Source organism: Perognathus longimembris, chromosome 2, assembly GCF_023159225.1.
Source record: "Perognathus longimembris pacificus isolate PPM17 chromosome 2, ASM2315922v1, whole genome shotgun sequence".
Classification (NCBI taxonomy): domain Eukaryota; kingdom Metazoa; phylum Chordata; class Mammalia; order Rodentia; family Heteromyidae; genus Perognathus; species Perognathus longimembris.
In genome coordinates, this window is record NC_063162.1 from 16,742,806 (window position 1) to 16,814,894 (window position 72,089).

Sequence of the window (72,089 nt, forward strand, 5' to 3'; positions counted from 1 at the left end):
TAAAAATGATATTTAGGAATGGGAACGCTTTTAGTTTATGATTGGAGAAAGAGACACAAGTAAGGAATATTTTAATCAAGTGACAACTTTTAGATATAACCAATGTAATACCTTGTATATATCTGCTTTATTTTTTTTTGTTCAATGTCACATGGCCACTAATTGGATTTAAAAAATCACCCATATATCAAAATGAAATTGAAACTTAAAGTAATTTGTATATTAAGTGAGCATACTGCCAGACAATTAGATACAAGTAAATGTGAAAACATATACACATTCATAAAAAGAATGATGATATCATGGTATTTAAAAACATAATAATGTATACAATGCAAGTTCATCTAGGTTGTAAGAGATCCAGTTGGAGCAACTGCTTAAATTAAGATGTGGTAGCAGCAGGAGATTTCCTAACCCACCCCTTTAAGGTTAAGAGTAAAATTATTAGATTAGATCGTGGAGTTGTTAGGTGTTTCTTAAACTTGTGTTTTAGTTGTATACAATTCAATTGATTGCCTGAAATGGAGATGCAAATAGCAGGATGTTATCCCTGTTTTTTTTTTTTAATCATTTTCCCTTTTTCTGCTACTTAGGCTAACATTTTCACATTGAAAGTATTATATAGCTATTTTACAGTCTCATATAATCTAATTTTAAATGATTTAATTCTTATTATTTTATTTTTAAAACTATAGTGTCTTTATTCCTGATGTCATTTATTGATGCCTAATAGTAACCATTTTTACAACTTCTAATCCCAAAGGGTAAATTATGAATACACTTTTTAAATATCTTTAGAATTAATCTACTGATAGCTGATGATAAAGGTAATGTCTTATTTAGTAAACCCCCTCATTTTGGGAGGCTGCCATTTCCGGTATTTTCTAGCTGTCATTTAACCCTAATCAGTCTTTTCTGAGGTCTTTTATAGCATCAAAAGATTCAGGATGAAAAGATAACTGGGCTTTACTTTTGTGTAAACTAAAACAAAATAGCTAACCTTTCTCAATATTCCCAATGTGCCAACTTAGAGGTAATGGCTTAAAACCCATTAGTACACATAGTTTTCACAAAAACTTCAGAAGGTGAATTTTTTAATTCCCATTTTGGGGTGACAATGAGAGTCAGAAAGATTAGGTGACTCATCTACAACCTCGAGATTGGTGAAGGAAGAATTTAAGCCCAGATGAGTCCAATTACAATGATTAATCTTTACCACTCTGCATTTTGTCTTACTTTTTAGAGTTACTGTAATATACAAGTATTAGTGTATAGGTACGTGACACTCAGCGTATATGTTGGTTTTTGGTTATCCTCAGTCCCTACATTAAATGCCAGGCCCAGGGACCATTTCAAAGCCTTGTGCTCTTCCTTTGTGAAAGTGATGTCAACAATTGCTAGAGTTTCTTAATGCTCAGGCTCATTTAAAACTTTGAGTATTCCCATTTTTACTTTTATTTAACCACATTTTAACTCCTTTCTTACATCACATTCCTTTCTAAAGTAAATGTGAACTAGAAAGCGAAAGAATGTCATTGTCTAAATCCACAGGAAGGATTATATGACAGAAAAAGTATGGTAAGCAATGTAAAATGTGTAGGACTTTTGTGGGGGAAAAGATGGCAATATTTTCAGATGCGTTATTTGAACAGATACTTGAATAAAGCAAAAGAGAAAAGTGTAACTGAAAAATAGGAAGTTCCAGGTGAACCGAGGATACATTTTGGAGGTCTGAGAGGAAGCTAGAGATGCAGACATGCTTTGTGACAGATAGAAACATATTTGCAACAATCTGTTATTACTATGTTATAGTTCTTGCTAAATTTTTCAGTAAAGAAGCTATAAGAATATTGGCGGACTACCTACATTCAAGAATAAACACATATCCTTCTTTGTCCTGTAATAATACTAATTCTCAAAAGATTCAAGATTGTCCTTGGCTAGAAGAAGACTAACATGAAAAATCAGATGTTGCTCATAGCTGAGTATAAATGAATGAGTGTGCATGTGTGTGTGTGGAGGGGTAGGAGCATATTCAGGTGTGTGGGAAAGATCTTGATCCACTCTGTGGTTCAAATAAACTATGAAAATGTCACAAAGAGGAATTAGAAGGAATTCCAAACCAGAAATAAGATTCTGAAGATTAGATATATATTTTACAAATATTTAAATATTTACAATATGTTTTACAAGTATTTAAATATTCATTTGGCCATAATTGATAAATACACTAGGAGTTATATATTAATGTTCAATTAATATTTCATTCTCTGTAATTGAGGAAAAGGTTTTACGTAACTCACTTCACTTTTACCCCTACTTCTGTCTTTGTGATTATGATCAAGGGAAAAAAGTCAGCAGTTTTCCTTTTCTGAAGTCGTTGAAGGATATGGAACTGTTTCTTACTCCTTGTGCTATTGGGTATAAAATAGAACTATAATGAAGTGAGTGCCAAGAGTAGGCAAAGAATATGAAACCAACATTGCCACTTATTTATCTCCTCTTCTCTGGTGCTTCTGAAATCTTGCAGTTTTCACCATTGTAACATTGTGTGAACAATGGTGTACATGTTCATCGTTGCTGTTATTGTAGAGTACTTCTTGTCTGGATTCTGTCTGGTATTATTACACATAACGTAAGTTAGTCATGTATCTTTTGTACATGATACATTTGACAACTAATGCAGTTTGGAGAATTTCTAACCAGTCGACTTTCAAGAGATCTATAAAGTTGCCATTGTGTAGTATGACCAGCAATGTACTGACCAAACTGTATTAGAGCCTACAGAAAGATTAATAAAGGTATTGGTGGGGAAAAAGTTTAAGTTGATGAACAAAATGGATACAATCAAAGCAAGTAGTACCCCTAAAAATATGAGTATTGCCATTTTTAATAAATGAGAAAATGTCGCCTCATTTCAATCTTAATTAGTAACATATATGTCTAGACAATATATAAGATTTTAGATATAGGTTAATTAATATTTCAAAACCAGAGAAAGCTAAACATTGTTTAATGGGGTTACCCTGTAAACACTGCAGTATATTTCATTTTTTAAAAATAGAGGATTATAATAATCAGTCAATGTTGAGCTTTTATTGATACAAAAGTAACAGAAGAATTCCAGGGACGAACTGACATATTACCATGGGGTACCTTTCCTCAAAGAAGCAAATATATTAACATTGCTATGATGAATACTTCAAGAATTGTTAATGGTTAAAATAAATGCTCACTGCCAGGCTATGAAGAATACATTGGTCTTCATACCCTGCAGTAACTAAATGTTGATTGCCAATGTGAAAAATAAATACAACCATAGAAGATGGAGGCATTGCTTTCAGTCATATGACATTATTTTTCTTTACTTTTTATATAAGAGTGTTTTGCTACTGGGGACAAGCTGATGGAGGTGGAAAATGACTGCCAGTGTCTTCTCTCTTTACTTCCAGAGTCTTCTATGCAAATGGAAAGAATCCATGTGGATTATTTAGTAATATTGTAAGAATTTGACTCTTTCATCTTTTGTAATTACACAATAGTCATATAATGTATAAATGTACAGAAAACTTGTTTGAAACATTATAAACATATTCTTTGCCTAAATAGAAACAAAAAATATATTCTGTAGAAGTCAGCTTTCCAATCTCATGGCAGAAAAGAAAAAAAATAAAATTTTAACTGCTGAAAAATTAATACCTGTCAGTTATACCTACAAGCTGTTCCTCCTTCATGACCTCTTCCCAGTTATCATCTAGGATACTGGTCCAGGGAGCATCAGTGTCATTACTTGGAAACTGGGATTGCAACTCTTCCTAATGCTTCCCACTGTGACTTTAGCAAGGAGAAGTATTTTTGAGAAAGTGGGTCAGCACTGTAAAAGTTAGCCTATTTCTCTGTGGCTTGAATATTGCCATTACTGCCCAGAGAATGGGAAGAGAGAGGATTTACTGCTTGAAAATCTTCTTCATAAATCTTTAACCTCAGCAGAAATGTGTTCCTCTAATTTATAGTAGAAGTGATGAATCACTGGAAAATACATTCTTCCTCTTAAAGAGAGTCATTGGCCTTTTGCCCAAACTTTCTTGAAGAGTCTAGGCCAAGGTCGACTGGAACGTTAGGAATGTTTCAGAAATCCCAGGAAATCAGAATTCAAGAAAACAGATTTGTGTGTGTGTGTGTGTGTGTGTGTGTGTGTGTGTGTGTATGTGTGTGTGTATGCTTGTGTATGTGAATGACAAGGAGAGACAGAAAGAGATGAGAAAGAAAGAAGAGGGACACAGAGAGACAGACCGAAAAGAGAGATGGGGAGAAGGAGAGAGGGAGGGAGGAAAAGAGGGAGGGAAGGAAGGAGGGAGGGAGAGTGAGAGAAGACCAGATCTATGGGATATGTGATACCAATAGCTCTTTGACAATTAGGAGGTAGTGGGTTAAGAAGTCCCGTGTCTGAGATATGTGGAAGTTTTGGATACTTGAAACTCATGGATATCCAAGGACTACGGAACAGAGAGCACTTTTAACAACCAAATACCTATTCCTCTTATAAAATACAATGAAAGGGCAGGAGCAGGGAAGTACATCTCAGGACATAGGAGACCAAAGACAAAAATTCAGGATGTAAAAGAATGGTTGCTCTTTCCCAGAAATACTTAAGATACAGGTAATGAAACCTAGTAGCACACTGTTCCAATAATTGCCCTGTTGAACACTACGTTGTCTAAACATCTAAGTTAATCTTATATAAGTTAATATCTTATATAAGTATAAGTATAATCTTATATAAGTTAATCTTTATAAGTAGTTTGGGAGCTATCAGACTTGTACCTGTTCTCTCTTTTCTAATTTATGAAACTGAAAACCTTGTACATTCTGGAGGACTGATAGACGTCCATTGCCTTGGCAGCAGCCTAAGTTCCTGTGGATGGTGTCACAGAGACAGGGGTGGTGTCCCGGCTACGTGAGCCCATGGCTTCTATATGTCAACATCTCCCCTCCTGGATAAAAGTACTGCTGGCATATATTAGATATGAGCAACTGGGAAATACTGTTTCTTATTTCTTTCCAAAAGATGTCACTTTAGATATTCTCTGCAGCATTGTTTCTTCTCCTCAGTCATAGTTTAACTTGGGGGATTGAAGTAATGACACTACTAATGGGAAAGCTTCATAGTTTCCCGTGGCATGCTTATCTAACCTTAAGCTGAAGAAGTGTTAATGGTATCCCGTGATTCAGAATGTTCTTCCTGTTTAGGCCATTATCAACTCCTGGTGATCTGTTCCTGGTGGTTGCTACTGTGTGTTACACTCTCATGGCACTAGCAAAGGCATTCTGAATGTCGCAGATGGGTTCTGAACATCTCTATAGATGTCTGTTCCTTGCTCCTGCTCAAGACACATTTCAAACTTATTTCTCCTAATTTACCCTTTAGGAACTCTTTCTCCATTTTGCCTTCTCTTGGGTAATTGGTCATGTTTATAGCTTGATATAGGTGATATAATCCCTAGCTAGCTATTGCTGTCCTGGAAACAACTCCTTCTAAGTGATTGCTTGAGTGAGAAAGGGTTACATAAAACACCCACGGTGTCCTTCCTCCTTCCAGAAGTGTTCTCTAAATAACTAAATGTTCTCCTATAAAGGATCTCTTTCCTTATAAGAGAATCTGGTGGTTCTTCTGGTAGTTTTCCATTCTCTTACCTAAATTCCCACAAGACTCCTGTCATACAACCAACACCCACTTAATCCTCTATTTTTTTCTGGGTTTTCCTATTTTTCCTTCAGTTTTCATTGATATTTAATAATGTAGGCAACATCTATGTAATCAATGTAAGCAAACTACCCATAATTATCTGCTAGGACAGAAAGTCACAGTTTAGGGGCCGAGTGTGGTGGCTTGTACTAACTAGAGGGGCACAAATGGAAAGATTGCAGCCTAAGGTCAGCCTGGTTTAAAAAATAGTGAGATTCTACCTCAAAAAAAAAAGTAGTATGATTATCCATAGCTTATATTAAAAGCGATGTGGGAAGTGTAGGTAATAAGATCATGCTGAGACCCCATCTGAGAAATTATTAAAGCAAAGAAAGGCTCAAGTGGTAGAGTGAATGCTGGAAAGCTTAAAGCCTGGTGTTAGAACCTCTTTTATGCTGCCCTACTCAACAATAATGACCATTGTTCAAGTAGCTACTTTGGTATTTTACAAAACATGGCAGCATTTTCTCTCATATTGCTTGACCATTTTGGCTGTTACATGAATTATCTGGGGACATACATGGAAAAAACAACAACAACACTAATTCCCAGAGCACACCTTATTGCCTATATTATAACCAAAGTGCTTTAAAAGTCTGTCCCAATGATCACCATAGTCCAACCTCAAACTCATTTTCAAGATATGAAACAGAATCTTCAGAAAACGAAAGTGCCATTTTTAGTATCATAACATAAGCTATAGTATTAGGAGCTGCATATGTACCATTCTGAAATCTTGGCCAGTGTGTTCCAATCTTTTTTTATTCAAAACAAAAAGCACAAATTATAAAATTTCATTTAAAGCTTTAAAAAATATTTATGACAAAGGTACTGTACAGAGGGATTACAATTACAGGAGTCAAGTAAGAAGTATGTATCTATTTGTATAATGTCTTCCCTTTCTTTTTCTCTCCTAGTCCCTCCCTCACAACTTCACCTACAAATTGTATAGTTCAGTTTCATCAGTGTCCAGAGAGCTCCACCGCTGAACTTTTCCCCCCTTTTCCCCAAGTTCTTTACAAATTTATAGTGGTTGTTTTTGTTCCTTAGAGATATTTAAATATCAATCACAGGACCCGGCTTGAAACTAGTAATCACATCCTATGAATTAATAAAAGTAGTGCTTTTCCACTCGATACATTAATTATCCTTTTATTCACCACTCAATCAAAGCACAAGCAAGTGCCTACCGTAAGCCAGTAACCAAGATGGATAGTCAACATGTTTGAAGAAGCTAAAGGCCCCAGTGGGGATACAGAAGAACACAAACATATTTTACAAATATATTGCATGGCTTACAATGTTGACAGTGATGGAATAGTCTGTGGAACACCCTCCCCCAGAACGTGAGGTGCTACAAGGATTTGGTGAAGGTCATAAATCAAATGCTTTAAGGCATTAGCCAGCAGACAGAGTGGGGTGAACCCTGAAAGACAGGAAGCACAGAGAGACTCATGTCCAACCTTGATTTCTGCCCAGGGACATATCCTAAATGGGTAGAAAACTAGAGTACACAGAAAGCTGAAATTTCACAGCATGGAGGGTAGTAGCACAAAATAGAGCTATTAAAATAACTGTAATTTTCAAACACGGTACTTGAGAATAGAAGGGCCTGAAATTTGCTTGAGTTTTCTTCTTTTTTTTTTAATGCTTGGATAGATACTAGACTGCATGTGAGGAACACAAGACTGCGAATGATCTAGCAGAAAATACATGACGGTTGAGATGCGAGCCAAGCTTGGAAACTTGCAGAGAACTTGAGTTACGTGGGAGTTTCTAATCTAAAATTGAAAGCTCATAATGGCATCATGAAAAAAGTAAGGTCTACAATGTAATAGGAAGGGCTGTGTCTTGATGGAAAAAGAATGTAAAAATAGATTTTTTTCCCCTAACAAACTAAGTCTAGTTGAATGGTGGTGGCTCATGTATGTAAACCTACCTATTCAGTAGGCTGATATCTGAGAATCACAGTTGAAGCCAGCTTGAGCAGGAATATCCATGAGACTTTTATTTTCAATTAATCACCATTTTTAAGCCATAAGTAGAACTATGGCTTAAGTATTAGAGCACTAGCCTTGAGCAAAGAAGTTTGGAGACAGTGCCAAGACATTGAGTTCAAGCCCCAAGACCAGCACACACACACACACACACACACACACACACACACACACACACACACACACTACCCCTAAGTCTAATTATGAACAGAATCAAAAGTTATCTATGAAGAATTTACCTATTTTCCTTTACCTCCCATTGTCCTTTAATTAAAGACTGCAAAATATGTCATGATTTCCAAACAAGAGTTTAAACTTCAAGATATCAAGATCCTCTCTCTTTTATGTAACACTGTGCCCTTGGTACCCAAGATAGATTGCTCGGCTGTATGTTTTTGTTGAAGGTTTCATATGTCACTTAGGCTGGTATCATCAGAAGAACATGTGAGACACTGGGATTTGCCAATGAAACTGCTCAGATTCAGAGATGTATACAGAACTTTAAAAACTATTTGCTCTATCAGTACCCACCTGCGCCTTCTGCCCTAAATTTAAAACAAAAAATTCTGAGTCAATGTAATTTGTTGAACTACATCAGTGAGCATATTCTTAGTCTTTCACCAGTGTCTTCAAATGGATTTTTAATTTTGTGGTGCCACCTGTCTATAAATACACACACGTACACGATTCACTAATAATGTAATCATTGATAGGTGGAATTATTAGATTATTTTCTAGTGCAATTAGATAATTTTCTCTTTGACTTTTCCTTTTTCAGAATTTTTAAAATTATCTTTAAGTGTTCAAAAAGTTACCATTTAACAAAGCAGTTTTTGAATACAATATATATCTTGATCAATGTCAGTCCTTTCAACATTCTCACCCATCCCTCCTCTACCTACCGCTTCCCTTTATCTTCTTAATTTTGTGGAATATATACTGGATTCTTGACTATTTTCAGCTCTTCTCTTCATTTGTTTACTCCTTTCCTGTTGACTATACATCATCTCTTTTGAGTACCCTCTTCCTGGTGTTTGTTTGGTGTATATAAAAAACATATACACACACATGAATCTGCATATTTAGAAATGCAAATACAACACTACAAAGTATAAATCATTGAGCTAAGATGTGTAATGTCTTTTTTTTTTTTTTTGCCAGTCCTGGGCCTTGGACTCAGGGCCTGAGCACTGTCCCTGGCTTCTTTTTGCTCAAGGCTAGTAGCACTCTGCCACTTGAGCCACAGCGCCACTTCTGGCCGTTTTCTATATACGTGGTACTAGGGAATCGAACCCAGGGCTTCATGTATAGGAGGCAAGCACTCTTGCCACTAGGCCATATTCCCAGCCCAAGATGTGTAATGTCTTTCATGCTTATTTTTGTGCAGTCTGTTTAGTGCTCACGTGGTATCTTAAGAATAACTGCTACAATAGATGAAGAGCTTCTCAGAGTGCGTTTCCCTTCTCTATTTGGCATACCACTATTAAATATTGGGGCAAGTTTACTTTGGGATTGCAGCTGTGATGAGATTTCTTGGCACTGAGTGAGTAGGTGGAAGTCATCCATCAATCAGCAGCTCTGTCATTCGAAGTCAGACATAAATGGAACTAGTGAGTAGAGAATGGAACGGCTGCAGAAGTCACCAAGGTGTATGAGTGATGTGACCCACTTAGACAGAAAGCAGACATATCCCTGTCATATTTACAGAGGGAGAAGTGCATACACATTAAGGGAATAAAAAGCAAAGGAATTGTAATAATTCATGAAGACAACACAGGAGTTTGACAAGAACACATAAAGCCACCACTACAACAATGTTCAGCGCAGCACAATTTGTCATAGCTAAAATATGGAACCAACCCAGATGCCCCTCAGTAGATGAATGGATTAGGAAAATGTGGTACATATACACATGGAATTTTATGCCTCTATCAGAAAGAATGACACTGTCCCATTTTTAAGGAAATGGAATGACTTGGAAAAAATTATACTAAGTGAAGTGAGCCAGACCCAAAGAAACATGGACTCTATGGTTTCCCTTATTGGGAATAATTAGTACAGGTTTAGGCTAGTCACAGCAGAGGATCACAAGAGCCTGATAGCTATGCCCCTAATGCATAAGATAATGCTAAGTGAAGTAAACTCCATTTTATGGAAATGAGTGATATATCACTGTTGTAATTAATTTCAACATGCCACGTGAAATCGTAAAACAAACAAACAAACAAAAAACAACACAGGAGTTTGGGAAACAGATGAGTCTACTATATTATTATCTTGATAGTCCTGGGGCTTGGGAGTCTGGGCCTAAGTACTGTTCCTGGCTTCCTTTTTGCTCAAGGCTAGCACTCTACAACTTGAGCCACAATGCCACTTTTTTTTTTTCTTCTTTCTTTCCTGTTTTTATGTGGTGCTAAGGAATTGAACCCAGGGCTTCATGCATGCTAGGCAAGCACTCTACTGTTAAGCCACATTCCTAGCCCGTATTTCCATTACTTTAAAGTTTAGTTAGAGAAGAGATTTTCATGTACATTATGGTGGGCAGGTAAAGATGAAAAGAAGCAGAATTAGACACAGAAAGACAACTTCTTAAACACTCTGAGCTAGTAAGTCAACATTTATCTGCCACACTTCACCTCACCTCTGATTTTATGTATGTCTGCTGGTGCAATATACCCATTTTCAGTAGAAAACATATCATAATCTATTATATTTTCATTATTTAGCCTGTTTTGGACAACTCCAACAATTGCTTTGAAATGCCACTGGAATTTTATTTGATTTATCATACATAGAAATAAATATCTCAGTATATTCCTTCATTAAAACATATACTGGTATTAGAACTAGGGAAGTGAAAGGGAATATCAAAAGCAAAAGACAAAGGATAAAAAGACAAAGCAATACTTGCAATACCATTGTTGTAAACCAACTGAACAATTCATGGGGGAAGAAGGCAAGGGGGAGGGGGAGGAGGAAATGAGGGAGGAGGCAACAAACAGTATAAGAAATGTACCCAAGGCCTAACATATGGAACTTTAACCTCTCCGTACATCACTTTGACAATAATTTTTTTTTTTTTTGCCAGTCCTGGGCCTTGGACTCAGGGCCTGAGCACTGTCCCTGGCTTCTTTTTGCTCAAGGCTAGCACTCTGCCACTTGAGCCACAGCACCACTTCTGGCCGTTTTCTGTATATGTGGTGCTGGGGAATCGAACCCAGGGCCTCATGTATACGAGGCAAGCACTCTTGCCACTAGGCCATATCCCCAGCCCCATACAATAAAATTTTTTTTAAAAGAAAAGGAACAGCAAAAAAAAAAAAAATGAAATGAACATGCATTTAGCAATGGATAATAGTACAATGGACTAAATTCAATGGGTTAGTTCAAGACTAATTGGTCAAGAGACTGTGACTTGAAAAGTGAAAAGAGTTAGAGAATAAACTGAATGGATGAATTGTGCTTTGTCCTGGGTGAATGACATCCAGATTCAGCATTTCTTCCTCAAGCCTTGTGATCTTTTCTCTTAGATTTCAACTGCTATGTCTGTGATTCACATGACCTTAATGTTTTGAAGTTTGATGTATCTGTAATGAAGTAAATCATATCACAGGAAGTTAATGAGACTGGAAATTTTGCTCCTAATTTGGGGCTTATTTTTATTTTGTGCTTTTTTTTGGTACTAGGGATTGAACCCAGGAAGTTGTACTAGCTACGCAATTGCTTTGCCTCTGAGCTTTATTCCAGCTTTATTCACAATCACTGTAACATTCTATTGTTTTTGTAAAGTATATTCAGTCCCTGCATCCTCCCACATTTTCTTCCTAATCACAAACAGTTCCACACACCACTCAATTCTTTTTTCTCTCCTTTTTTAATTTAAATCACTTTTCTGTGAATATTTTTAAATGAATAAATTTTATATCCAAAAACTGAACCTCAACAACTGTAACAAGAAAGACTTCTTTGTTTGAGTGAATAGGAAAGGAAGCAGTCATTTGAGTCACATAAAATCAACTGGACAAAATCCTCAGCAATAGAGTTCCAAGAATCTCCTAGCTACAGCCAAAATGGAAGGAAGAAGTAGCAGACAGTTCTTTTTAATTCTCATCTTTAATATTTCTCTAGAATATGTTAACAAGCCAACTACCAAAAACAAACAAACAGAACAACCTCTTCCAATACTCTGCTATATCTCATCAAGAAAATTCATTTTTCTTCTGGAGCACAATTCTTCAGAAACCAGAACAAAGGGACAGAAGGGAATATGATGGACATTTTTCTTCAAAAACACAGACACAACAAGGCACCAAGGGTAAAATTCTGAATTTACTGAAGGTAGGGTCTGTGATCTTATTCTTGGTCTGCTCCTTCTTTTTATGTGAACTAAACGAATATTGGCTGAGAACACAATATACATCTTATTAGCCTTTCATGGTGACATTGCCTTGTTTACACATCCATCATGAATTATCTGCCTGCCATTCTGTTAGCTGAATGAAAGCTTCCATTTCCATCCCTCCTTTACTATCAATATAAATTCATGATCCTTTTTATAAGTACATTACTATTTTGTGTTTTATACTTAAGTATCAACCTTAGAAAATACCCCCCCTAATATAAAGTATTATAAAAATAAACCCTTTACTATAAGGAAGCATTAACTACAAAGATTACTACTCGCAAAGCCTCTTTTTTTTACATCTTCAGAGAGATCAAGCTCTGTGGAGTTTCCACCATCACCACCATTTGTTGTTTTATAAATCAACCATATTACTACCTATATTTGTAGTTTTTGAAGCACGATGTTCATTTCTCTGTCTCAGTCTTTGATCTTGAGCATGAGTATTAATGTCAACTACACTTTACAAACTATAGCTCAAAACTGAGAAACAATTTGGCTTCTATTTCACAGCTAATAATTGGCAGATGGTGAGTCAGACATAGTCCACTGGTTCCTGAGACCATACACCATTCCACGGTTGTTCTACCCAAGCCTCTCCTAAAGCTTTGGCTGATTCATTTTATATGCCAAATTCTCCCTTGAGTACTTACACCTGTTCTGCCTGTAAACACGCCAGTCCACATAAGCATGGAGAGATAAAACACAGTGTCCAGTGAATACTTTCACACAGGCTTTTCCTGTTTATGGAGAATTTGTGATTCTAAATTGAAGGCACTCATTCTTTACCTTTTGAATCTAGGACAATATTCATCCTCTCTATACTATTTACAATCTTTTTCTTGCATTAATTAGCTTTATCTTTCTTTTTCTTTCCCAAGACCAGTGAAACGTTGTGTGTTCATGTGCTCTAGGAAAGCATGGTAATAAGGGTGGAAAAATCAGTGACTATTAGAGATAAGAAGAAAAGGGAAATTCAGTGACAACAGATTCAGGATTTGAGGATTCAAAGACCTCAGCAATAAGGACGAGGAAGTACAGATACAAATGGATGGTGAAAGCATCAGTGCTCTGAGTTATACGAATATCATTATAATAATCCCAAATAGAGCTTAAATGTCCTCTCTCAGCGGCTCTTCAAGGCTCAATTTATGTGCTCTTTCTGGATGCTGCCTTGATAGACCCAGCTGTGTTTTGTCATCCCGAAAGTCTTCATTAGTTAGGGTGACTTGTTTCCTTTTATTACTGTGGTAGAAGTAGGAAGAGTATGGGGGTAAGACATCTTTCACAGTAACACCACCAACTACCCACTTTTTGTAAGCAGAGAACTTTTTCAAATTTATTAGTGAATTACTCCGTGATGCATTTAGAACCCAAATTACCCAATCTTAAAAACAAGCAAACAGACAGACAAAAAACACCCATTGGCTAGTAACGCACCCCTTAACCCATGATCCTTGGTGGACATTTGTAAATTCCAATGGTAACATTTAGTCAAATGCAGTCCAGAATCTTAAATAGAAATTTCCCTAAACAAATAATTCATCTTTATCTACCACTCGGAAAAGCATCAGAAAAAAAACAATATTGTACCATCCTACTCTGTCCTGCCCTGAATGTGAATCATAGCTCTGAAAAGCCTGTGTACCTGTAGTCCACAGCTGTTTTGGTTATGAGATCAAATGTACTGGTAGCACCTGTGTTCAAGGAACATTTGCTTCCACTATCAATGTCCTTGATGGACAAGAGTGATGATAGTGGCACTTCCTATCTGCCAATGTTTTCTTTAAATGTCTGTGTCTGAGGTATGTATGTATAGTGAAAAAAACAACATAGTTTATTTAAAGTTTGGTACAATCTATGGATTCAGCCAATCATTTGAGAGGGTGGTGCCCCCCCACAGATGCTCAGGCAGTACTATAATACATGTAGATAATCACCAGTTATTATTTATGGAGTATTTCCTATGACTGATAATGAAATAGAAATAACTCATTTGTTCGCATATTTCTCACATCAGTCTTATAATCTAGGCATTGATACTTCTACTTACTGCAGGTGTTAAATAAAATCCCAGATGAGTAGAAATAAGTATCTTTCTGAAAATGATTTTTGTGCATTTAAATTTGACTTCTAAGCCCTGTCCATGAATGTAGGACCAGGGAGGTTTGTCTGCTGACATTGTTTCAAAATGTGTATTTCCCTACCATTTTGCCCACTATGATGAACAAGGTCTAAGCATAAAGTCAAGTGGGTGCAGTCCACAGCCAAGATAAGGAGTAGCAAATAAAACCATCAGGAAATAGCTGGTCCCTAAGGGCTAAGGCAGAGATCATGTGGCAGTGATGTGACTCTAGCTTGACCATGAAGGGTCAGAATAGGCTGAGAAGCAGGACAAGAAAGGAGCCACAGATTTGTTCAGTTACACTTTACAGGACTCCCTCAGAGAGAAAGTATAACATTAAAGCCTTAACAGACAGCATGAAACACCAGACTTGTTTTCCCAGCACATAGATAGGCTGTTCGTACAGATACATTCTCATCTCATTTTCTAAACTCATAAATTCATTTTAATTTATTTTAAAACCAGAAAAATAGGAAGCACAGATAAGGCATTAAACTTAGAATATCCTGGATAAAATATTGCTAGGCTCTGAATCAGGGTATTGCAAATTAACTTCACAAGTAATTTCAAGGTGGTAAATAGGTGTGCCAATCACTAAGCATGCAATGATTTGGGAAGTACTTTAGCATGCATTATGATTGCATTCGTCATCTTCCTCATCATGGTGTAGCCATCAAGGTGCTTCATAGAAACAAAAGAGAAAAGAAGGCAAAGCTTGAAATCAAGAAATTGATGGGCTGCCTATGTAATGTGTCATTAGTTGACCTGGGCGTGAAAATTCTCAGACACCAGAGTGCAATGGGAGGGCAGAGACTTGAAATCAGAAAGGCTAAGACCAAATCTCAGGTCCAAATGCCAATTGACGCTGACTAAGTGACTTTACCAATGCAAACCCCAGTGTCAGATCAAGAGAAAACAATCAAAACAATATCATGTGTAAGTCATTTCTAGCATACATTACTGCAATGAATTTGTTCCTTTGAGCTTGAAGCCACCAGACCTGCAACTTCAAGTATTTTCCTCACTTCTAAGTAAAAGAAATATAGATTGAAATTATGTTGACTAATTCTCTCCTCCTTTTGCCTCAAAATTCACAGAAAAAGTGTAAGTAGCATGTTCTTTTATTATGAAGGTTGGTATTTCAGTGTACTTCAATAAGTCACAAGGAATTGCCATTTGATTGAAGGGAACAGAAAGAGCATAGTACATATATACTGCTAGACAATTCTCTATAAGGCCAATATCATTATGTGTTATTGGGTATATATTCATTTTTGCTCCCAGGCCTAATGCAAAACTATCAAATTATGCTTGCTTATTCTCACAAGTACCTATTTATTAATCATACTTTCAGGTGGCAAATCTGTGGGTTTTCAAACTTGAGATCACAAGACTTTCTCATTACAGCAACTCTGGTTTTTGAAGAAAGTATGTCTCCTACAATCTTTTCTCCTGAGCTATCTCTCTTCTCCAGTCCTGAGCATTGAGCAATGAATAGTTGGCACTTTTAGCCATTAGTGGTTAGAACACTGTGACTGACTAGAGTATATTCATTTTTCTCTCTCAATATTGAACTTTGTATGCCTGTTTTGTTTTTGTTTGTTTTTTGTTTTTGCTAGTCCTCGGGCTTGAACTCAAGAGCTGAACACTGTCCCTGGCTTCATTTTGCTCAAGGCTAGCACTCTACCACTTGAGCCATAGCGCCACTTGTGGCTTTATCTATTTGTGTGGTGCTGAGGAATCGAACCCAGGGCTTTATATATGCAAGGTAAGTACTCTACCAATAGGCCATATTCCTAGCCCCAATATGTTGTGAGTCTTTTTTTTTTTTTTGCCAGTCCTGGGACTGAATTCAGGGCCTGAACTCTATCCTGGCTTCTTTTTGCTTAAGGCTAGAACTCTAACACTTGAACCACAGGGTCACTTATGGCTTTTTCTACATATGTGGTACTGAGGAATTGAACTCAGGACTTCATGTATACGAGGCAAGCACTCTACCACTCATCCATATTCCAGGCCATTTTTATGCATTTTTTTGTGGGATGGTTAAGTGTGTAGCATTTCCCCCAGATGAATGTTTTTGATTTGTACTACCACAAAGTAAGATGATTAACTGTTTTTCACAACCTAATTAAGTAGCAAATATGGGGATTCTCACAACTTTGAATCATTGTCTTCCTTTCTTTTAATATTTTATTTTCCAATGAGATCAGTTGATCTAAATTATCTCTGCTGTAATATCATTCTTGAACATCCTAGGATTAAGGTTAAGTGACTTAAGTGTGTATGCTGTGTTTGGTTTCACAGATGTATATAGGATGTAAACACCACCTCCGCTGGTAAAGTTCTAGTTCCCATTTCATAAAGAGGATACCAAAATTAAGAGAAGAGAAGAAAGAGACAAGCAGCTGTGGGAATCTCCTCATCAGCCTCTCACTTAGAAGGCGAAGGCAGAGGAGAAGTTAAACACTCCTTAGTTGCCTGTAAGAGTTTGCCAAGATGCTGCTATATTTAATAATGTTTAAAATAAACCTAAGACCCCATCTCACAGACAAGAATATCGTCATTACCAATGGTAAGGACCTGTACTTGGAGTCTCTTCTTCCTCAAATGTGCTAGCAGGTGTCTTCATGCTATTCAAGAAAAATCTTTCTTTGTGTGAGAATGTTGATGAAGATGCATTGTATTCATAAACTACTTTGTTATACAGCACCCCTTTTGTACAACTATTTAAAGATAATTAAAAGAATGGAAATATAAAAGAATAAACTCCTTTTACTTTCTTAGTGCTTTGTTTTGCTCTGAGAGTTTCTTCTGCCTCTGAAGGAAACACAGCCATTGTGTATGGGATTAATGTATTAGAAGACTTAAACATAAAGTTGGTGATGCTTCAGAGAAACAGGATACTTGACATTTGAAATGTATTCTCATATTGTAAATGTGTGAAAAGCTAACAATGGAAGCCACTTCTCTTTTACCAATGTAAGCTAGGAAAAATAAATAAGGGGGGAAAAAGAAATGTATCCTCATTGATGAGAACCACTCTGGAGGAAAAAAATTTTCATGCTCTAATGTAGAGAGTGGAGACTGTAGCTTCTTGAGAGCAAATGAGAAAAGACTACTCACTTCTTTCCTGGGCTTAGACTCAGGAATTCTGATACATATATTTGACTCTAGAAGCCTGTGAGATAGTTGACCCTTCCATTGGTTCCTATGGGTTTAAATATGCAATGATACCATGAAGAAGAAGGGATTTAGATCTGTTCACCTCATGAACACGAGGTGTGTACACTTTCACATTCAGCGTATTTTGCTTCAAAGTGTACTACAGCAGAGGTGTGGCTGTCTTCTCTTTCTTTCGGGCTATAGGGTCTTAGTAGACTTCAGGCCTGACCCATGAGATGGGTCTTGTGTGGTAGATGTCTCCACATGAACACTGGAATCACCTGGAGAACGTGATGTGCTACAAAGAAGGGAGATCTTTGATTTTATTGATTTCTTAATAGTTATCCTAAGTCCCTCTTTCAACTTTTTTTGAGTTTAGCTTAATTTTCCTTTTGTTTTTGTAATTATGGAATGTTACTTCACCTCATAAAGATTCCTCTTTGAAGATGCAAGTAGTGACTGGACCCCGGTGGCTCATGGATTTAATCCTAGCTACTCAGGAAGCTGAGATACATGGATCCTGTTCTGTTTAGGGCCAGCCCAGGCAGGAAAATCTCCTATCACCAACTAACTACCAAAAGGTAAGAAGTGGAACTGTGGTTCAAGTGATAGAGCACTAGCATTAGGCCAAAAAGGTCAGGAACAGCATCTAGGCCCTGAGGACTCAAACACAGGATTGGCATAAACACACACACACACACACACACACACACACACACACACACACGAGAAATTCAGGTAGTTAACAACTATTAATTCCCCAAATTGTAGAAACTTCTCAAAGTTTTGCTATTTCTTCATTTCATTCATCTTGAAGTATTTTTTCTGATCTCTCTTTGATGTTGTGTAAATCTATTGTCATTTAGGTATATTTTGTTTATATTTTACCTAGCTGTAACTATTTCAAATTTTTCTCAACTATTGATTCTAAATTTCATATTTCTGTGGTCAGAAATCAATAATTTCTGAAGTTGGTGTTACTTCCTAGGATATTGAACATTGCAGATAGTATTTCATTTAGATAAAGAGAAGTGTATATTCTGTTGTGGTTGGGTTATTTCAATAGAAATCTATTAGATCTCCCAGGTTGACCATATTGTCCAATTTTTCAAACTCCTTAGTGAGCTTCTGTGTACTTATTTTGTCAGTGATTGAGAATGGTTGTTGAATTTTCCAGGTTATTACTGTCAAATATCACATTTTATATTTAACTTCAGGAAAGTATTTAATTCATGTAATTTAAGGCTCTGTATTAGGCATATATTACATTAATATTCCTATGTTTTATCAGAGTATTTTTTCACTGTAAAATGTCATCTTTGTCCATACAAAAATTTTCCTTAATATATATTTTGTCTAATATTATTATGGCTTCTCCCTTTCTCTTCTACATGCTATTTGTCTTTTATTTTTTATTTTTCTTTCCCATCCTTCAATTTTCAAACCTCTTTTTGTTTTGGAATTGAAACATGTCTTTTTCCAGAATAATGCCAGACATTTAAAAATTATCATCTGACAATGTAAATTTTTTGATTGGGTAGGTTCATGAATTCAAGCTGAATGTTACTTTTTGGGTTTAAGTATTATGGCACAGTTACTTCTGCCATTTTGGTACTTATTTTTTACACATTGCATTCAGTTCTGTTCTTCATTCTTCTATTCCTATATTGTTTGTAGTTTGCATATTTTCTAGTCTTCCATGTTAACTCTCCAGCTATTTATATGTTTTTTATTTTTGTTAATTTTTTCCTAGAAATTATAATTAACATCTTTATTTAAACCCATCCAGATTAGAATATTACATAGTTAATTGCAATTTCAATCTTATATAATTCTTTTCCTCCAATCTAGCCTTATTATCTCCTTCCCTTTTGTTCTGTTTCTGTCATAATAATTAGATCTTTACAAATCATAAACCATCAACATACTATTATTTTGTTTCTGTAGTTAGTTGTTCTTAAGATTAAAGAAGGAAAGAACATCATAATGTCTCATATTTATGTGCCTGTACTGATAGCTTGTACATTTTTATGAGGATTTGAGTTTATATCCAGTGTTGTTTTCACATTTAGTGTGAAGGAATTTGGGGGCTTTTTATTATTAAACATTTGATATTAAGGTAGTATATTTGAAAACAGAGTGATCAGGAAGAACAAAATTATCAGAATAGGCTAAATATTGAATTCAGAATTGCTAAAACAATCTGAATAATTCTAGATTATGATTTTCCCTCTGTCTACTATGGGTCTTGAACTCAGAGCCTGGGTGCTATCCTGAGCTCTTTTGCTCAAGGCAAGCATTCTACCACTTTGAGCCATAGCACCACTTCCCTGGATTATCCTTAGATCATCAAACAGTAACATTTAGAGTATAATACAATTAATAATGGGAGAAGTAAATCTCAGTCTATTGAGGAAAAATGCTTCAGGTTGGCACCAAATCAATTTCTTCCACCAAATATAAAATTATGACAGTCACAATCCTGTCCCTCACTTTTAAGGACTAGTTTACATCTATGAGAGGAGATGGTATTTGTCAGTCTTCATCTTGCTCATTTTATCTCAGGACATCTTTTCACAGTTGGTAGGAGATAGAGTTTTGGGATAGCAGTCTAGGAAGAAAGCACTGACCTTCTAAGTAACATATAAAATATTGAGGAATTGTATGAACTAAGAAAACTATTAGCATGGGCGTAGTCTATAAATATAGGAGTACTTGTAATATAATAGATATCTCTTCCTTTTCAAACCTGACTACATGGTCAGGTACTATGAGTAGGATAATTGTGACATTCATCCTGTGGGTCCAAAGTGCACTATGGGGTGATGTTTAATTTCATGTTTCAACTTAGCTGGGACAACTAAAGCAGTTTCCTGTATACATTGGTCTGGATCTCATTTGCTGAACTGAAGTGTCTTTGAAGTTCTCCATCACCATGTTGAGGCACTGCAAGGTGACACAGGCCTGTGAACATGGGAAGGCTTGAGAGGAGGCCTAGGCAACTCAGTCAGGGGTCACAGATCAAAATTATCCTCAGGTACCTGAAAATTGATGCAATAAAATTCCTCTGCTAGATGTGTGAAGAAAATGAGGAATCATTTTTTATTTTTTCAGGAGAAAACCTGCTGCATTCTTTTCCTAAGGTTATTATGTGCCAAGAAATGTAACTTGGCCTTTTGATCCATGCACATTTTTAATCATGCATTTAAACATGGCAGTAAGATTATTCACCACACAGCAGGTGCATTTCATAAAATGGGTGGGGAATGATTACTGCCTGACAGAGCAGAGTTCCTATGTACCATCAGCAAAGGGAATAGTTTCTTGTCACAACCACCAAGTGGTTACTTTCTGTAAATAACAAAGTTGCCACAAAGCTAAACCACCTCCATAGACTTCTTTATTTCAGAAGACACCTCCAGCTCCCGCTCTGGAGGACACATGAAAACTACTAAGACTGAGATGTTACCCATAAAAAATGTAACAAACAGTACAAGAAATGTATCCAATGCATAATGTTTGAAACTGTAACCTCTCTGTACATCACTTTGACAATAAAATTTTTTTAATGTACCTTAGTAAGAATTAAGTGTAGTTTGCACAGATTCCTCAGTACTAGCATCCTCTTGATTCCAATGATGACATCCAAAAATCCTCTTATGAGGAAACTGAGACACAGATAATTTAAACAGATATAGTTCTTTTTTTTTTTTTAAGAGGTGATCTTTAAGTTCAGGAAGTTTTGATTCTAAAGCCTAACCTATTCATTTCTATGCTCTTCTGCCACGGATAAAAGATGCTATTTTCGGCCAAGGACTGGGGGAAATAAGAGCCGTGCTCATACATCTTCATTTCTAAAGGGAACAAGTACTTACCACACAGCCCCAAGTACGTGTGGGATTCCTCACTCGCACACAGTTATTGACTTTACTCTCCCATAGGAAGCGGGCTTAAATATGTACTTAACCAACTGAGAAATATAGTGAAGAAGGCTGTGAAACCAGCCGGTTATGATCTCTCTTTGGGCTTCTTTCTGGAATAACGTGTTTGCTTTAACTTTGGCATTCTGGGTAAGGGAGGCTTACCATGACAGTGTGTCTGAGTAATTTCTCTTTGGACCACAGAATAAAAGGAACTGCTTATTGTGGATTTCAGGGCAATCAATTGTGTGGCCTTCAGTAACCTTTCCTGTCTAATCCTCAAACACTCTCTATCCCAAAACACCTACTACAATTTTATTAGATTTTCCTGTAAGACCAATGGCAGTATTTATGACTGGCAAATTAAAGGTCCAATGGAGAGAGGACAGACACCTTTGTTGAGTTGACTATTTGTCTGCTCATGAGTCCAACTCTTTGACAACTTGTTAACCCTTATTTACATTGAAGATCATTATTGGCTGAGGTAAACAATTTTATTTCTGCTCGAAAGCATTAAGCCCTTACACTAGCACATTGGCATGTAGACATCATAAAACTTTAAAGCATGAAAATATTTACAATGGTCTGTCTAAGGTAGTTGATATAAGGCATATTACTCAGCAGTTTAGTGAATTATGGATGACAGGAACTGAAAAGATCATGTCAGTGTAAACAAACTTTTCTTTAACACTAGTCTTTCATCTTGAGGTTTTTTTTTATTTTTTATTTGTCAGGGTGGTGTTTTCTACACACCTTTTAAAAGGCAGAAATAAATCTGCGTTGTAACACTCTCCGACAGCCACTCAGGCACATTCTGGCTTTTGGATGTATCATTTCTTGACATTTCTACCGTTCCTTAAGGAATATGGCTTTCTCATAAAAGCATATTTCTAAGAACCTGTTTGCTAAATGAATAAAATAGTCTTTAAGGTGAATTTCATAAATTTCTGAGAAATCCCCCTACTGTTTTTGTATGAAGAGTGGTTCATCAATAAAATCTTAGGTCCTGCCGCCTAACAAGTATACAGCATTGCTTAAATTGGATCATGTCAATTTCCCTCTCTTTGTAGATCACTGAAACAGTGTTTATTTACTTTTATGTTTTATTCATTTTCTCTCTATGTTGCACTGCCACTAATAGTTCTCTTCTTCCTTGTTATCTCACGTTTTTTTACTTCTTTTTTGTTCTTTTCACACAAACTGTGGTTATCTAATTACTTTTTGAGGTTTTAGATATATTATTCACTGAAAATATTTACATGGAAAAGATTTATTAGACTTTTAAAGTAGATCCTACCTTGGGTCCTTGGGAATGAAGAGAAAAGGAAGGAAGAAAGGAAGACTAGAGGGACAAAGGAAGGAATGGAGGGAGGGGAAGGGGGGAATGGGAGGTAGGGGAGAAGAAGGTGGGTAGCCTCTGCCACCTCAGAATTTACAAAAATGTACCAGGTAGAACTTATCGTCAAATTATGAAACAAAAAACGTGAGAAGCTATTCTATACCCTGATATAAAGCAAAATTCTGCAAGTATTTTCTATCTCATGCCAGAAAACAAATATTTTAAACCTTGAAAACTATCTAGGTTTTGTCACAATTACTTTATTCTACAGCCACAGGCTAAACATAACCATGACAATATATAATGCACATGGTTCTGCTGTAATGAACCAGGCAGTAAGATGCACTGCAATCTGCTGACCTCTTGATGTAAAAGAATTGTCCAAGAGGAATGAAATAGTGTTTGGAGAGTATTCATAAGTTTTTGCTTACTGATCACTTATTTGGTGTCAACTAGTGTAACACTGACATAACCAGCTGTAAAGAAAATGTCTCCATATTCTACATATAGTACATATTCTACATATGAATGTTATGTATTGTCCTTGAGCCTTAAGGGTAGTATTTTGCTGTGATCTAATCAATAATGGAGCAAATGATTTCCATAAGGTCCAGATATTCTACACCCACAGTCTGTGTGTGTGCCTGTGTGTCTGTGTGTATGTTGTGTGCTCACACTCACTGCATCTGGTTAAGCAGAATGACTCAAGTAAGAATATTAGAAAATTCCTCCATGCTCAGTCCCATTGGCATCTGGGTTCATCAGCTTCATTGTGTATAACTTCCAAATATGCCCCTTACCCTAAGTGACCTTCATGAAGCAACCACACTTCAGCAAATATCCCAACATAAAATGTATTGATTCTACGTCAACAATATTATTTTTGCAATAATAAAAATCTGTTAGCTTCTCTTCTAAGATTTTCAATGACAGTGACATATCACTACCATGCTGAATTATAGTTGGTGGAAGAATTCCACTAGCTATATGAAATAATCATACAATGTAGACTCTAGTCTTATATCCATTTGTATATAGTCTTATTTCTGTTTATTAATCATCATTGAAGAAAGCAAAATACTTATGTTTAGACTATTTATAAGTAAGGTTGCTGAACTTGTTATACTTATTTTATTTATACTTAATTAAACTGGAAAAGTAGTTTAGTAGTTTTCTAGATATACCATTGCACTGAACACAATTAATTTTCTGTCATTACCTCTTAAAATTGAAAATTCCCAGATTTTGATGTATCTGTCCCATTGGGCTTTTGCTTATTACATAATTGACTGTGACCTTTCATTCCCCACTACGAATCTCTCCAATCTTTTTTCTATCACCTTTGGAGCATGATTTGGCTTCTGAAACACATCTCTATCCCAGCATATTGTGGCTACCACAAGGCAGGAATTTTTCTTAATCACTTAGATTCTAATCCTCTGAAGTATTTATTTCGGGTTTCAGAAATTGCTTAATTTATTGTATTAACTTTAACTGATACTGGGAAGGTCTCTGGATACTTATAACCTGATCTGAGTCCTCCTGTGTTGCTTTTTTTGGAAACGTAAGAAACCTATTACTTGAGACTTCGTTTGTATAGTCTTGTCATTTAATTTTCCCAGCCTTCTTTGTGTGTGTGTGTGTGTGTGTGTGTGTGTGTGTGTGTGTGTGTGAGAGAGAAAGAGAGAGAGAGAGAGAATTTATTTGAAATACAAGCACACACAAATATTTATATATATACACATATATATAATTTGTATTATATACACACATAAGTAGATATTGGGTGTCTTTTTGTTTTGTTGTTTGTTTGTTGGCCAGTCCTGGGCCTTGGACTCAGGGCCTGAGCACCATCCCTGGCTTCTTCCCCCTCAAGGCTAGCACTCTGCCACCTGAGCCACAGAGCCCCTTCTGGCCGTTTTCCATATATGTGGTGCTGGGGAATTGAACCGAGAGCTTCATGTGTAGGAGGCAAGCACTCTTGCCACTAGGCCATATTCCCAGCCCCAGATATTGGTATTTTTGTGCAGTGGGAAATGATAGCCAAATTGAATAAGTTATTGACAGTTTAGCTTATTTGTTTGTATGTGAACTTGGCAGTTTGCTTATAATCCAAATGTGGACATCTGCCTCTTCTAAAGGGGGATAATACTTGCTCATACTGGTTTTCTAAAAATCAGGTACTTGACTTTTAGAATATCACAGGAGATCTCCTGTGTGCCTGCAATGACATATTCACAAGGGTGATGCACACTTCTTCCTTCTACTAACCTCAAGACCAAGGGCAAATTTAGGATCTCATGATTTTGTACTCATTTCCTCTCTCATTAAATAAACCTTCCAGTATCTTCAAGGCCACTACAGGTGTCATTTACCCACAGAACCTGCCCTAGCTTTAGAATGGAAGGTCTTGCTAAAACTACTGATTTCCATAACCTCTACATTTGACTTATAAATGTAATGTAATAATAAGCTGCCCATCATTTTTCTCTTTGGAGTGGTGCTGAAATTCCTTCCCGTTCCTCAGTCCAGCAAAGGAACTACAGTTGTGTAAAATGACACAATGTGGGCAATGTGTAGCCTTACCTGGCCTGTAGGGAACTGTTGCTAGAGTTGGGAGGACGTGCATAAAATCTATTGCTTAGATAACAATGTATATGAACTGCTTTGCTTCCTTTGCTCTCAGACACAGTATGCAATGTACAACTGATACAGCAAGACATAGTGTGGTAATGTATGGGTGTGTGTTTAGAATAGCTTTATTCCTTGGGGTTCCGGAGTGCCACATCATCAACTGCTTATTAACTGTTTCAAAATACTGTATATATGTGTATTAGAACTAGGGAAGGGAAAGAGAATATCAAAATCGAGAGACAAAGGATAAAAAGAAAAACAACTCCAAAAGCAATACTTAGAAAACATTTGGTATAAACCAACTGTACAACTTATGGGGGGAGAAGAAAAGGGGGAGAGGGGAGAGGAGGAGAAATGAGGGAGGAGGTAACAAGTTGAACAAGAAATGTACTCATTGCCTTACATATGAAACTATAATCCATCTGTACTTCGCTTTCACAATAAAGAAAAAAAAAGCCAAACAAAAAAAAATCCCTATTAGGTAGGTGGTATGGATTAATATCACTCAGTATATCTTTTTTACATTACTTAGGCTGAAGTTAACTATTTCTCCATGGCAATATGTAAGACAGAAATGGAAGCTAAAAGAAATTATCTCCAGTCTTTTCTTGCCTTCTTTCTAATTTTTTTTTCATCAAAACTTTTTGCACTGTCTTTGTATCAGCCCAGTTGGATGATTTTTCCAAGTGACAGTAAATGTCTCAATTTCCCTATGGAACATAGGGTTCACCATAAGCCAATCTGATAAGTTCATTTTAATTTTTTTAGCCGCTCAGTATAAATAATCTTTTTGAACTTTAATAATACTATAATCGAGTTCCTATTACATGAAAAGAAGATGGAGATTTACAAAGACTTAGTGACTTGATCAAGCACATTGTCTGTGTCTGTTTAGGATGATAAAATAAAATACCATTTTTCTAGTTTTATTTACTTATACTTACTTTGGATTAAGATATTTTAGCCCCATATAGCCAATGGCTTGCATGTTTGGCAGTAGTTACAAAGCAACTCCTATTGATTACTTTTATCTGACTCTCACATAAAATACTCAGGTGATTTTTTTCAAGTCCCAGGTTAAGTGGTTCTAATGCTTATGGCAACAATTTCTTCCAGAGAGAAAAGTAAAAAAGTCCCTCTGTGTCATGGTCAAGGCTGTACTCAAATTCAGTATTTTCTCTCCAGCTGTCTACATACTCCCCACCCTCTGATGGGGCTGAGAGTGTGGCCACAGATTCTGAAGGTTCTGTTATCACAGGGCCTTTTATCGAAATCCCCAAACAGATTTCAGCAGCCAGTCTACTTGAGCTAGTTTTGTAGTGAGAGCAAAGGAAATCTGAGAACTTAAAGCCAATGACTTTTAAAATTCATGAATCTCAGGGTGTAGCCAGGATGATATGCAAAATACCATGGAGGCATACTAATAATTATGCTGCTTTATTTTAGTTTCACTTGTAAACATTGTATTATGTATCTGTATATTCATATGTGTATCCTATATTTCTTCCCATTTCTTCTTTGAGTTTTATGAGTTTTATCCTACCCATGTATACTCATGAGTTTGGAAATTTGCCTATCGAAATTTGATCATTTCCAAGTATGATTTTTGGAAGGGAAGGATGGGAGAGAATATTGAAAGGGGTGACATCGATTGAGATGTAAACTGGTTTGCTGCATGCTAACTCTTTTGTACAACTACTTAAAAAATAATAAAAATATAATCATAAAAAATTCATTAAAAAATTTAGAAGTTCTCACCTGTAGAACTGTCTGTGGCTCATACCCTTTTCAGTAGGCTAAAAGTAATCTATCTCTTTGTCATTCTCTGTATTTCAGAGAAGGAAAGTAACTCCCTTTTTTTCTTCCTGGTGGTAGAGAAAACTGACATCCATCTTATAGAATCGGGGCAGAAGGAATGACGTGGAGCCTTTGGCTGAAGCCTGGAATAGGAAGGAGCATGGATACTGATTTGCAATGCAAGTTTATTTCTTCCCCATTTCCTACGAGATTCTAGGCGGATTATCTCTCTCCTTTTTTCCCAAGCAGGTCCAATAATTACTTTCTCAGTCAGATTTCATCTACACATATTGATGGAAGACATAAAGGAATATATATGATCACACTTTCCCTTGAGCTTGCCCTCTGGTTGCTAAGATAAGTCGGCTGGTCCTTTGAAGAGTAAGAGCAGAAGAGTAAGAACAGTTGAATTCATGAAGTTTAATTACATTACTTAGGCCAGTCTCTGAGGCTCTGTTCTTCCATAAAATGAACATCATAGTTCCAGTGGTTCAAAGTAAGTAAATTCAGGTGAGTGTAAATCTCTTCCACTGTAAGTACCACAGATGTATTTATCCTCCTAAAAATTCCCATTTACATGGAATTTCACATGGATATTTATTTCCCACTAAGTGGGTTTGAGTTAGTAAAATGGGCGTACAAAACCCACTTTAAGACTTATCTTTCAACCTAGAAACGATGTGCTTTCAGGCTTGTGAGTGTTCTGGACCTGCTCAGATGAGGGATTTATTTACCCAAATTTGATTCAGTAAACAAAAGAATATATGATTACTATTTTATTGCTTTACATTTTCTGACATCTTGCTTTCTCACAGTTATTTTCCAGGATAGGATATTTAAAGAATTTCATGTTCAAAGTAAGTCATGATATAAAAGTTAAAAAGAAGAGAAGTTAAGATAAGAGAAGAAAAGTTAAGATAAGAAGAGAAAACAAGAAAATTTTTAAAAGAAGGCTGAGTACTTAGTCTGAAGCCTAGAGCCAAGACTGTTAATGCTGAGTTATTTTTGCAGATTTTGTAGAGAGTTTGGTATAGATGCTTTAAGTAATAGCACCGTCACGTCTTCAGAATTTCTAGCATTAAATCCTTGTCCTCCACGAAAAAAAAACAGAACTTGGCTCAGAGATTTCATCTATTCATCCAAAACAAGCTTCTGTTTTACTTTGACTTGAAGTAGATACAATTGCCTACCAGATGGTTTGACAGGAGGCATCATCCAAGAAAAGAATTACCCATAGAAGAACAAGAGTTTGTGTATGAGAGGAGGGCTGGGTTTATTTCTACCATCTTGTACAGATTTCCCTTGATTTCATTGTCTTTTCTTTTTAAACAAAAGTGGCTTGGCTTAAATAAAAGTAAAATAAAAAGTGGCTTGACCATGTTGCTTATTTTCTTAAAGAGTTGGCATATCTATGACTGATGGTTTATTTTAAGGACACCTATTCCTACATAGAGCCGGCAGAAGGCAATATGGGACAATGGCTTAGAGCTCACCATGCTTTCTTAAGGACAGCAATGCTGTTATAAAATGAACTTGCAGAAATCAGTACAATTATACAAAGGACACTAAAGCAGCTCATTAGTGTGAAATCAGGCTGATCTAGTTTATGAGGTTTATGTTATTAATTATTAAAGGGTAAGACATTTATAGAATTACAGAAGCATCTGGTTAAGGTCAAAGTGTGGTTAGGATTCAAGGATGATAGCTTCAACCTTGTCTTGATTCTATAACTCTATATTCTATGATAAGAGATGACATTAAGGTAAGAATTCCTGTAATATTCGCTCAAACCAATTTTCCAATGACAAATCCAACACCCTGAGATACCCTAGCCTTGAAAAGTGAAACTTTGAAAAGTCTCTTTCTATAGGAGGAACCAAGCTGCTTATTCCATTATAGACATACGGGAGGCCCACTGGAGATGGGGATTGTCTTAGCTGAGAACTCATTGGACCCTCTGAAAGGCAGTAGGCAATGCTACCTCTGGTAAGTAAGGCACAGTGGGGAGTATTTCCATTGGCTTGCTCCTGCAGGAACATTGACTGATCCCTTTCTCTCCACTATAAACTCTTCTGGTTTATCTAGCTTACAGATGGTGAAAAAGGAAAGTAAAATGTTTCCTTGGAATTTTAGCGTCTTTTTTATTATTTTTAAATTTGTTTATTGTTAAATTGAAGTACAGAGGGACAACAGTTTCATATGTAAGGCAAATACATTACTTATCCAATTTCTTACCTCCTCCCTCATTTTTCCCCCATCTCCCCCCCATCCCTCCCCCCATGAGTTTACGGTTAGTTTACACCAATTGGTTTTGTATCGCTTTTTCAATGGTTTGTCTTTTTATTATTTGTCTCTCATTTTTGGTATTTCCTTTCTCTTCCCTAGTTTCAATACATGTCTATACATTATCTAGGTACTAAGATGAGTTACAGTAATAGCAGGAGTAAATAGCAGGGGAGGGGAATACGAGAGAACAAAAGTTACAGTTTCAAGTGGTATGTTGAAATTAACTATATTTTCAATGATGCTGCTGTTTTGGGACTCTAAGAACTCAGGAATGTCCATATTTTTGTAATTACTTTTGATATTTTTATTATTATTTTTCTCCCAGGAATCAAATTCTAGCTTGCTCTAAGTTGGTAGAAAAAGGTTTGGAGCCAGTTCTCCACTGTATTTATATGGTGCTAGGGAGGAATAGAAATGATTGCACAGACTTGCAGTATGTATTTGATTCACTAGAGATCAACCCTTGGATGTTTGTGTTCTTGTGGTTTGCACACCTGCTATGTTCCAGAAGAGTAGACCTAAAGAATGATTCTTCACCGAGTAACCAGACACATAGCAGTCACGTCATTCTTCTTTTACCTTCTCTCCAACCAACAAATTTAGGGACCTCTTTTTTAAAATCCAGCAATTATCACTTCTATGACACCCTGAAGGTTTCCTCTTTTTTTCTAAAGGAGCCATGAATTGCTGACAATTTGTAGCTTAAGCACATTGTAACTCAAATTGTGACAGACAACTCCCCTGCCCAGTCTCCAAACAGATAAGCCTGTCACTTCCCAAGGTAGCTCTCGTCTTTGATTTAATTGGCCAAACCCTCCAAAACATCATGTTTGGTTTTGCCTTAATTTGGCACTTAAGTTTAAGAGGAATAAACTAGGCAGAAGAGCCCTATGAAGATTGTAAATAATAGAAGGTAATTTTGCTAGATGAAAAAAAGTGGGGGAGGGAACTGGGGAATAAAAATGTGGGTTAAAATAAGTGATCTTTGGCTGGGAACATGGTTTAGTGGTACAGTGCTTGTCTAGCATGCATGGAGCCCTGTGTTTGATTACCCAGGACCACATAAACAGAAAAGGCTGGAAGTGGTGCTGTGGCTCATGTGGTAGAGCATTAGCCTTAAGCACAGAAAGGCCTAAGGACAGCATTCAGGCCTTAAGTTCAAGCCCCAGGACTGGCAAAAAAAAAAAAAAAGTTATCTTTTATATAAATGAGACAAAATTTTGGAGAGGAAAAATAGGCATTAGACTAAAAATTGAGAATAACCCCAGGGGGTAGCTATTCATTTGATCCTCATTCCTCACGAACTCTTACAGCCAATGAAATTAGTTTTCACAAAGGGTTTCAGATATGGTAGTACATTCCTTAATTAGATAGTGATTTCATGGTTGTCATTTTTCCCTCTGATGAAAACTCCTTTCCACAAAATGCATGTCAAAGTGAGTTTTCCCAGCCCCATTAGAATTATGGCTTTTCCAGCAAAAGCAACTGGGTTTTACAGTTAGTTTATGGTTTTTTGTTTTTATTGTTAGTGCTCAATTTTTAAATCTTGGCAAGTATATTTTTAAGATATAATTTATGCATTTCTATAATCCATAACTTGCATTTGGTTCCTAGTAGAAAGGTACGGCCACTTGTACAATGTTTTTTGAGGATATGTGTCGTATCTCTGCCTGAATGTCTATTTACATATTCCAAATGAGTAGACTTTCATCATAAAATAGGCACGGTAATGCTTGAACTAATCAGGGGTGACTACTGAGATTTAGTCATATCTCAGTACCTTTGAAAAGACACCTTGGCTGTAATATGTCTTGTCTTGGAGCAAAGGAATTATTTTTAAGCCAGAAAATTCTGTGTTTTGATGGCAATATTGGTCTCTCATAACAGTATACTTCAGAGATAGACGGACCCATATTTGTTATGTGTCAATCTCCCCATGTGGTAAATGAGAAAACTGAGATAAGCACTAAAGATAAATCATAGTATGGCATTGTTTCTTGGTCTCCTGACTATATCTGCAAGATCTCTTCCCATAGAAGGTGATGCCAAAAGAGCCTTCACATTCACCAAGCCTGTCATGTGAGTAGACACATCAATTATCGTTAGTCATTTTCTGAAAGCCATGCTTTAATTTATCTTTCTAGACCCTCCTTTTAAGACAGGTTCACATGTGTGATGATGGCTTTCTTGCTGCTCTAAATACTTTCAATATTTACTTTCCTTTTGAGTCTCTAGCAACAACTTCATTTCAATATCATATATATTTTTTCACATATCTCCACTGTTCCGGATGCAAGAAGACAAAAAAGTACCATTGGCTCTGTCACAAAGGATGCTGTGAGTAGCATTTATTAATAAATTTGGTAAACAACATTGCTAATAGTGCTTGAAGTATTTAAAAGGGGCCAATCAACAATTGCTAGTTGTGTAACCTCATCTAGATAGCATGTCTTTTCTGAACTCCATCTTCTTCATTTGTAAATGAGAGGCAAAAACTGTACCTATCTTTGAATGTTGGTCTAAAGATTAAATGAAACAAGATGCTAGTATCCAGCCTAACATGTTTGGGAGGATAGGTTGAACTAATTGAGAAGTTTACCTCAAACTCTATCAATGATGAAAGCTTTGGTATCTGCTTCCTTTTTAGTACCATGGCTGAAGCTCAGAAAAAATAGCCTCCAGAGGCCTCTGATGCTCAGTGTTTAATTCAGTAGCCCATAAATGACCCTGGGCCAGCAGGAAGAATTTTAATGCTACAATTATATTTGCTCCCTCTATTCTTGAATTTTATGTGCCTCCAGGGTTTGCAAAGTCCCTAGAGGGAAGTTTATACTTTGCTTAAATTCTTAGTCTCAAAAATGTCCTGAAAAGAACTGACTAAAATGGGTTCATTCCTATGCACTTCTTTTTAGAAGTGTATAGAATTGCAAGAGTGCTGGGATGGTGGTTATGTAATTATATTTTGATTTTGAAGAAGAATAGCATTGCCAAGCTTACATCTCTAGACTGGTCTGCAAATGACCTTTAACTGGTTTTTTAAAAATTAAAATCTCATCTTTAATAGACCAAGCTTTTTGGGATCATAGGAGTGGAAAACTTTCCCTTCCCCCTGTAAAAGTCTTAAGAGTGAATATTTTAATTTTTGAAGACTGTACAAAGTAGAAACTTCCATCATGTGAACTTTAGCATAGCTAAAAATTAAATTTTGTTCTATCATCCTGTCCTATCTTATGCTTTGTCTCTTTTCAAATGTGTCTGTCTTGTTGCTATGCATGTTGGTCATTTATATTCTTTTCCCTAAGTTCCCCTGACCTAAGCTGGAAGATTCTGGGAACTTTCTAGAACCTTCTGTTGGAGCTGGTTCTCCCAGGCCTTCACAGATTCAAGAGCTTGCAATGCTATTTACTCATTTGGTGCAGAAGAAAGTGCCAGCGTTTCCCTGACCCAAATACAAAAATCAGCGACAGTGAAGACAGAACTTGTAAGGAAGGATGATGGGTATGTGAAAGTTGTTTAGAGATTGTGCAGATAAAGCTCTTCAGTTTCTGACACCCATTTTTTTGAATCTTCCAGTATGTAATTTCTTCATTCCTTAATATTCTTCTCTGTAAAGTGGAGATAATGTTAGTGTATACATATGTAAAATGTTCTGAAAATTAGTGTCCAATAGACTAAAAAAACATACAAAGAATCAACAAAACAAATCTGTTCCTTTGAAAAGACAAAATGGATAAGCCCCTTCCAAATCTGAACAGAAGAAGATAAATTACCAAAATAAATAAAATTAGGGAGAGAAAAGTGATACTTACAAGCAATACAAGCAAAATGCAGAACACTATAAGGGAATACTTTGCAAACCTTTATGTCACCAACCTGGAAAATCTGACAGAAATTAATGCATTCCTAGATAAGTACAATGCACCAGACTTCAGGCATGAGGATATAAACTATAAAAACAAATGTATAAAAGCAATGAACATGAAATGGAAATAAAAATTTCTGGGCAAAAGAAGTCTGGGTTTTGACAAATTCTCAGCTGAATTGAAGAAGAACTTCCTCAAACTGTTCCATGAAACAGAAAGGTGGGGATTATTAGTTCTCTGTCTCTTTAGAGTTTTGTGTTGAACGTTTTTCAGGAAGATGCCACTGCTCTCTTGGTAGGATGATCATAGCTTCTTTTTTAGATCGGTTGAATAGCATATCATTAACAGTTGTTGACTTGGCTCTGGAGATTTCCAATTATGGATAACCTATAGGGCAGGGAAAACTTTTCTACCAAAGGCCATTTGGATATTTATGACATCAAGCTCAAGATAAACATGTGTCTGTTCCATCATGTGCCAAATGATCTTATAGGCCTTGTATTCAGCCTGTGGCCTGACAATGCCCCACCCCCTTGAATATTTTAATCATCAATGACTTCAATTCACCATTATTTCAACTTCAGTCTCACTGACCATTCTGTCTTGTATTTCATAACTGAGAATATTAGTTTAAAAGTACATTTTCGATTGCAGTTTGAAGCCAGCAAGGAAAGTCCATGAGACTCTTAGTTCCAATTTATCATAAAAAAAAATAAAAAGCCAGAAGTAGAGCTGCAGCTCAAGTGGTAGAACATCAACCTTGAGTGAAAAAGCTAAGGAACAACACTCAGGTCCTGATCCTAGACACTAGAGTCTCTCACATTTTCAAGCTATGATCCTCAGCTCTCAACCTCCTGAGTAACTATGATTACAAGCATTAGCCACCAGACTATATACTTTTTGATGATTATCAATCTCATGTAGCAATAATTCTGTAATTACTGGCCAGTACAAAACAAAAGAAAGCACAAAAATCAATGAAGTTATAAAACTAAATGATCAGCAACTTTAAAACAAATACATGCATGGGAACTTTTGGATATGGATCCTGTAAACTTTTATGAGGCATTAAGATTTTCAGTTACTCCCACACTTAGTTACAAATAAGGCTTTGTTTTAATAAAACATTTCTGAGTTATCCTGTAATCTTAGGCTCTGTTCTGTTTCCCACACAATTTGCTCAATTTTGTCTACACATGACTGAGCAAATAAGGGTTATCTCTGTGGGAAAAAATAAAAATACATTAATAAATGTATGATTTTAGTCAGGTGTGGTGGCACACACTTGTAATCACAAATGCTTGAGAGGCAGAGGTAAGACTACAGTCAAAGGCCAGACTGGGCAGCAAAAGCTGGCAGTGTATTTAACACACACACACACACACACACACACACACACACACACACACACACCTAAAAGCTTAAGCACTAGACACCTGCTGCATGTGGTAGAGTGCATGCTTGTACATGAGACATGAGCTTGATACCAAGTAAAAATCCTCTCAATAAAAAAATAAAATAAAATAGGATGTTCCAATGATGGATTAATATGAGCTTAAATTCTGAGTCCTTAAATTATTAGCTGTGTGACTCTGGCAAAGTAACTTAATAGCCTGACTAATTTTTATTTTGTCAAATAGAAAGTGATAGTACCTATTTGCAGCATCCATGGAGGCATTCAAAAAAGTTTATTTTTATTTTGTTTTATTTATTTTGGCACTACTAAAGTTTGAACTCTGGGCCTTGTGCTTGCTTGACAAGAACTGTACAACTTAAGTCACAAACCCAGTCCATTTGTTTGTAGTTCATTTCTTCATGTGGGTCTCATGCTTTTCCTGTACTGGCTTCCTCAGAACATAATCCAACATTCTATGTCTCTCAGGGGGCTTGAATAGGATTATAGGTGTTGCCACACACTGAACTTATGATTTATGGATAGACTCACACTAACATTTGATTTGGAGTGCTCAGAAACAATGATCTTCTTGATCTCTGCCTTCTAGTAGCTGAGATTATAGGCAGAAGCCACTACACTCATACAAAAGTAAAGTTTCTTAAAATGGCATAATGTCTTGCAGTATAGGAGGAGTTCGTTCTGCACTCTCTCAGACTTTTGGGATGTCCTATTCCTGGACTGTGATGACTGCCCAGTGTTCTGTTACCACAACCTGGTTTGCCCAGTGTTCTGTAAGCTGACACATTTTTCCTTTCACTTTTCTTCCATCCTCATTGTCCTTGGCTGCGGCAGTTCGCTCTGGCTACTGTGCTGCCCATGTGTGCACACACAGACGAGCTTGAAGAGCATTGCCAGAGAAGCATATGCAAGCGCAGGTGCATGTTGGGTCCCAGGAGCTGGTAAAAGCTGAGGAGTTGCAGAGGCAGGAGGCCTGGACAGGTGCCAAGGAGCAAGAAGGCTGCTCAGATGAAGTGGAACCCAAAGACAGGGAGACATCAAGACTGCTTTTGGTGGGAGGACCAAAGGGGGGGGGGACAGTCATGCATATACATCTTCTGTTTTACAGGATATAAATCTCAGTTCATACTGGGCATATTCAGGCTATCAACCAGGAGGCTAATGGTACCTAGAGGGTGTATTGTAGAATTTGGAGGAAACACAAAATATGGACCTATAAGTCATATGGCTTTGCATTCAAATCTTCCACTTACAGATCATGAGGAAAGAGCAAACTCTCCCAGATTGTTTTCTGTGTGTAAGAATAGAGACTCTGGAGGTGACTTAACTTGACCTTATTTTTTGGCTTTCCTAATTGATAGCTTTGTGATTTTAATAGATGTGCTAAACACTCATACCTCATCTAGGTATAGAAATGATGATGATGATGATGATGATGATGATGATGATGATGATGTCTCAGAAGATTCTGATGAATTTGAATGGAACACCATAAGTTCTTGATATATATATGACCTATTCTTTATTCATTGGATTTTCCTACATTTTCAGTACTATGGCTATTTCATTATGTTCTGAAATTTGGAGCCTCCGTCTAATAAAGGAATAGAAATCATTTTCAGGGAAAGAGGGTAGATTTATTCAAATAACATTTGGAAATGCTTGATGCATCAAGGTCACTAGATAAATTATAAGTTTAAGGAAATGAAAAGTAAGATATAATTTAGAATGATTAAAAATTATGACCACTAATTACATAATTATTTGCATTTTCCCTCTATACCAAATATCTGTCTCTCCTTTCAGGCTCCAGAATATAAACTTAACAAAAAACCAAAACAACAAACAAACAAGCAAAAAAACGAAACTGAAGATCATGGGTGTTATTCCGTCACTTTGTCCCATTACTTGGCAGAGTTTCTAGCTCGTAGTAAATGGCAACACCCATCAGTTGAATTACCACTAATAGGAAAACAAGAAAATCAGGGGTACATGGCTCAATGGAAATTATGAGGCAGGAAATCAAAGATTTAGTGGCTGGCTGGAAGTTTTACATGAATAAATATTACCCATTATTTTCTAAGCCATTAAAATGAAGGCTCATCTGTAAACTTCCAGACTCACAATGGCACATTCTATCACCAGATCATTGATTGACATAGAAATCGTTTCCTGATAGGTTGCAGGGACAGAAACTAATGCCCTGTGATGGGATAAGATGTGATCCAAGATTTGACTCTGGAAAGAGCCTATGTCTCTAAAGCTGGTATAATGTGAACTTCCATAATATACAGGATATGTAACCTGTTAATGGCTTGTGCTTACTAGGATTACTGTGTACTGCCATAGCACAGAGACTGAGCTTTTGCCAGGAGCCGTTTGGCAGGAGTTATGGCAAATCTTTGTTTTGTGGGTGCAATCTTTCTTTGTTTTCATGCTGAGGAGTCTCACAGAATAAAAACCAAGAGATGAAAAATGCAGGGTACCTAATAAATAAAGCCCCCTATTCGCTCTAGAGGACACAGCTTGACAGAGTAAATTGAGTTTAATGACTCACTTTGGGACATATTAACTTCAGAGGACTTTACTTTTATCCAGTTATAACTGGCTGTCTGCCCCTCTTCTCTTCATAATGCCTGCCTGTGCTTTCAAAACAGGATGAACAAATAAAAATAAATATAAATACAGACAGGATAAGACATTATTCTTATTTTGCAGAAGGACCACAAATACATGCAAATTTTATTTAGACTTTATGGTCCTGGGAGAAGCTTTTCCCTTAGAAATGAGGATTTATTGGATAAGGTCTAACCAGTGGGTAGAAATAGAACTGGGATTATGTGTATCCAGTTTTTTTAATTAAATTTATTTTAACTGATGGGCAAATATATAACACTGCACCTATTTGAGGAGAATTGTGATATTTTGATATATGTACACACTGTGTAATATTTAAATTAGGTTAGACATATCTATCTCCTCAGACTTTATTTCATTGTGGAATAAATATTCAAAGTCCTTTCTTCTAGCTTTTTGTAATAAGCTATTTAATGTCCTGCCTATTTCAGAACAGTTATAGCTGTTACTGCATAACACTGCCATACTGCCATACTGCATAACAGTATGCCACAACTTCTTGCTCCTGTGTAACTGCAACTTTTTAGTTTTCTTTGTTGTCAACCAAGTATAACCTTGGCAGCCTATAGCTAGGACCTGAGTGCACTTATCCTTTCTTTAAAAGTAAATTATTGTTGTTGTTATTTTCAAGTTACATTGTGAAATTATGCCTTTTTTCTTCCCTATAGTTTTACCCCTATTGTCACTGTATTTGATTTTTGTACCCTGGGAAATATATATATATATATATATATATATATATATATGTATGTATGTATATATATATTTTTTTTCTGAACTAGGGAAGGGAAAGAGAACATCAAATGGTGAGATAAAGGGTAAAAGGTGAACCAATGCAACAGTAATACAAGACAATATGCTTTAAACCAACTGTACAATGGGCTGGGAGAGTAGGGAGGAGGGGAGGTAGGTGAAAAATGAGGGAAGAAGTAACAAATTTGACAAAAAATGTACTCACTGCCTTATATATGTAACTGTAACCCCTCTGTACATCTCCTTGACAATAAATTTTTTTTAAAAATTACAAAGCTCCATGGGGGGAGTAAAAAAAAGTAAAGAGTAAAAAAAAAAGCAGAGAAAATCTACAAGCCTTTATAAGAAAAAGGAACTCATTGCTTGTGATGTCTAAAATTGCTAAAATGAAAGGTTAGTTTGCTTAAACTATTCTTTATAATCTCTGGCAGGGACTCATTTTTCTTTATTCATTCGTACAATAGCAATGTGTCAGATGATATTGTAGAAACTAAGACCCTAACAGATGCAGACAAGATAGAAATGGCCTCTGCTTTCATGGAACCGATGACATATTATTGCTGAGCATCTCTGCCCTCCACCCTATCTTTTCACTCTTCTGGTTTCTGTAGTGTCCTCCTTGTTCTATCTAACATCCTCCCCAAATGAAAGAGGTTCTGGGGCTGGTAATACGGCCTAGTGGCAAGAGTGCTTGCCTAATATACATGAAGCCCTGGATTCGATTCCCCAGCATCACATATATAGAAAATGGCCAGAAGTGGTGCTGTGGCTGAAGTGGCGCTGTGGCTGAAGTGGCAGAGTGCTAGTCTTGAGCAAAAAGAAGCCAGGGACAGTGCTCAGGCCCTGAGTCCAAGGCCCAGGACTGGCAAAAAAAAAAAAAAAGAGGTTCTGTAAATAAAATATCCACAGTTATAGAAAAGTATTATGAGGCATCGACGTACAGCTGTGTTAAACCCTGAAAAGGAGATGAAGTGAGAAATCCCACAAAGCAATAATAGAATGCTCTTAGTAATAGCTGGAAGAAAGGCTAGAACACGAGCAGTAGAGGGCAAGCAGAATATAATTTTTATTTGCTATCTTCTTAGTCCATGTTTGTTAGAGATGTTTCGGGACCAAAGAGATTTACAGTTGGTTGCTTCACTGATTTCTTGGACAACATGCTATCTCTGGAATTGATAGCAGGGGCAGCAATTGGTAATGATGCTGCCTGAAGACAGACCTTGGTGCTGCCACCCAAGATAGACAACTGGACTGAAATGGTCACGGCAATAAACTCGCTCCCTTATTATGTTGTAGGTGAAAGCATGGGACAGGTGTCAAGATGCCTGGAATACATCCTGGGCGCACTGCCAACAAACCGAGTGACTGAACAATCATACCACTTTTCTGCCCTCTCACAGGAAATCCTTAAGAAGTCATTGCGTCTATGTTAACTCAAAGATAAAGTACTTGTTAAAACAGTTATTTCATCTCCATGGTGGATGTTGAGAAACATGGAGGCACAGGTATGGAAATTTGCAGAAAAATAGTAAAAATCTCTTTGCTCCCATTAAGAGAAGACATTTCCTAGTGGGTTTTCAATATTTAAAGCAAGCAGGAAATAGCATGGCCATGAGTTCAAACCTAAGCACCTGGAAAAGAAACAAACAAAAAGAATAAAGAGAAGGTAGTAGTCCTGTAAATATGATTGAAATATATAATATAAATGCTGAAGATATTCCAAAAAAACCTCTGTACCATTAAAATATGCTCATTTCATTTTAAGAAGAAATGTAATTATAACTAAAATTTTACTCTATCCTTTATAAAGCAAATAAATAAAATATGTGATGTTGAACAGAGAAAATATTTATCTAAATCTAGTCATTGCTTTTTCTTTTTTGATATCTTTATTGTAAAGGTGATGAACAGGGGAGTTACAATTACATAAGTAAAGTAATGAGTACATTTCTTTTTAAACACTGTAACCTCCGCCTCATTTTCTCCAGCTTACTCCTATGGTACTTTTTTGAAATAAAAATTATATTTCTTTTCTCCTCATCAGCTCAACATAAACACACTGAAAGCTAAATAGCATAAAACAAACACCAGACATAAGGGAAATAAGAAAATAATACATCAACAGTGAAGTATGAACTCAGCCACTATTATGCTTTTATTCCAAATGTGAGTAAATTCAGATTTTCTTGCTTACAGTCACAGCTTAACCTATTCCTGGGTATAGAGTGAATATACTATTATATTATTAATTATTATTATTGTTTATTATTGGCTGATCTCTTAAGATCTTTGGACAAAATGCTTAGGAAAGGTCTCTTCTGTCTCATGAGTTGGTGATGTCAGAATCTTCTTTGCTCTATCCAGTTGATATTATCAGACAGCAGCATCTCCATCTGGAATCGACCGCTGATGCTATGAGTGCAGGGTGACTTCCCAGGATGTATGCTGGAGGAGGTAGCAGCGGTCTCCATTACATAGCTGAATCCAGGCCTCTGAGGTTTCAAGTGCCATAGGAATTCAGACAGGAAGTTCCTGGCTGTCCATCAGTGTGGCCGGTGATGCACCTTGGGCTATGTTCATTCAAGACTCTTCATGACAACTTTCCATTCTGTGGTCATTGTCAGAGTCTCTTTTTCTGTTTGCTCATTTATGCTATTAGCATTTCTGCAGATAATTTGTTTCTCTTTGTTATTCTTTTTTTTTTCAAATTTTTATTACCAAACTGATGTACAGAGAGGTTACAGTTTCATAAGTTAGGCATTGGATACATTTCTTGTACTGTTTGTTACCTTGTCCCTCATATCCCCCTCCCTACTCCCACTTTCCTTTTCCCCCCCTGAGGTGTTCAGTTCACTTACACCAAACAGTTTTGCAAGTATTGCTTTTGTAGTTGTTTGTCTGTTTTTACCCTGTGTCTCTCAATTTTGGTATTCCCTTTCAATTTCCTACTTCTAATACCAGTATACACGGTTTCCAATATACTCAGATAAGATTACAGAGATAGTGTAGGTACAACCACAGAAAGGTGATACAAGAACATCATCAATAGTAGAAGCTACAGATACACATGGGAATTTGAAAGTAGTTACAACTGTGATATAACAATTGTTTCCATAACATGGAGTTCATATCACTTAGCATCATCTTATGTGATCATAAGTGTATAGCTATTGGGCTCTGGTGATGCTCTGCTATGACTTGCCTAAACCTGTACTAATTATTCCCAATAAGGGAGACCATAGAGTCCATGTTTCTTTGGGTCTGGCTCACTTCACTTAGTATAATTTTTTCCATGTCCTTCCATTCCTTACAAATGGGGCAATGTCATTCTTTCTGAGAGGCATAAAATTCCATTGTGTATATGTACCACATTTTCCTGATCCATTCATCTACTGAGGGGCATCTGGTTGGTTCAAGATTCTAGCTATAACAAATTGTGCTGCGATGAACATTGTTGTGCTGGTGGCATTACTGTGATTTTGTTTGTGGTCTTTTGGATAGATACCCAAAAGTGGGGCTGCTGGGTCATAGGGGAGTTGTATATTTAGCCTTCTGAGGAATCTCCATACTGCTTGCCAGAGTGGCTGAACCAGTTTACATTCCCACAAACAATGAAGTAGGGTTCCCTTTTGGCCACATCCCCTCCAACAATAGTTATGGTTAGTTTTCTTGATATATGACATTCTTACTGGGGTGAGATGGAATCTCAATGTTGTTTTGATTTGCATTTCTTTTATGGCCAGTGATGTAGAGCACTTTTTCATATGTCTCTTGGCCATTCTCATTTCCTCATCAGAGAAGTCTCTTTGTAAGTCTTTAGCCCACTTGATGAGGGGGCTATTGGTTCTTTGCGGTTTTGTTTTGGAAGGTAATTTTTTTAGTTCTGCATATATTTTAGAGATGAGCCCTTTGTCTGCTGAATGGCCAGTAAAGATCTTCTCCCAGTCTGTGGGCTTTTTGTTTATCTTGCGAGCTATGTCCTTTGCCATGCAGAAGCTCTGCAGTTTGATGCAGTCCCATTTGTCCAACCTTTTTTGATTTGTAGCCTTTCTGGGTCTTTGTTAAGGATGTTCTGTCCTGTGCCAAGGAGCCCAAGTGTTTCTCCTACTCCTTCCTTTAGTGTTTTCAGGGTGTCTGTTTTGATTTCGAGGTCTTTAATCCATTTGGAATTGATTTTGGTGCAGTGTGATATATAAGGATCTAGTTTTAGTTTGTTGCATGTGTTGAGCCAGTTTTGCCAGCATCATTTGTTAAAGAGGCTATCTTTCTTCCAAACTATTGTTTTAGCTCCTTTATCAAAGATTAAGTAGGCATAGTTCTGTGGGTTCATTTCCGGGTCTTCAATTCTGTTCCATTGGTCTTCAGGCCTGTTCCGGTGCCATAACCATTCTAAATATCTACACACCAAATGCAGGAGCACCCAACTTCATCAAACAAACACTACTTACTCTAAAAACACTCATAGACCCAAACACATTGATAGTTGGGGACTTTAACACTCCACTATCACCTCTGGACAGATCAACATGCCAAAAACTGAACAAAGAAACCACAGAATTAATAATTGCATAGACCCACTAGACTTAACTGACATCTACAGAATAATCCACCCAGCAACAACAGAATACACATTCTTCTCCGCAGCACATGGAACATTCTCCCAAATAGATCACGTCTTAGGGCACAGAGAAAATCTGTACTAATTCAGAAGTATCAAAACCATTCCCTGCATTTTCTCAGACCACACTGGAATAAAATTAGAGATCAACTCAAACAGCCACCACAGAAAATACTACAATTCATGGAGACTAAACAACACACTGCTGAACCATCAGTGGGTCATTGAAGAAATTAAAATGGAAATTCAAATGTTTATGGAATTCAACCAAGTTGAGGACACAAAGTACCAGCTCCTTTGTGACACAGCAAAGGCAGTACTCAGAGGAAAATTTATATTTCTGAATGCATACATCAACAAACTGGAGAAACAGCAACTCAATAACTTAAGGAAGCACCTTAATTTCCTTGAGAGAGAACAAGGCAAACCCCAAGTCAATAGACGGAAGCAAATAATTAAAATCAAATCAGAATTAAATCAATTAGAAACAAAAAAAAAAACCATCGAAAGAATCAACAAAACAAAGAGTTGGTTCTTTGAAGAAATCAACAAGATAGACAGAACCCTGGCAAACCTGACCAAAAAAACGAAGGCAGCGCACACTCAAATAAACAAGATAAGAGATGAAACAGGTAACATCACCACAGAAATAACCGAAATTCAGAAAATAATAAGGGACTATTTTGCAAACCTTTATGCCAACAAATTGGAGAACTTGGAATAAATGGATGATTTCCTAGAAAAATTCATATCCCCAAACTTAACCATGAAGATTTAAACCTTCTAAACAGACCCATATCCAGTATTGAAATAGAAATGGCAATAAATGATCTCTCTTTGTTAGTCTTTCAATTGCTCAGTACTCCTTTTTTTTAAAGGTTTATTGCTAAAATCAGTTACTGTTGCTTTCTCTTTTTTAAAATTTAATTTTATTGTCAAAGTGGTGTACAGAGAGGTTACAGTTACATACCTAAGAGTGTGAGTATATTTCTTGTCACCTCCTCCCTCATTTTTCTGCTACCTTCTCTCCCCCATCCTCCCCCAGGTTGTACAGTTAGTTTACAACATATTGTCTTATAAATGTCACTTGTTGCATTGGTTTTCCCTTTGTCCTTTGTCTCAAGATTTTGATGTTCCCCTTCCCATCCCTAATTCAGATAAACTAGTCCTAGCAGAGGATCCCAATAGCTCAATGACTACATACTACCATATAGAATGATTCTAAGTGAAATGAATTCCAAGATATGGAAACATATGGTTTTTAATTGTGGTTATTTTAATCTACTATGTGAAATTATTTCTTTTCTTTTTGCAGTGTTCTTCCCTATGGTTTAGTCCCTGTTGTCACTGTATTTGATTTTGGTACCCTGTGTATTGTATATACTATTGCTTTCTAATTCTTTTAACCAAAAGTTCTGACAACTAAAGCATTTTACTCTTTGCAATTAGGAAGAATCTTGGTTGACATCCTGCTTCTTTGTGGTATTTAAACATATTTTAAGTTCTTCAAATTATATATGAGTGCATGTAATCTAACAGATGAACTATACCTCATATGTCTAAAAGTAAGCCATTTCTAGAAAACCTGAATGTACCTTTGCTTGTTTGTTGGTGTTTTATTTGTAGTTTATTTTTTCCTATTGATAAACAGCAGAGATTTTTTTTACTGAGTCAAAGGTACAGGCACTTTTTTTCAAAACATTGTAGCCTGTCCAACATTTTCCATTATTTTTCTCTAATTTTAATGCCATGAGAAAAGAGAAGAGTGTGGCAATTTAAATCCCATGGAATCCTTGCTTACACTGAATGCTGTCCTACAATGTGCATTTCTTATTGTTCTTTCACCTTCCTTCTCTATTACACATATCATTTTATAGTAATTTCTATTCTGAATGTGATAAAAGCACTTCTAGTTATGAATTCTACCAATTTTCTTGTTCACTAAACAAGAACACATTCAGAAAACTAAGAAAGACACGAATGACTAAGACATGTGATACTATTAGCATCATGGACTTACAGAAATTGACACCTAGACATCAGCTTTAGGGTATAAGGTAAGAAGGAGATTCAAGAGTAAATGTTGAAATAAATACCTTTAAATCCATTTCAGTGCTGAGAATTCAACACCTTTAGATGGTGAATAGATGAAGAGAGAGACATTTGTGTCTGAAAATGTGATATTCAGACAGCTGGAACACATGTAATTGGTAGAGGGTAAAATCAGAAATACCTTCAAGGTGACTCCTTTCTCCTTGTACATGTTGTCTTCCTGGTCTAATTTTATCTCCTTTTTGTACTTTATTGCTTCCTAGGGACTGCAATCTTGATAATGTTACTCTAATGGGCACCTTTTTGTTAGCTCTTTTAAGTCCAGCTAACTTATAACTGGAAATTTACTTTCCTTCATCTCTAGGTTCTGGAGATCTCATATTGTTGCTACAAAAAAGAAGAAATTTCTATCAGTAAGTTGATTATCAAGAGAAGGTAGCTATAAGAAGAGAAAAGTTTAGAAGGGAAATGTGGTGTGTAAGAGATAACTAAAAATATTGGTTAGATAAAAGGCTGCCAAATGTCCTTGATCGCCGGGCCAGTTTCACAGTTTTTCATTATTCAAATGGAATGATAACACCATCTCAAGGCTCACATATTACAGGAAACATTAAAAAATGTAATTACAGATGCTCTTCAACGTGCATGGGGTTACTTCTTGATAAGAAGCACAGTTGACTATGTGGGAAGTGGAAAATGCACTTAGTAATTCTGACAAACCCACAACGTGGCTCAGCCTGTGTGAAACACATCAGGATCGCTTATATTAGCCCACAGGGGGCAAAATCATTTAACACAAAGTCATTTACAATGGAGTATCAAGTATCTCATGTAATATCACTGAAAGTACGCAAGCCAAAAGTGTAAAGGCTGAAATGTGTTGTCAGGAGTAGGGACAGAGGTTAGAGGGATGGAGAGCAGACAAGAGGGGTAGGCCAATAGAGATATAATATAATATAATATAATATAATATAATATAATATAATATAATATAATATAATATAACAATATGTGTGTGAAGATCGAGCCAGGAAATGAGGTGATGTCCTGGGTTAGGAGAGTTAGGGAGAAAAATGGAAAGGGTGACATTGATCATGACATGTTGAACTGAAACCCCTTTGTAAAAGAAAAGTATTAGAACTGAAAAAAAACCACAAGCTCAATGAACACCAGGTTGTGTGACTGTCTTTAAGCATGAAAATAGCCACTTTATTTGATTTTTTTCAACTTTCATGAACGACTAGAATGAATTAGAGAACAAGGGCATGTGTTCTGTCTTCAAACTCTTACGGAAGTCTGTTACTGCGAGGCTGTATGGACCTGTTTCATTCACTTGTGCATAAATATGTATTTTATATTATAAATAATGATATTAAGAGACAGGGAGCAGTCTCCTTTGATGCTCACAGAAAAAGAAATGTACTCATTACCCAGCTTATATAACTGTAACCCCCTGTTCATCACCTTTATAATAAATACATTAAAATGTAATAAATATAAGACACATTTCAGTTCTAATAAAAACAAATATCTCTAAATATATAGCAAACTTTCATCCCTTAGAATACTCTTACAATATTATGAAATGTTAGAATATTTTTAAAAAGAAAAAGATACTTTATTTTACATTTTGCTGATCATGGGGCTTGCATTCTGAGTCTGGGCCCTATACCTGAGATTTTGTGCTCAAGGTTAGGACTCTTAACATTTGAGCCACAGCTCCATGTATAGCTCTGTGTGTGTGTGTGTGTGTGTGTGTGTGTGTGTGTGTGCGTGTGCGCACCTGCACCCCACGCACATGCGCACACAGATTAGTGGAGATAAGAGTTTCATGGACTTTCTTGCTAGGATTGGCTTTGAACTGTCATCCTCAGATCTCACTCAGCCTCCTGAGTAGCTAGCATTTATAGGCATAAGCCATTGGTGCCTTGCTAGAAAATGTTATTTATTTATTTCTTTGTTTATTTAGTCAGTCGTGGGGCTTGAACTTCGAGCTTGGGCACTGTCCCTGAGATTGAACTCTGGGCCTGGGTGCTGTCCTTGAGCTCTTCAGCTCAAGGCTAGCACTCTACCATTTAAGCCACAGGGCCACTTCCAGTTTTCTTGTGGTTAATTGTAGATAAGAATCTCATGGACTTTCCTGCTAGGGCTGGCTTTGAACCATGATCCTCAGATTTCAGCCTCCTGAGTAGCTAGAATTCCAGTGTGAGCTACTGGCACTGGCAAAATATTATTTTTAATAAATAAAAATGCAGTGGATTAGAATCTCTTTGACCTTCAATTGTTAAAGAATAATGAAGTCAACACAAGGAATCATGTGAACTTGAAATCAAATGCTTACACCATTTAAAAGAAGTAGACAGCAATACAACACAAGACATTGTAGAATCAACATGAGATGGATACAGGTCATCCTTATTCTGTCCCTGAGTCTCTCAACACATAGACACATGCCTTCGTATTTCTGGGCACAAGTTTTCTCAAGCATAAATTGAAAGCTTTAGACAAATAGTTTCCAGGACCATTGTCCACTGAATTTTTGTTGTGGCATGTCTTAAAATCACTAAGAAATAAGATGTCATGTCTTTTGCTAGCAAGTCACTATTCACATTTTGAAATCTGATTTTGTGTTAGTCTAAGTTTGTATTAAAGAATGCAAAGGACATTGTTCATATGATTTCCAAGCAGACCCTCTCTATGATTTTTTCAAATTACCAGTTGGAACAATACCATCATATTTTATTTTTAAACTCTTTCGTGGTTAATAAGCTAAAGACAGTACTGTGCTGGAGTCACATGACTTGAGCTGGAATTGGCTTGTTCACTTTCTGGTCTTGTGATCCAACTACTTATTAAGCCTCTTGTAACTTATTTTTGTCAGCTGGGCAATTTGCACAATATTACTAGCTACTTCTTGGGATAATTGAGAAAATAAAATGCTATGATTACATGAAGCAATGGGAATAGGCTATAATGAAAATTCAGTAAACAGAAATAACAATAATTTTTTCATCAGTCTGCAGTCTATTTTTGCTTACCAAATGATTAGTGTCTGGCATTTATTATACTCCAGCTTTCTACTGATAGGATACTGCATGTTTTTCCATTTCTTTACTTTTGACAATGATGATACATTATATTTTAAAAAGGATTTTCTTTCGTGTGGTGATTTTGTGTTTTCTTGTTCTCTTGCTATTTTGTCTGGTTTTGTGTATTGGTCATAGGGGTTTTAGTTGTATGTTCCTACAGTGTTATCACTGTCCAGTGACCTCTACTCCAGATTAACAATCTTTCATTCCTGGGTAGTTTTTGATGCCTCTTTCTCCACATATTATATGATACCTTACCCAATTATCTGGTAGAACAAATAAAAATACATATTATTCTCAGTTACAGTTTTTCTTATAGGAATGATTTATCTAACCTTTTAATACATCTAGGCGTAGCTGGGACACTTCTCATTCAAGTCTTAGATACTCTCCTCCATAGTGTCTTAGAATAAATATGGCATTTATAATTTAGTTAATATAGCTCATATTGAGGTCAAGATCTCATTCAACTAACCAAACAGCCCATTAGGACCCCTCTTGAACATTTGAGTAAATAACAGAATGAACTATAATCATCTGTTCAATAAGCTCAAACTTATCCTTACCCTATCTTATATTTCTTCAAAAAGAAAAATAATCATTAAGCAATATTTTAAGCTATAGTTCAACAAGCATTCCCAATGTAATTTCTATACAAGTTTTGAAACTAATTCAGTTCATCTGGTATGCAGCACACTGTGTTGAGATTTGTATCTGTCATTATGGATGTTAAAACACTAAGAGGGAATGTATACAGATAATTCAGACATCTACCAATTCCTTGTAGCACCTCTGTTTCATAAAAAAAATAAAAATTCTATATATTTTTCAGGGAGTCCTATTGAAGTAAAAAAGTGTTTGGAGAACGTCCCATTTCTTCTACAATTTCTCATTTGCTCCTTTCTGGAATGCTAAGGTCCCATCCCTTCTAAATGACTGTTCTAACTTTGGCATGAAGGACCCTGTAAGGTTGGATATCTAATTTGGTTTTGAATTTAGTCATGTGCATGACCGGACTTTGAATTTTATCTTCAGAAATATCAATCCTAGAGCTACAGGTAATGAGATTTTCTTTTACTGTAATCATAAAAGCTTCAAGTCTCTTAAGCAGTCCTTGAACTGGGAATTTAAAGCCCTGAGCTCATAATTCTATTTCAAGGACTCCAATGAATTTAAAAACAACAAACTAGTCTCAACAAAGAACTTCAATTTTACTATATATTCCTTGGTAGCAGCCATTGATACAGATATCTGATTAGAAGCATTAACAGATGATCATTTAGATAGTTGTTTATCTCCTCATGCATAGATCAATGGCAACAATGTAAACTAAGGCCTTTAAATCGAATTGTGTCAAAGAAAAAAATTCCAAATAACTTCTAATCAATTCTGAGGACTTATCCTTGAAATTTTTTTCTTCTGGAATAATTCAAGTATCATTTTCTATCAGTCAAGGTTAATTCAGGAATAGAGACAGTAGGTCAAGTTGTACTATAATGTAGTATAATGTATTCATTATAATCCTTTGATCACTTACAATTGTGGGTACTGGTAAGAACATTTGTTTGTCTTCTCTATATTACACCTAATTATGGATCTAGAAACACAGGACAAGATGTTGATATTGATAAATATTTTTTAAATGGAGGGTAGAAATTTCAATGGAATCTGTCAAGGAAGAATCTGAAGCTTACATTTCTCTTCTCCTCCCCCCCCCAACCCCGCTAGCCAATCATGAGCTTTAAAAGTGCTATCATATTCAAATAATATGGAAATTTGATAAAAAATTCCCCCAGGCCAAGGATTTAGAAGCAATGAAGAGATGCCTACAAATAAAACAATGGACATAATTTTTTCTATAATGACTGGAAACTTGTGTGCTATTTTAAACAGACCTTGATTCATATGGATTTTCAGAGAGTATGTAATTACTTCATAGTCCCACTTCCTAAAACTCCTATATAGGGGTGTGTGTGTGTGTGTGTGCGCGCGTGTGTATGTGTGTGTATGGATGTGTGTGTATGAGAGAGGGAGAGGGAGAAAGAGTGGGGGAGAGAAAGAGAGAGAGGATGATTGAGAAACAAGTAGGGAGATGCTAGTTTAGATTACTGAACAAACATCAGTTTGTTGAAAGGTGTCAGCTTATTAAGTTTGACACCTTATGAAAGCACAACAGCTTTCTGCACGCACTCAAGAACCATGTACAGAGAACTTGTAAAGGTGCATTTTACTGAATGGAAGTATTAGGAAAATACCAACATTAAGATTTGTTTATTTAGATTTATTTTTCTCCCTACTTGGTGGAATACCAGAAAATACTCCACATAAACATGATCTGTTTCCCAATCTCTATACTCTTGGTGATGTTCCAAGATTACATTGTTTTTTAAAGAAATGCGTCTTGTAGACACATTTGGAGCCAGAGGATTTTCTATTTGTTCTTTGATTTATTATCAATTGGCAGAAAGAATTCTATTGTCTTCCAATTGAAACCCAACTTGTCATCAAACAATATACACAAAAGAATGTTTATGAAATGCCCATTCTGTCATGGATTCTGAGATGTATTCTAAATTCAAGTATTTCTTTCCTCAGAAATCTAGCTAACAGTCTAAATTCCCTAGGGTGTGGCAGTGAATTTAAAGTGAGAGAATGTCAGGAGGTCAGCACTATGGTCTAGCCCAGCTCTTCTCTACTTCAGCTGTACAGTCAAGGACCCATAACCAAAAGGTTCTCATTTAATGATGCAGTCAGAGGCTGAATTGTTGAGGAATCAAATCTTTTCCTAAATTTCACAAAGTGGTATTATATACTAAAGCTTTGTTTCCCATGTTCTAAGTATCTGAGTTTCCTTTCATTTCTTCCTTTAGATTTTATCTCTTTCCATCATGAGAAAATTTGTCTCATTTCCCGTTCCTTATCATTTTATTCCTCTGTAAAATATGTTCCAAAAATGTACATGTGAGGCTGGGAATATGACCTAGTGGTAGAGTGCTTGCCTCACATACATGAAGCCCTAGGTTCGATTCTTCAGCACCACATATATAGAAAAAGCCAGAAGTGGTGCTGTGGCTCAAGTGACAGAGTGCTAGCCTTGAGCAAAAAGGAAGCCAGGGACAGTGCTCAGGCCCTGGGTTCAAGGCCCAGGACTGGTAAAAAAACAAAAACAAAATGTACATGTGAATTTTTATAAAGAACTGGCTTCATGACATCCATATATCTTCTTTCTGTTTGTCATACATATGCAATGGATATGAAGATTTTATAAACATGAAAGAGAAACTACAGTTTTGTTTTTTTTAATTAGGATGCTTACTAATGGGATGGGACTCTCATTTGCAGAAGTACAGAGTGGGCTGGGAGGAGACTTTTTCCTCTGTTATTTCCAGAGGTTAATCTGAAGGTGGTTGTTTTACAAACTCCTCTCATAGATCATTTTTCTCTCCAGCAGAAAAGGAGAGGGTCAGCCTTTTGTTATACTAGATAAATGCATTAACATTTCCTCCCCTATGAACTGTTAGAGTTACTCGCTTCATGCAAGTGACACAAGCTCTGCATTTCCAGAAAATGCAGCAGCTATCTGGCTCTTTAATTGTGATGGTGATGTTCAGTTCTACATGCATATCAGAGTTACCCAGGAAGCTTTGCTTGTGATTGTGTGACTATGAGGGGGATTGAGAGAGAGAGAATGTTAGAGGGCAAACTGAAATACATTGCACCTGTGAATGAAGGTAGCAAAATGAAACACATTGAAAGCTGCTAAGTAATAAGGGGTCATGGGGAAGCAAAATGAGGGGATGGGTCTGAATAAGTACTGAACATGTGTGTATGAACTGCCACAGTGAAAACCCTTTAAATAATTTGTTTATATTACACAAATGAAGGTAAGAAACATAGAAAAGATCCTGACTGAGTTGGCAATATTAGTTGGAGAGAGGCGGAGAATGGAGAACATGAAGATGGATAAATATGATCAAAATACTTTATGTACATATATGGAAAATCAATGAATCTTGTTGAGACTGGACTGGAATGGGGGGCAGTTTGATGAGGGAGTGTGATGAAATGGCTGAATCTAATCAGGTTACATTATATTCATTTATGATATGTTAAAATTATATATGCTGTATATAACCAATTAATGCTCATAAAATGTAAAAGAAGAAATTAAGATAACATGCCTACACCAAAATATTTTCTAATATTTCACATTTATTAAGCTGTCATGTCTGGATGTAGTGTGTTTCAGATTTATCAAGTAATGTTTTGGATGTTGGTTCTTCATGTGTTTGCTTGTTTGATGGAATCAAAGACACTAGTTTATGTATTCCAAGGAGCGTGATCATAGTAGAAAGTAATGTAGAATGTAAAATTATTTCTGATGCTAAAAAAATAGTTTTTTGTCCTAGACACTTGCATATATCCAAAGGCATGGCCACATCAAGATACTTGCTTCTCTTCAGACATAGGGATGCAAGTGGATAATTTAAAATCTTTGCACACTTGAGTATGTACATAGCAGTGATATGTAGACAATCCTAGAGTCACAACCTGAATGATCACAGATAGAATTGCCTATGCTGAGTTGACAGTAAGAGTAACACACATTCACAAATACGTTTAGTTTGTGAAGCTATTGCCCAGTTTATTCATATAGGTTTTAAAGATCTTCATCTGGTCACATCACTCTAATCTCTGTCTTCATCTTTACATCATCTTTTCATTTTTGTGTTCTCTCTATCTTATAGAGTATTTCTGACATATTGAGCTAATCCAGGAGAGTCTGCCTCCTCATCTCAAGATCCTTAATGACACCAGGCATTTATTATTTGTTTTTCTTTTTGAGTCAGTTAACATGTCAGGACTCACCATTCTACTCTCTACCTGTAATTAGTAATTAAAAATGTCTGAGATGCTGTCTCAAGTATATCTGACATAGAATACTATATTGTTAAACCACAGAAGATTCTGTATCTACAGGTGATGAGGAAGAGGTTGACATGATATCACAGAGGTAGAGCTGAGCTTTCAAAGTTTCCCAGGGCGGGCTGGGGATATGGCCTAGTGGCAAGAGTGCCTGCCTCATATACATGAGGCCCTGGGTTCGATTCCCCAGCACCACATATACAGAAAATGGCCAGAAGTGGCGCTGTGGCTCAAGTGGCAGAGTGCTAGCCTTGAGCAAAAAGAAGCCAGGGACAGTGCTCAGGTCCTGGGGCTTGGGCCCAGGGACCAAGCCCTGGGTCCAAGCCCCAGGACTGGCCAAAAACAAAAACAAAAAACAAAGTTTCCCAGGGAAAATACCCAGCTTATGGTCCAAGATACAAACCCTTGAAGGAAGGGGCAAAAGGACCTTTGATTCTAAGGGCAAGAACTCAGCACTAGAAACTAAACAGCATGGTGATGCTGCCTGGTTTAATGACTGATTCAAGCATTAACTACAAGGACACCTATACTTCTATGTTCATTGCTGCAGTGTTCATAAAAGACAAGATATAGAAACAAATCAGATGCCCCACTACAGATGAATGGATCCAAAAAATGTGGTACCTGTACACAATGGAATTTTACACAGCCAGGAGAAATGATAAAATAATGGCTCACAGGGAAATGGATGGAACTAGAACAAATCATGTTGAGTGAGGTAAGCCAAGATCAGAGAGACAGACAGCACATGGTCTCTATGCAGATGTTAGATTTAAAATGCAACAAAATATGACAAAGTAAACAGGACTCAAGTTACCCATACACAGTGATACCAAAAGAGGATAGCCTTAGGAGAGAAGCACCAAAATGTAATATCCAAGCACCTCTTCATATGTATGTAAAATAATATACAGACTGAAAAGAACCCCCACAACAAGGAAACAAAGGACTCTTATTATTTGTCTTATTGTTTTTAGATGACACTGTATTCTGTGTTCCACAAATGGCATATACATGTGCACATCTGAGGGAATGTGGGAGGAGAGCACAGAATCAGTGAAAAGTGGGTGAAAAAGTACAGCAAAGGGGTCCATCAGCTGCACTGGACTTTGCTGAAAGTACACTAAGTAACTCAAGGGCAGTGATGGGAGCGAAGGAGAGAGAAGGACAGAACAGCTGATACTGAACAAAATGAATGAAATATGCATGTCTCCCAACATATGTAAAGTAAACCTTGATGTATATCACCTGCAAACAACAATAAAAGTTAAACTAATTTTTTTTAAAGAACATGTACATCTCTCTGGCATTTTTGTGGCTAGAATGCCAAATAGGAGATGGAAAAGACTGCGGCTACTTCAGACTCATTATGGAATTCCCTTTGAATTCCAACTCAGAATTTGGCTCTAAGGAAGGCTTTGTCCTGGTAATTATGTATGAAGTCTCCTACTAATCAACAGTCAGTCAAAATGTATGGGGTACTTTTGTTTCTGCTATTGGTTCAATGGCAGATGCTAAATGAATATCTCCTTACACAAAGTGATGATGGTTTAACTGAGTAAATAAAAAATGTTTGCAAATCACTCTATTATGAACAACAACTAGAGGCAGAGGCCCAAAAGCAGAATTCTACCAAATGTATACATTTTGTTTAGAATCACATACTATTTTAAAAATACTTGAACTAGTTGCCAGTATTTAATAATCAGGAGGTCCCACATTACAATCCATATTGCTAGTAGAAAAAAAAGTAAACAAAAATAGATCTGCTGAAGCTTGGACCATATTTCTCTGTAGTCATATTTGACTTTCTAATTTGACTTTTTAATTTTATTTGGCTTTCCAAGTTCCCCATCTCAATAGTCTTCAAAGTCCCCTCTTGTATCAGCTCAGTCTTGCTTTGTCTATTTGTTTACCTGTGTGGTCTCTGCAGCTGTTTGACTTTACAACTATTGTGTCAAGCAACAATTGGTATCAATTCATTGACAATTGTTTAGGGATTTCAGGGAGAAAACAGAGAGGTGTGATCAAAGAGAGCTGAGCTGGACCATGAAGAATAATGATTGTACATATGTGAAAACAGAACTAGGAAACGTGATGAGCCTGGCAGGGGAAGGACAAATGGGGGCACTTGAGAATGATAGAAAGAGGGCATCTGATCCAAATGCACTGTGCACACAAATGGAAACCCTTTGTACAATTACTGGAAGAGAATAGTAAGGAATAAGAAAGTAATTTAAAAACAGAAAAAAAAATTCACTTATGCAACTAACATTAGCTTTTGCCCAGCGTTTGCAGTGTCCTCCTAGTTGCTCTGCTGATCTTCGCCCACTCTCGGCCTCCTTCACACCAAATGAGTCAGCTTCCTAGGAGCGCAGCTCCCACAACCCTACTCCATCTGGGTCTCTATTGTCTTTGCCAGGTATTTCAGATTCTGCAGCTCCCTCCACCTTATATTAGCTTCCACTCACTGTCTCAACAGAGACTCACCAAGAACCCTGTTTGTGGGCACTGGCAGTCAGGAGTACAATCTGAACAAGCCACTGAGGCTTCCTGAAATGATAGGCAAGGAGACAACGGAGCAATGAATCAGCAAGATCACTGCACTTGGCATATGAGTTATGAATTTAATGGAACCATGTTGTGCTGAGTGTCTGGGAACATTATATAAGGAAGGCTCCTTGGAAAAGGTGATAATTGATCTGGAAGGAGAGATATATCGGTGACCATGGAAACACCTGTGGAAGCGATTTTGATCTTTTCTCTCCTCATGCTTTGTGCAGAAATGATTCTTCTAAATTCATTCTGCTCTTGCTGGTGACCCTGCCCTTTCCAAGGCTGTTTCTTCCACCATACATATGATTCCTATGGGAGACCTGCCTTGTTTTAAATCTCACCTCCTCCGTGAAGCCTCCATTGATTTCCTCAAACAGCTCTATTCTTCCCTGTAAAAGCTGAAGTGTAAATATTGCAACATCTTTTAGTTAGAAAGGCCAATGCAACAGCAACAGAAGCCTCACTGGAATAAAAGTAAGTCCCCCCCCCCCCCCGCCGACAAAAAAAAAAAAATCAAGCAAGCAAAGCACAGAATGGTCAGCTGCAGGATTGGCTTCCAAGCCTTTAAACAAAGGATTTCACAGCAAATCTTTACTGGTTCCACAGTTCATTTCTTTTTTTCTTCCTCTTCTCTTCTTTTCATCTTTCTCCTGACCTTCCTCCCTGCTCCTCTGTCTATAACTTTTCCTTTTCAGACTGCCTTTTCCCACAAATACAGAATCACAGCTGTAGGTGTTTTTCATTTGTATCTTTAGCCCTCCTGGACCTCAGAGATAACTTTTCACCCAGAACTCAAATGAGAAACCACCAAGGAATACCTCGAGTTCCATTTATTTACTTTACATGGCTTGAACATCCCCTGGAAGTTAGGGGTGGGAGGACAGAAGTGTCACTCAGGTGTGTACCTCTCTCAGACACATGGCCATCCTATAAGTGGCCATTTTATCTGGAGCTGGGCACAAAATCTTCCTCATACCAAAGAAGGGAGAAAGGCATCATTCTGGGCTCCTAAAACAAAAGAAGAATTTTCTAGATCTTATAAATACTCATTGCATAGGAAAATTCCTGCCCTGAAGAGGGTCATTATAGGGTTGGTGGTCTATTGCTATAGGACTGGCCTGTCACACAGTGTTGTTTCCCAGAGGCTGTGCAAGTGGGTTATGTGTATAGCACATCCCAAGTCTCCCACAGTTCCTATAGAGCCTCACCATTGGCCACATTGCACAGTCTGTGTTTGAAAACCCATATATTGCACTAAGACACTGCACCTCGCTTCTATTTCTGTGACAGACTTGTCCTAGGCACAAGCAGCCATGAGTACTGATTCTACTCTAGAGAGGTTCACTGCAGCAAGTCTTGACATCCCTCTCTCCCAAGCTTACTACTGATGTATGGACAATTTCTGTTGTTGTTATCTTCAGCTTGTCCCTCAGCTCATTTTTATCAGTCCAAGTGTCATTTAATTAGGAAGTATGGGCTTCCCTGAGGGGAAACAAAGTTTAAGCCCTCTGTCATACCTGGGCAGTTCAAATGATTGAGCTCATTCTCCTGCCTTACGGAGGCTTGCTCCAGTCTCTCAGGATAATGGCTGTTTCCACGGACCCTCAACACACAGCTTGTTTATTATGGTTATGACACGCGCCATTGGTACCATTTTTATATTGCTCACATATTGCTTTACGTGTTTGAAATCCCAACACACATGTCTTGTATCTTTTTTCCCCCCAAGAAGTTATTGATTCCTGTGTCCGATCCTGGATCTTCTTTTATAGGGCAAAATCTGAGGGTTAAATTATTTTTTAAAGCCACAGAAATGTGAATGATAAATGGCTACATCGAAGAGAGGAGACACAAAACCCTGCATGACTTGGGATGAGTCAGAAAAGAGTTCTATTTTTAGAGTTAGTTGAAAGGAAGGGAAGGGAGGACATGAAGCATATGCAGCAATGTATGGGGAACCTTGAGAAATAGGAAACATAAGAACTTTTTGTGAGCAGTTTTCATGGGAACTTATTTGGAATTTATAATGAGACAACAAGCACTATGTGAATTTAATTTGCCATTTGGGATGATCATACTGAATTTGCTCAGAATTTGGTGCAATCTGGAGCAAAAATTTGATTAGGTTGAAATGATTGATGTAATTGTTAGGAATTTCTCTTACTCCAAATGCAGTATGTGTTTCTGAAAAGCAAAAGCCCTGTATTTCCCAAAATATATATTATTCCTTACCTATGTCATTTTCTCAGTAATCTTGTATTAAAATAAGTGATTACATTTTTTACTTTATTATTACTATTATTATCATATCACCATTATGATTAGCCACTAATTCATAGTCAACGTGACATATCTATCAAGCCCTATGCGTAATTGTTAACATCTGCTTTATTTAGATATGACAATCATCTTTGGAATCTGAGGAGATTTCTGAATAATTCATATATGAGAGATGGCCAGTTTATGAGTTAGGCCTGCTGGAAAAATGTATGTCACAATGGAGGAAATGTAACATACAGTATACCAATAGAACATAGACAAAGATTTTATGTGGACCAGAGAGAAAGCAAAGGTAAAGATGTTTTGGTTGTGAAGGAGGTCATGAGATAATAGAGTATGGAACCATAAGTGATTATAAAATCATCTCCAGATACTACCTAGGGAAAGAGGCTACATTATATTACAGAGGTCACTTTAGGGATTCTGAGACCATTTAAATCTTTCCTTGTGTGTGTATGTGGTCCTGGAGATTGAACGCAGGATCTCATACATGCTCTGAGTATGCTATAGCTACCATGAAACTACAACTCCAGGCTCTCTCTAGCAAAGTAAAGAGTCAAACATAGAAATTCCACCACATAACATGCTCTTTGTATTGGGAACTGTCTCATCTTAATCTGCAAGGCATAGTGCTGCCTCATTTTCACAAACAAGCAAGGGATGTTTAATATTTTTGGCTTCAATGATATTTTCTATAGTCATTTAAAATATTAAGAAATAACATAAGCCAAATAATATAAGAATAATTATACAACTGATAGTATAGCCTTGTGATGTACCATTTTACAGTTATTAAAAATGGCAGTTTATTGGGGGTACTGGTAGCCCAAACCTATAAACCTACCTACTCAGGAGGGTGTGATAGAGAGGATAGTGGTTTGAAACCAGCCCCAGCAGGAAACTTCAACAGAATCTGTCTCCAAAATAACCAGAAAAAAAGTAATGTTGGAGGTGTGGCTCTAGTTGCAGAGCACTAGCAGAGCATGCAAGATGACTAGAAATAAGGACCTGACTTCTATAATATCCTTATCACCCAGGACTTGAACTCATGACAATCAAATCACCAGTGCTCAGTCAATCGGGCTAGGAGCCTTTATTTAGCTGTGCACAGTGTCTGCTCTCCACCATCGGGATGGTAAAGAACAGCAGCAAGCCACCACAGGGCTGGATTTTTAAAGGTAGAAGCTATGCATTCTAGAGCAGGTGGTCATGTAGCACAAGCAGGGAGTCAATGCAGGGAGTCAGGGAAGCAGAATTTCATGGTCAGGATGACCTAATATCAACTTTATTTTAATAATTTTTACCATGTTTTCCTAAGCAAGCATGAGCAGGCTAAAACAATCCAGTACTCAATCATAAGTGGAGCAACCTGATAGTTACTATGGCATTTCTATAACTACTACTACGATTATTTCTATAATTTATTACTGTGGTCATTTTCACTATCTGTTACTATGTTTGCTACCTGGATACAGAGAGAAACAACTGCTACATATATTATTAAATGCCAAACTATGAGGATCTAGCCTCACAGGTGGGGGAGCAGCCCTCTCACAGGGAGCCACAAAAATGGAGTTATACAAGCTAAGAGTAAACTCTCAGACAGTAAAATTTTACGAGCCCTACTGTTTCTAGGAACTGGGTGGGGGGGCTATACTTTTGCTTGGTTCTTACAAGTTCAATCCATGGTAATGGAAAAAAAGAAAAAGGAAAAATTGACAATTTTGAAAGTAATTTGGTGTTACATAAAAATGTTCAGAGTACAATAATGAGTAAAGAAAAAGCAGCATATCCATTGTATGTGCATGGCAAGATTTCAGTTCTATCAAAAAAAGAATTCAGTGTCAGAAAGACGAATGAAAATGAGGCAAAGTCAGGTGACTTGGTTCTAGAAATGAGCACGTGGGCGCCATGCTTCACATTCTGAGCACTTGTGGGTATCAGGTGTCACATTGACAATGCTCTCAGTCCTTTGCATATTTCCCGCCTAGACCTTCTATGACCAGATCCACCTTCCTATCCCAGATGATAAACTCCATCACTTGCCAACCAGACTCCCGCTTCCAGCACCCTTGGTCTTGTCTAGGTTCTCCTCCCAGTGTTCCTGCCTTGTCTGCACAATCCTAGTGTCCATTATCCTTTCCAAACCTCTGTCAAATGTCCATTGCCATCTAGATCTTCTTGCCAGTTTTCTTGTCCTGTTTAGGTCTTTTCTAGACATGTTTTGCTAGACCTTTTCTAGATTTGTCCTTGTCTCATGCAATATTTGTCTGATAGTAATTCCATGGAAGATTTTACTTTCATTTCTTCTGTAACTGGAGCAGTTTATTTTTCTAGTACTATCCAATGTAAATGTGGAAGTCACAATATATTGTATATGTGTGATTTTAAAAGTTCTAGTACTATGGCTACTTTCTAAGGTAAACAAAAAACCTAGTAAATTTAATTTTAGAAAAAAATTATGTCACTTGATGTAAGCTTTACCATTTCAACCTCCAATTATTATTATTGAGATATCTAGGATGTGTTTCACATGTTTGTATTAGCAGTGAGTCTCAGATTCTGATTTGCATTTAAGCTTAGAACTTGCCTCCACGTCGACTGGCCACATTTCAAAGGCTGGAGAGGCACCCGTGGCTAGCAACTGCTACACTGGCCACATGCAGCTAGACCCAGTCCTCTCATTTTTCAAATTTCCTTTTGAAACCCCACACCCTTATAAAGCAAATTTAGGTGAAAGTCTAATCAGCATTCAAACCAAGAGCGAATTGTCAGAAAATTGTTTCCCATAATAGAGAGACTTTCACCATGGAGCCTCCGTTAATGAATTAATTGGCAAGAGATAATATATTTGGCAAGGGGGGGCGGTTTTCCATTTGTTTAATTAAGTAATGATGGAGATGAAAATTACCAATTTTTTAAAAAGTCACTTCAGGCTATAACTGCGGGAGCCTTCACGTCTCTGAAACATGAAAGGAAGCAGAGCTAACAATTTGTCAAGGAGAAATTACTTCCACCTATGCCATGGCAGGGGGCCAGCCGAGGGAGTTCCCTTCTCAGGCCAGCTCTGCAAATCATTTAGTCATTCATTTGTACAGTCCTGAGAAGAGATGAGGTGGCCGAACTTTATCTGGCAGTGACTGCATGTCCTTTTTCCTTTTCCTCTCTGTTTTTATGTACATGAAATGTCAATTTAGTCACAGCAGTGTAATCATATTGAATATTTTATTCCATCATGTTTCACTAGTAGGTCCAGAGGACAAGTAGAAATGACAGCAGATGGGCTGATTTATGATGGAATGTTTTCTTCCTCTAGGTGAGAGCTACTTGCTCATGACTCCTTCTTTAATGAAAATCTGCTTCATACTCCGATACCATCTCATCACCCACATACTAGTCCTTATTCTGACTAGAACTTCTGTCAGCACCTTTCTTTATGCATTTTATTACTATATCTTTCATTTAAAAGTTGATAGGTACATTAGGCAGTTATTGTCCCTACTATACAAATGAAAAATGTGTGTTCACTAGGGTTTTTTTTATGACCTATCCAGGTTTCATCTGTTATTTATTCATAACACATACCATATTACTGCTAGGGTGGTAGCACACTAAAATTTCTAACTACGTCATGCTACTAAAATGTTTCATGCTAGTGTCTACCTGTAGTAGAAACCCACTGATGGTTTTATACACTCCTTCGTGAGCTGGCCCCTGGTCCTTTCACCAGTCTATTTCCCCCCATCTCTGTACACTCAGAAGGTAACTCATACTGGCCTATATAAAAGGACATCTTATCAGATGCCTGTGGCTCACACTTGTAATCCTAGCTACTCAGGAGGCTGAGATCTGAGGATTATGGTTCAAAGCCAGCGCAGGCAGGAAAGCCCATGAGACTCTTTAGCTCCAATTAAACACCAGAAAACTGGAAGTGGTACTGTGGCTCAGAGTGGTAGATCACTAGCCTTGAGCTAAAGAGGTCAGGGACAATGCCCAGGCTTAGAGTTCAAGCCCCATGACCGACCAACAATAAATAAATAAAATATAAGCACATCTCAGCATAATAACTTCAGTGACTGCCACCTGGGAGAAGTTCCCCCTCTTTGAATCAGAACATTTGTATTTTTGCTCCCCATTTGCAGAAGAGAGCTGCATAAAACACTACCACAAACAGCATTCATTTTCAAACCTTGTGTTAAATTCACCTTAGATCAACAACCAGGCTTTAAAAAATAAAACAAGGCAACATGTAAAACTTAGGGTCATTGACCAACACCCTGACCATCTCAGCAAACCAATTTTAGAAATATATCTTGCCAAAAAATTACATATGAGCTAAATAGGAAGCTTATTTCTCTGTTCATTTTGGTGTCTTAAGATATAATTTACATTTTACAGTTGAGGTCCTGGACAAAGTACTTTATTGTTCCATCTCACTGAAGACAGTACACAGACATGATGTGAAATTGCAAATTGATTTCTGAAAGCATGGAAAGGCTTGAAATTAGAATGACCTGGAGTTTCTTCATGTGACCTGAAAGATTCAAACTATACCTGTCTCCTCCCAAAGAGGGCCACAGGCAACTAGTTTAATTCTTGGGGCAGAATGTCTGGTGCCAGCTTGAACAGGTTCTAAGTCTGAGTTTTTTTAGCTTGAAATTTTAATCAGACCCTTTCCTAGAAATAATTGCCCCTCTCTCCCTAAGTTTTTCTCTCTTCCCTGGATACTGTTTTTGTGTCTCTCTTTCTCCCTTATTTTTTCTTTCTCTTACTCTCCAATTTCTCTCAATATCGCTCTGTCTCTTTCTCTCTTACACACACAGTGAGAAGAGTCATAGCCTGTTATACTTATTAAATATATATTGTTTATATGTCTGCAATTTCACTTATAGATGTATTATTTATATGTTCACAAAAGAGGATGGCCTTTGCTAAAGATTCTGTGAGCTATAACTGTGATCTCCAAAGCTATGCTGTGTTTCGCTGTCAACTTAAAGGCAGGCATTCATCTCTAAGACATTAATGATCCATTATGGTGTAGACTTTGAGCCCTACAAATGAACAGCTAGCACCTGCAATTGATGAGGATCTCTTCCCTGCTGCCCCTGGTGCTCTCTGTCCTGTCCTCTGCAGTTCCCCCCCCCCACCCCAGCAGCCCTTTCCTCTCTTACTCTGAGCTGTAAGGCCTAGCCCAGAAACTTGAATTCTGGCATCCTGTATTCTTCAGCTGCAAAAGCAGAGGTTGATTATTTTTTTGCAACACTCGTTTCAATATGATTCATCTTCTTTGTCTGGATTATTCTTTCTCAGTATTGTTCTCTGCGAAGCCTGGTGTATGGCCTTAGTATGAATAGTCCCCTTTTGACGTGGAAGTTATAGTGGGGGGGGGGGGCGACTTCAGTGAGGCACAGAAAAACAGCCTCCCCCATCACACTGAAATAGTAAGATTAAAAAAATAAGTAAATGGTCAGGACAATATGGAGTATTTGTATGTGTGTGCCTGATTTATTTCACTTAACCTAACATTCTCTGGGCCCATCCATATTAATGCAAATGGAAGAATTACATTCATTCTTTGTGTGGCTGAATTATATTTACACGTATATGGAAGCAAACAAAGGTAATCTTAGACACATACAGAATAAAATTGGGGTTATCAGAGACTGGGAAAAGTTCAAAAAAGAATGGGGAGAGGAAATTTAATGGGTTTAGGGGTGTAGCTGGATAGGAAGGATAACTTCTAAGGTTCTTTAGCACAATAAGTTAACTACTTGACAACCTTAACATTTAAATGTAATTAGTAGAGAGGATGTTTAGATATTTCTAACACAAACAAATGATATAACTGAAATGGCAAGCCAGTTACCCTGGCCTGATTGTTACATGTTGCAGATTACACACATGTATTGATATGTCATGGTATATCCCACAAACATGTATAATTACTTATTGTCAATTAAAAATTAAGAACATTGAAATAATTAAAAATAATGAAAATAACAAACGTAAAACTTTTGCAAACTATTCAGCTTATTAACGAGTGGCTTCCACCCACCAACTGTGTGTTGAAGTCCAGTTAAACCTGGAGATTCTGCAACTTCACCTCTTATGAGTTGTGTCAAAAACAAGGGAACATTTTTGGGGTTTTTGTCATTCTTATTTTTCCCCAAAATGTCTTATTCTTGCTCTCAGGGCTTAGAAATGTTAAGGTGGGAAGGTTTTGAAGAAGGTAGAGATAAAGCAGTAATTCTATTGACACAAGAGTATTTGGGATTCTTGGTCTCTGACTGTACAGAAATAAAGCCAAGAACAAGGAGGCAGTTATAGTAAGGTAACAAGGAGGTTATTTAACAAGGGGAAAGTAATGACTTGTCTGGAGATTGAGCAGCAAGACTTGGAAACTGGTTGCCCACCCATGTGGTCCAGGACAAGGCTTTTATTGTCCTTAACCCTTTTTCTTCATCCCTCTAAGTGATCTGTCCAATTATGATTTGAGACAAGCAAGAACCTCCTCCTGGGTGGTGGCTTGCAGGAGGGCTGGCCTCATTTATGGCAAGACCCAAGACCCTTCTTTGGCCAGCAACCACAGGATGTTGATTTGGCCTGGCTATATGTGTCCTTCTTTCCCTCATTTTCTTTTAATTTTAATGAATTTTTAGTTTTGAAATAATGACTGCCTCATCTTTCTATCCCCATATACCTACTCCCACATTTGGTACCTCACTGGGTGGGATGAATGGCAGAGCTCTTTCCCAGGCTATGGCATTATTGCATAGGCAAGTGCTGTTTAAGTCACAACAAACAGGTGGCTATACCCTTATAAATTAAAACATGTCCATTACAAAAGAGAGCATAATCCAGTGTATCCTAAAAGCACTTCAGTTTCCAGAATGAAATTCACAGGCATCAGGAACTTCACCAGTAAGGATCAGGCCTATAAATATCCTTTACAATATTTGCAGCTCAGCAAAGCATGTATCAAATGAAACCTTCTCAGACTGCATAATATAAGCTCATGAATTCTAAACATCTTAATAATAACTTCCCTTTTTTGTCAGTCATGGGGCTTGAACTCTGGGCCTGAGTGCTGTCCCTGAGGCTCTTTCACTAAGGTTAGCACTCTACTACTTTGAGCCATAGCTCTACTTCCAATCATTCCCATTTTTATATGTGCCTTTTCTCATTCACTTCAGGAGTTCATAATGACCAATGCTCTGCAATTATTTTTGTGTTCTATCGAATAAAAATAACTCAACCAATAAGCCCTTGAATGTGCTCTAAACCTTTCTCTGCTGGATGTAATGTATTTTTTTTTTTTGCAAAAAGATAAAAAGGTGTGCACTTTTTTGACAACTCTAGTCTTGATCTGAGCAGCTGAGGATCTAAAAGGTTGAACATTACTCAGGTGTGCATAATATGCTATACGCATTCTCCAGGGACAATGTTTCAAACACAGGTACATACACACACTCACAGTCAGACAAGTCAAGGCAGAGAAACAAAAATACATGGCTGGATTTATTCTCAGCTGTATGAAATAAAATGTAAACTTTATTTTCATTTCACACCAGTTGGTCAGGAGAACCAAAGAGCTAAACATCTTTCCCCCTCATTTTCCCATTTGCTTCTCCCTGTGTGTTTGTGTTTTTATCTTTACCTTATTCTACTCCCCCATCTCAGCATTGGCCTCTCAACCTCGGTGTTTCTGGGATTCTGCACTATTTGCTTTCTATCTTTCACAGATACTTGTCAGAAAACTTCACAATTTCTAGCCTTACTTAACAATCCTAACTCTTAACTTTCTGTTCAAAGGCATATTATGTGATTTTGGATGTGAAAAATAATTTTAGCACTTTTTTCCACATTGCCATTTCTTAAAAAAAATACATAATCTTTTCAAATCCATGCATATGCAAATGGGAGTGTTAATTTAAAATATAAGAGTAAGATGGTAAGAATGAAAATGAGTTCAGCTACTATGGAAATCAATAGAGAGATTCCTCTAAACACTAAAAATAAGACTCTTATAACATCTACCTATACCATTCCTGAGTATGCAATAGAAATACCAGCATAACCATAGTCGTGTTTTTTGCTGTATTATTCATAATACAAAGTATAGGACTGGCCTAGTTATTTATCAGCAGGTAAATTAACAAAGAACACATGGCACATATACACAATGGAATATTGTTCAGTGATAACAGAAAAATGCAGCTGTGTTTGGTGGCCCATACCTATAATCTCAGCTCTGTGGAGAGGCAGGTAAGAGAATCACAAGTTTCAGGCCAACCATTAGAGAAAATTTAACTTAGGAAAAGTTATACAGAGCCTATAACAGAAACAAAATGTAAAACAAAGGTGTTGGGTTAGTGGTCCAAAGAGTAAAACACTTGCATAGCATTGTGCAAGCTCCTCAGTTCAGTCCCCAGTATGTTTACTTATGTGCTTGCTTCTTACTTAAATAATTAATTAGGCAAATCTGGTATCATGTGTTTGCAGGAAAACAGATGGAACTGGAAATCCTCATTATGTGAAAGAAGCCAGACTCAGAAAGACAAAAAAAAATTGCATGGATTTACTCTTAGGGGGGCGAAAATCCACACCATTCTTTGTTATAGTTACTAATTAAGTTATAGTTGCTAATTAAGTATTTCTTTTTTTAGTGTTTTCATGACTTATTCCTAATTCTGTATAATATATTCTGATTTCTATGTTGGTTGGTGCTCTTCTTTCCATACATAGAAGAAACATGGAAGGAATAGGTAAATGAGAACTCTTTAGCCTCCCATTCCAATGCCCATTTCACCTTAGAATTAATTAATTTATCCCCAACTACAACATTGCAAAGACTATAAAGTGATCTAGGAAATGGATACCAGTGGAAATGCAGAATTTTTTGTGTCAGTGAATCAGTGGTTTTTTTTTTTTTGTAGGACAGGATACAGAAAATCATTTGGAATCCCCTAAGTGAGCAGAAAGCTGAGGCAAAATTAAGTGAGCTCTGAGATTTTGTGAGAAATGCTTTGACAAAAGCAGGGCTTCCCCTTTCCTTCCCCTCTGCCTGCATCTTGAAAGCATCAACATGTATAATCAGACCTGGAATTTTACAACTGTCAAAGTAAATGAAGTGCAGCATAGATTCTATTGTTTTATCCAGCAGCCCTGGGGGATGGCTTTCTAAAACAATTATTCAAAAATACCACATTATTACCTTGTCTCCTTAGGGCAATGGAGGAAGCCTTGCTATAAATCAATGCCCACATTTTCATCTAAAATCTGCCTGTAGCTGATTGGAGATGTTAGGGGAAAGAGAAATTTCTTATGAGGAAAGCTGAAGGGACTATTTAGATTGTGGAAAGACTGAAGAGAGGAGGTAACAACAGAATTCATATTAATGTCAACATGGAAAAAGCTGCTGGAATACATGTCAGTAGAAGAGCTCTAATCAGAAGGAAATTACTTTTAATTTGTAAGCAGAAGTCATTGAGCCTAAAATTTCAACTACAAGATTTCTATGCAGAGGGCTAATTACAAAAGATGAGTTTACCATATTTTTTATTTTGGCAGTTACTGGGGTTTGAACTCATGCTTTTTTTTTTTTTTTTTTTTTTTTTTTTTTGTTAGTCCTGGGGCTTGGACCCAGGGCCTGAGCACTGTCCCTGGCTTCTTTTTGCTCAAGGCTAGCACTCTGCCACTTGAGCCACAGCACCACTTCTGGCCATTTTCTGTATATGTGGTGCTGGGGAATTGAAGCCAGGGCCTCATGTATAGGGGAGGCAAGCGCTCTTGCCACTAGGCCATATCCCCACTCCCTGAACTCACGCTTTGTATTTGTGAGGTAAGATTCCTACCATTCAAGCCAAACCCTCAGCCCTTTCTTCTTTCTATATTTTTTAATGGGTTGTCTCATTTATTCCTGAGACAGCCTCGTTTACAATTTTCCAATCTCTACCTCCTGAGTAGACAAGGACTACAAGCATCAACCATCACATTCAACTTTCATCACAAATGGCACAAAAAAGAAGAATTACACCAAGGAGAAAGAAGAGAAGAAACATGGTCACAGTGAGAGGATAGAAACTGCTTGATAAATTAGCTGGAGTTAAAATTGCCTGCTTATAAAAGTGGTGTAATTGCTCTTTTCCTTCAGATTTTTGAAAAGTTGTGAAGAGACCAGAGCCACATAATTTATACATAAAAAGCATATCGTGTGCAGTACTTGCAAGAAGGGGCATTTGAAGCATTTCAAAACTCTTTGATGTTTGTTCCTTGGTTTTGGTCTAGAGATAATGGCCTAATCTGACAAGGTAAGGGATTTACATATGGAGGAAAATTGTGAACCTGGCCTTAAACTTTCTTCTCCGTAAATATTAGCTATTCCAACCTGATGACAAGGGTAATAAGAACTAAAAATAAATGATTTGCTTTTAGAAATATTAATGTCATTCTAAAATTGCCATTATCTCACTTCTCAATGGTTATCCAATTCTGAACAACACAATCTATTTCTTTACTCAAAAGGTTTCCTATAATTCATTTTATACATTATATACTCTTAGGATTAAAGTACAGCATGTGTAGGGCGTGCTCACACACACACACACACACACACACACACACACACACACACACAGCATCACTAGTCTTCCCGGGATATTCCTCCCCTAGGGAAGATTTGTAAGTGCAGCCCACTTTAGTAATTTAGATCATGAGTTCTCAGATTGGTCAAGTCTAGGTCAAATTTATCCTACGCGTGCCTATGGATTATGTTACCTTAACTTAACTCTTAACTCTTAACTTAAATTTTCGGAATGTAGAATGAAAAAAAAAGCGTGGCTATAATAGAAGTGGATTTTTGTTTGTTTTCTGCCAGTCCTCGGGTTTGAACTCAGGGCCTGATCACTGTCCCTGGCTTCTTTTGCTTAAGGCTAGCACTCTACCCCTTGAGCCACGGTGCCATTTCCGGCTACTATTTTTTTTATCTGTCATATATCTCTTGTTTTCAGATTACTTTGAGATAAACAACGATAAAAGCTAGCTAACACTAACCAGAAAACTTATGCCCAATGGCGTTGGGCGTGGGTTAAGGAATGAACATGTGACCCAATGTTCTTCATTGCTGTTTACAAGCTAGAGTATTGACCATAGCAGTCCATGGCACATACATGACTCATATTTTGACAACAGAATATATAAGCCCAGATGACAGAAAACTAATGAGACATAGAGAATGAGCAAATGTTTGTGTGTCGTATTAAACGGGTTAAATTTTGTCATCACTATTTCTTGATCTCCTATTATGTGCTAACGAGCTACATTGACCTGAAGTTTTCAGTGTTTCTTACCTGAATAATATCTCTTTTAGAGTTATAGGGTAACAATGAGAATTAAATAAATTAATCTATCCAAAACTTTAGAACATACCCCTATAGCCAGTATATTCAAGTGATACATTTGTTTTGGTAAAGATAATAATGATGACTTTATTTCATTTTTTTCATTCTTGAAGATTTTTCTAGTCAAATGCCATGTGAAAATATCTGCTCACTCAGTTTTGGCTACATGCTATGGTTCTTTTCTCTGGAAAACACAGAGTTAAAGAGCTAGGGCTGTGAAAGAACTCTGAATGGCAGGACTGGATAACCAGCTCCTGTCATCACTTTCCATCACTTTTATTTTCATTCATTGTTATCATTGGTAACTGAGATTGACACCTCAACTCAGGATCCAGTTCAAAAAATAAAGTGCAATCTGTGCTTTTTGCATTTCTCCTTGAAAAAAAAAAATGCATCTGTTATTCCTGGACACAGAGACCATGTTGCTGACTGCAATGTGCTCTTGTCTGGTCTGCAGGGTTTTCAGGCTCTGGATCTTGATATTCACTCTCAAGTGTTCTCTGGGACAGTTTTTTTTTTGTTGTTTTTGTTGTTTTTTTTTGCCAGTCCTGGGCCTTGGACTCAGGGCCTGAACACTGTCCCTGGCTTCTTCCTGCTCAAGGCTAGCACTCTGCCACCTGAGCCACAGCGCCCCTTCTGGCCGTTTTCCATTTATGTGGTGCTGGGGAATCGAACAGAGAGCTTCATGTGTAGGAGGCAAGCACTCTTGCCACTAGGCCATATTCCCAGCCCTCTCTGGGACAGTTCTGGGACAGCCCTCTCTGGGAAGCAAGTTCTAAACGTAGTTTAGGAAAAAAACAAAAAAACGTTTTGGAGTAAACAAAACAATGAGAAGCAGCAATAGTCAATCTCTATGAATCTTATTAAGATGATGTCCATACTTCTGTTAGAAGAGTTAGAAAAAATTTTAGAAGGATACATAATAATGATTGCAGGCTTGCTGCCATGAATACTAATTGTCATCACTGTCTTCGTGTTCACATGGTCAGGAATGTACGGTGGTTAACTCCTGACCTGAATTAGAACACACAAGTGCATTGACATTGCATATCCCAGGGCTTCATCCAAACAATTCTGGGGACAGAACTTTTAAGGAAAACAGAAACCTGACTTAAAACGAAGAGGAAAAATTTCAGCATGAAGATGAAGAAGGAAGGTTAGTTTACAAGCTTTCATATGCATAAGAAGAATTTTCATAACATCGATCTCAAGAGATTTTGGTGGAGCTATTAAATGATACATTAGTACTCAAATATCTATGTGTTCACAGATTGAAACTGTGATCCTATGGAACAATTATCAGTGCCATTGCCTCTAAGACTTTACATGAACTTTCAGGTTCAATGAAGCCTTGCAGAAGTCCATCTCCCATCTGACATCTGGTTTGTTTGTGCCATGCAAATCTGATTAGATTACATTTCACCATTGCCATGCAAAATGTTTCAGTGATAGCTGTGACTTTCACAGTAAAATTCTGGCCTACTTTACAAAGGTCTCTCTATTCTTGCCTATCCCAAAGACCTAAGCTTCATTTTCTTCCCATTGTAGCCTCTTTGTCCTCTTTGTGGTTTTGGTTTTGGTTCCTCAAGTGCAACATGTTCATTCCAGAAGCCACTGAATCTGTGTATTGAGAATTCCTTTGCAAAGAATGCTTTTTCATTACCATGTTACCTACTAACTCAGTTCAATCCTCAACCTAATTATAACTTTCACAAGTAACAGTTTCCTTATCTCTTAAACTATGTTACATGAATCCATCAATATACATAAATTTCTTCCAAGTGGCTATTACTATTTAGAAGAGCAATTCTCCTTGATGAGAATTCAGGTCCTTCTACAAGTTAAGAATTGTTCTCTTGGTTGCTTATCTATCAGACAATATTAGGAAATTCTTTGGCTGACGTGAACTACCTTTTTAACTGGTACTCCTTTAGCTAGGAACTGGTAGCTCCAGGGACAGAACCCTAGATTGTATTATCAAACTCATGAAAGCTCTGGTGTCCGTTATCAAAGACAACCATCCTTACAAGGATGGCCTTTGCAAATACTGTATTGTAGTTTGATCTCTGTGTTACTCAACCCTGCTTCCTCTCCTGCCCTCTTCCAGTTAGTGGCTATAAGACAAGCATGCGTACTAACTCCATTTCTGATTCACCCTGCTCAAAACACCAACCTGTAATAATTTTGTGACAGCGTTATAGATATATGCTATATTCTCTTTGGTTAACTCCCTAAGGACAAGGTGTCATACCTGATTTTGCCACCTTTGTCTCTTCCATATCAAGCACAGATTCTGAAAACACTACAGATTCTGATGCATCATAAATTTTCAAAAGTACTCCATGAATTAATAGCATCTATCCTTATGGATATGGTAAGATGTAGAAACTTGACATCCCCAAAGGGTCATAACTGAGCAGTCTGCTCTCCTATTTTTCCCCAGCTGCTATGTGTTATTATTCCCAGGTATCCAACACTTTGTGTGGATCCTATACCACAATGGAGAAATGTCTTGATTTATTGGAAAATATTTCTTTTTCTCTTGGTTACATAGAAAATGTGATTCAAGAAGTCTAGATGTATTAATGATACTATACTAACTTCCCTGTTCTTTGATTCATTCACACATGGCCTAAGTCCAAACATTTAGCTCTCTGGCTGTGGCAGGAGGAATTCAGCTGACACCAACATCCTTCAGGAAACTTCCTCACCAGCATAGTTTAAATGGACTATGGGATTATGACAGGTGTCATTTATACTTCAGAAAACATAGGTTACTAGGGGATCAAACCAGCAGCCTTATGTGTATGCTAAGAAAGTTCTCTACCTTGATCTGTACCCTCACCACCTCCCAGGTTACTGCTTTTGTAAGGTACAAGGTTCTGACTTTGAATCTAAAGAGTGGCATAGTTCATTTGCTTGCCTTTCCTGCACCCACCAAAGACCTAGTGTGGGCCCGCCACATTTTGATTTATTGAAAAATAAATTTAATCCTTCTTCTTCATCTAGTCATTGTCGAAGGATTATCACACAACTTAAATCATTTAAACGTAAAGTTGAGAGTTTGGTGATGAAGCAAATATTTTTGCAG